The following is a 72,089-nucleotide window of genomic DNA, read 5'->3' as shown; positions in this document are numbered from 1 at the left end:
CATATTTTGATGTTTGAGTATGCCAGGAATTGATTTGATATTAATTCAATGTATATATGTGAGTGGAGGAGAGAAACATGCACAAAAACACACGAAATCAAAAAAAATATGTGTAAATTCATGATAAGTCGACTTATGAGTTGACTTACTATAAGTCGACTTGTCAGAGCCCTAAGTCGACTTACGAGCTGTTTTTCAGACTTCTTTCGGTTTTTGGGTCATATCCATTTTGTTTCGGTCCCAGGCTTATATATACTCTTTTAAACTTTTTTTTGCTGCACTTTTTCATGAGAATATAGTAGTCACCCCTCCTCTCAAACCCTAGCCTAAGTATTTGAGTTTTTGGAAGAGTTTGGTGAAGGATTCGTCGAGAGGAAGGCGAGATCTGTTTTTTTAGCAAAGGAAGAGATCGATCTTGCACACGTGTTGGAAAGATCAACAGTGACCTGAGGCAAGATTATCTTTGTCCAAATCCATCCTCGTAGTTAAATAACTAGTTTTATGTGACACCCCTATTTTTACACATGGTTGCAGTCCAAGGTGAACCCAGAGATGTCAAACATGCCATGCACCCACATCGTGCAATAACATGTTTTACCAATCACAGTAATATCCTCTAGTAAAATCAATAATAAAGTACAGGTACAATACAGACAAAAAGAAGATAGTAAACACAGTAGACATGATGTAGAAAGATAAATCTTATAAATGATATCCTCCGGTGATATTCCCCTGGTGATATCCTATACGCTGAATACATATAATTTTTGCTCTGGTACTGAGTCAATGTTAAAAAATTTTCATATATTTCTTCCATTTATAGGTTGCACATGAATCTGGTGTGCTCTAAAACTATGATGCTCTCAGTGTCTGATGTCTTTCTTATCTTATAGATCCAAGCCTCCTGCTCCTCGGCTCTATCCACAGCTGGTTATGGTAATGGTGTAATCATTGGTATTGCCTCTTTGGCACGACTAGTACAACTTGTGGTGGAAACGGATACGCCACTCGTTTTTCCTCGACCACATCCTTGTCCTGACATTTATAACATCAAGGGGAGAGCTTAATTGTCATAGTAATTAAGATCACAAATATATATATATATATATAGACCACATCCTTGTCCTGACATTTATAACATCAAGGGGAGAGCTTAATTGTCATAGTAATTATATATATATATATAACATATCACAATACGTATTCAATCACATAGTATTCACGTAAATACTTTAAATCAACATAAAATAGTTGTAAAAAAAATTTAAAATTTTGAGATATACGCATATATCGTCCTCACTCATTCTAGGAATTCATAGCGGACTTTATATATGAATCCTAAGAAACTCTATTCTAGCTCCACAACTCGATACAGGATGATCCTAAGGATACTGGAACTAGAGCTCTGATACCAATTGTGATGCCCCTGTTTTCACACATGGCTGCAGTCCAAGGTGAACCCAGAGATGTCAAACCTGCCATGCACCCACACCATGTAATAACATATTTTACCAATCACAGTAATATCCTCTAGCAAAATCAACAATAAAGTGCAGATACAATACAGGCAAAAAGAAGATAGTAAACATAGTAGACATGATATTAAAAGATAAATCTCATAAATGAACTCATGTCTCAACCGACAAGTCTGAAATACATCTGATGACTGAAAGAAAAATATCTCATCACAAACTAAATAGGAATCGTACTAAGGCTCACAACCTTTACAATAAAAAAATAAACTCTAATGTCTGAATATGAAAGTTAACATAGTGGAGTCTCACTACTAAAACTGAACGACGATGACTATGCTGGAAGACAGTCAACCTGTGGCTCTCTGAAGCTCTGAACTGCCTGAAAAGAAATTTAAAACAAAAATAGCAACAACAAAAGTGTCAGAGCTCTAAAGCAAGATCACATCCATCTGCCCCCAGGGAAAGGACTGTTAGATGTAGTGGATGCTCTATCTATTAAGCAGAGTCTACCTATATAATTTTTCCCATATCTAATGGTATTAATACTTAGAAATCTACAACACGAGACGTAGTTCGTCGAGCAAAATAATCCAAACAAGGAAACTCTCATGTATATATCATATGTCTCAGACTGTAGATACCTAAATATCAATACCGAACTATGGAAAGAAACATCAGTAGAAAATAAAATACTATAATGGACATCAACATATAATTCTCATGTACTCACAAGAGTAAGGTATTCTTGGTCATATATATATATATATATATATATTCAGCAGAGTGACATAAACACTTTTGTTATCCACTAAAACTCAGACTATCAAATAATCGTTTCATTTCAACTCTTTGCAAGATTTGATTTCATCGCATTATCATGCAACACTGAATACCCCGTAGATATACTAAAACAATGTACACGGATCATTAGTCTCATCATGATCTTAATGCATAACATGAGTACGGGACGACCTACCATATAGGTATCCTAGATGACGGCTCACAAGCCTTATCACACCCTCGTGCGGAATGGACTGCTAGACAAAGCATCCAAACCCGACTCAATGACATATACAAATAAAATATTGATGCACTACCCCCCACATAATACTAAGCTGAGCCCATCAACGATATTTATCACATGTATAAACTATATAAATCTGGCATATCGACACACTATCTCATATAGCACTGAGCTGAGTCCATTAACGATATCTGACATATGTATAAACTAAATAAATCTAGTATATCGACGCATTATCTCATATAGTACTAAGCTGAGCCCATTAACGATATCCGACATACGTATAAACTATATAAATCTGGCATATCGACACACTATCTCATATAGTACTGAGCTGAGCCCATTAACGATATCTGACATATGTTTAAACTACTCCAACTCAAGTGAAACCATTCAACACTTGTCAAATCTCCTTTGGGATACTCATGTGTGTGCCACGGCACTATTCGTGTATATTCATGTCTATACGTATACTATCATGCGACTTGAACCCCGCGATCGCATCTCAAAATAATACAACAAAAAGTTTAGGAAAAAGTCTTAGTAGTTGACTACTAACCTTAGTAGTCGACTACACTGAGTCCATCCAGACTCTGTAAAACTTGAATCAATATTAGTAGTCGACTACATTGTACACTAGTTGACTACTCTGTAATCAGACAAATTCTATAAAATCAAACTGGACATTAGTAGTCGACTACTACTCTTAGTAGTCGACTACTAAGCAGAAACATGCACACATCCGTGCACAAACATTAATTATCGATTTCACATACCATAAATCTAAAACGAATGCTTGAACTTGTTTTTATACAACATAGCTATCTGAAACATGATACTAAATATTTAAATCCTTCAAATTAGGGTTTAACCACCTAATTAACCATTTTCCTCATTTAGCTCATATGTAAATCACATGATTTATCCGCACATGATAGAAACTACTCATGAAGAGATGTTAAATTTCATATAAACATTTTTATATCTTTTAGGCATCACCAACCTAGGGTTTTAGCATGATTAATTAACAAGAAGCCTCAAATAAAAGTCGAACTAGGGTTTAAACAATCTCCTAAGCAAGATTTATATGTTAAAAACAAAATTAGAAATAATCCTAGTGATCATGATCAAGTTTCTATCATAAACAGCAATAACACCATATAGATCTAATATTTGTTTACCGCTAATATCAAAATTCTAAACTTTTTCACATTTGATTAAGATCTAAACATGTGCAACATCGATTTAAACTTCTTAGATCATTCATTAATTAAGGGTGTGGGTTTGGATGCAAGTGATTTTGCCTGAAAAGTCGTGTCGAGCCTCTGAACACATGTGCAAGATCCCTCCTCTCTCAAAAGTATGCGATCTCACCCTCTGCTCGACGATTTTCCCCGAATCTCTTCGAGAACGCCAAGAACAAGCTCTAGGGTTTGAGGGGAGGTAGTGGTTGGTAATTCACGTGAAAAATCTCAGGAAAAAGGGTCTAAACATGTTTATATACTTAGGGTTAAACCTAGGTTCGAATATAAATCAAAACCTACCCGAAACCCATAAGAAAACTAGAAATTAGCCCAATTAGTCGACTACTAATATAGTAGTCGACTACTAAGACTCAAATCAGTCTGTTTGGGAAAAAGTCTTCCGTATTTTGGCTGTAATATTCACATCCGATCTCAGAATGAGGTGATCTAAGATTTGTTAGAAAGATGATGAAGAGACCTACAACTTTTGTCTTTTGAGTTTTCCTAGATTCTAACTATATCAGAGTGAAAAATATATAAACTCATAACTGATCATTATTTTCCAGATTTCTTCTTCATGCATGTTTTGTGCATTTGCACTCATATATCCACACATATATATTGAATTGATCTCAAATCAACTTCTAGTATACTCAAACATCAACATATGTTATTTATCACTATATAACATATTTTTTATTATTTATCACATACTATTCAAATTATCGGGGTTTTACATTTTAGATGTTTAATATGTGCTTTTATGTTTAATCTTAACCCATGGTGTTAAAAATTAGATTTTTGATGTTGAAACTTAAACCAATGCTATGTCAGTAATATTTTCTTACTGTTTATGACAATATCAAGATCATGATCATTAGGGTTTCATGTATTTTTATTTTAAATCTTTTAAACATGCTTAACTCATGTGTTAACCTTAGCTTGATGCCTAATTATCTTTTAATGTAAATTAATCATGCATAAACCTTAGGCCTGTGATTCCTAAATAGTCTAAACATGTTTAAACAGATTTTTATGCTTCTGTTCATATTTATAATTCATCATGCTGAATAACCATGTTGGTAATATATGAGAAAATTTGAGAATTTTGGTTATTTATGAAGTTTATCCCAATTAGCTTTTACTCCAAGAGTTAAATCATGTAATCTGATCTCTATTAATTAGTTTTAGATGTTTATAACATGTTTCCTATATTACATGTTGGTTAGAATGAGTTTTTATTTGAGAAATATCACAGAAAACTTTGAAACATCAATCTAGAACTCGACTAAGTCGACTTGCTATAAGTCAACTTATGGTAGGCATAAGTCGACTTACGGGCATTTTTCCAGATTGTTTCCAGTTTGCTTTTGCAATATTTTGAGACGCGTTCGAGGGATTCGAGCCGCACTTTTGTACACGTACATTCATGAATTCACAAGTGCAGTGTCATTGCACACACACGGGTATCCTGAAGAGGATTATGACGAGTTTTGGTCTGATTATATTTGAATTAGAGATTGTTTACTCACGGGTTTGGATATCGTTGATGAGCACAGCTCAGTACTACGTGGGGTAGTGTGTTGATATGCTTATTGTACAGACCATTGAGTTAGATTTTAGGAGGCTTGATCTAACAGTCCGTCCAGCACTAGGATGTGATGAGGCTCGTGAGCAGTATTTGCAGGATGCCTATTTAGTAGTCCTTCCCGCACTCATGTTACTCACTAAGTTGCGATGAGACTAATGAGCCGAGTACATAGTTAGGATGCCGACTTGGTAGTCCGTCCTGCATGATACTGTGATGAATCATAACTTACAAGGATTTGCATGGTAATGATTTCTTGATTGCCTGAGTCCATGGCGGATGCCAGTTATGCATATGACTCACTACTAAGATATATGACCTAAGTACTTTTACTACTGATAGTTCGCCAGAACTATGATGCTGATATTTATTTTATCTTCCAAGTGACTATGGAAGATATAATATATTGATGCTTTATTTTCTGTAGTGCTCTTTTTATTTTATTAGTTGGAATCGATGATTAGCGATTCACAATTTGAGACATATGGTATATACATGAGGGTTTTCTTGTTTGGATTATTTCGCTCGACATACCAGTCTCATGTTGTGGGTTTCTAATTGTTGATTTCATTTAGATTGCTTACTCTTAGTTCGGTATTAATGTTTAGATATCTATAATTTAAGATATATGGTATATACATGAGGGTTTTCTTGTTTGGATTATTTCACTCGACGTACTACGTCTCGGGTTGTAGGTTTTTAAATATTAATTCCACTTAGATACGGGGGAAATAAATCTAGATAGACTATGCTTAATAGATAGAGCCTCCACTCCATCTAACAGCCCTTCCCCTAGGGACGGATGGAGGTAACCTTACTGTAGCATTCTAACGCTCTTATTGTTATTTTTGTTGTTGTTTTCTTTTCTTTCAGGTGGTACAGAGGTACAGAGAGCCGCAGGATGATGGAGTTCATGCATAGTCACTGTCACATGAGTTTTAGAGACTCCACAGTAGATCTTTATGATTTCATTCGGATATTAGAGTTTTATTTTCATATTGTAAAGGCAGTATGCCGTAGTACAATTTTCAGTTGATTCATGTTGAGACATTTTTATTATTCAGATATCAGATGTATTTCAGTTGAGATATGATTTTTATTTACGAGATATCTCGTTTCATATTATGTCTATTGTTTATATTTCCTTATTATGCCTATTTTGTACCTGCACTTTTATTCGTTTCCACTAGAGGATATTACTGTGATTGGTAAAACGTGTTTACGCACAATGTAGGTGCATGTCAGGTTTGACATCTCTAGATTTATCTTGGACTACAGCCATGTGTAAAAACAGGGGCGTCACACATAAGCTCAAGCGAGAACAAAAGGAAGGAAAGACCAATGAAAAACAAAAAAAAATGAATAAAACTGCAGCCGTTGTCAGTAACAATGAAATTGTATTTTTCTCAACATGTGAAGAAGATTGTACAAATCTCACTTGCCAAGACTCGGAATGGGTGATTGATTCTGGTGCCTCCTACCATGCTACTCCTAGGAAGGTCTACTTTACTGCGCTTCGTGAAGGTAATCTTAGAATGGTAAAAATAGGTAACAAAAACTCTTCTCAAATATTTGTCATTGGAAATATTTATGTTACTACTAACCTTGGAACAAAGGTGGTTCTAAAAGATGTTAGATTTATGCCCGATCTTCGTCTCAATCTTCTCTCTACCGGCAAGCTTGATGAAGAAGGATACACAAGCAACTTTGGTAAAGGATATTGGAAGCTTACCAAAAGATCACTTGTATTAGAAAGAGGAAAGAAGTGTTACACTCTCTATAAGAATCAATTTCACTTAGAGAATGATGAACTTGGATCAGTGGAAAGTACCTCTATGGATTTGTGGCACAAGCGGGTTGGCCACATGAGCGAGAAAGGGCTACAAACTCTTGTAAGGCGACAACTACTTCCATCCATGCAAGGTGCAACTCTATCTCACTGTAATCACTGCTTGATTGAGAAACAACACCGGGTAGCTTTTGTTAAAAATTATAACAAAAAGGAAACTAGCATATTGGATTTAGTCTATTCGGATGTATGCGGACCTATAAATAAAAAAACTTTTAGTGGTACCTCATACTTTGTGACCTTCATAGATGATGCATCTAGAAAGGTGTGGGTGTATGTCATAAAACCAAATATCAAGTCTTTGAAGTTTTCAAAGACTTTCATACCAAAGTTGAAAGAGAAACCGGAAAGCTCTTGAAGTGTATTCACACTGATAATAGTGGTGAGTATACTTCAATGATGTTTGAAGGCTATTGTTCTTTTTATGGCATTAGACACCAAAAGACTATTCCACACACACGATAACACAATAGGGTTTCAGAAAGGATGAACCGCACAATTCTGGAAAGGATAACGAGTATGCTATCCTTAGCTAAATTACTAAAAATATTTTGGGGAGAAGCAGTGCGAACAACGTGCTACTTGATAAACTTGTCCCTTTTAGTTCCCTTGGATGGAGATATTCCTGAAAGGGTTTGGAGTGGAAATGATATTTCTTATTCTCACTTGCAGGTGTTTGGGTGCAAGGCATTTGTACATGTACCTAAGGAGAAAAGAACAAAGCTTGATGATAAAGCTATTCCATGCATCTTACTAGGATATGAAAATGATGAATTTGGGTATATGTTATGGGATTCTTAAAATAAGAAAATTGTGAGGAACATGGATGTTGTTTTTTGTGAAGATAAAACACTTGCTGATTTTGAAAAAGAAGAGGAGCCACAAAACACTCATATCGTCCCAGATCCAATCTCTACACCAGTTGTTTTTCCTTCTCCTATGCTAGAAAATAATGATGGTCAAGATGTGCAAGAAGAAGAATAAATTGTAGGTTCCCCAGGTTTTCATCAGTGGGAGCATGAACATGCAGAACCACCATATATGGATCAGTCACAAGTACCTTAGTTGAGACGGTCGGAGAGAGAACAACAACCCTCAACTAGATACCCTACTTCAGAGTATACTGTGGTAACAAATGCAGGTGAACCGGAAAGTTTCCATGAAGGACAAGTTCATGATGTTCGTGCAAAGTAGAAGAAAGTTATGCAAGAGGAGATGGATTCTTTGCATAAGAATCACACTTATGACTTGGTAGAGCTACCTAAGAACAGAAAAGCCTTGAAAAACAAATGGGTGTTCAAAATCAAGAATGAAGGAAATGGCCAAGTCAAGTACAAAGCTCGCATCGTGGTTAAAGGTTTCAGTCAGAAGCAAGGTGTTGACTATGAAGAAATTTTTTCTCATGTTTAAAGATGTCTTCTATTCGGGTTATTCTTAGTCTTGTTATTTCTCAAGACTTTGAAGTTGAGCAGTTAGATGTGAAGATAACATTCCTCCATGGTGATTTGGCAGAAGAAATCTATATGGAGCAGTCAAGGTAAAGGATAAAGAACACTTGGTTTGCAAATTGAAGAAGAGCTTGTACGGACTCAAACAGGCACCTCGATAGTGGATAAAAGGTTTGATTCTTTTATGTTTGACCATGGGTATTGTTATGGTAATTTACCATTTAAAGATAAAGATGTCGAAAGATTGACTTCATATGGTCCAAACCAACTTAGTGGCCCAAAGGCCCATCCAAGGGCAAATCTATTGACCCGCCGAGGAAACGAGTCCTCTTTTACCGACACGAAGTGCGGGATTAGTCGACCCCTTATAAGTCAAGACGACTCCCCAAATAGTTGGCTCAATCACCTTCTCGGCAGTTCACTTGACCAGAAGCTCACTCAACTAACTGGTCAACAAATCATATAGGCGACTAACAAATCGACCCGTCTTTACTAAGGGGATAAGATCCAGCTAAGCTACCTTCAGAGATACATCAATCAACACCATAATTTATTGAGCAATCCTCTCAAGATCGCAACTCTAACAAACCTCGTGCAGAAACAGCTCACTTTGCCCACGAGTCACTTCCCAGAGATCGCTAAGATACTCTCCTATGCTCGAATGACTTCTCCTCCAGTCTCCAGCCACCATCTGGTAATGGAAGGAGGCCTAAATAGTCGGCCTATCCTCCGTTCTGTCTCATCTATAGAATCTGGAATATTTCTAAGACGCCCTCTCCTGTGCTCGAATGACTTTCCTTTCAGTCACCAGCCGACATCTGTAAACCAAAGGATGACTCAGTAACATGTCTTCTCACCCCTCAACCACCCTCTTGTGTATAGTTAAAGCCAAAGGTCAAATCTCAAAGTCAATGGACTATAAAAGGAGGTAAGGGGAGAAAGAAAAGGGGGGGGGGACAGAACTTTTAACTCAGGGGAGACTTCTGAACCTTTTTCTTAAACTCTGAACAATTCTAAAAGGTTACGGCTTTTTCTAAAAACTCAATAAGAGTAATGAATACTAGGACCTCAATAATACTCAGATCTTCTCACAAACCTCACTCAAGCTCATCAGCTGACTTGACCGTCAGAGGTACCACAGGGGGACCAGTCCCCGCCCTTTTACGGTTTTCTTCTTTTTGTTTGTGCAGAAAGATCAGGAATTCCAGTCCAAGGATCGGCCATAAAGTCGGAGGAGGAGTCGGCCCTACCTTTCATCCTCTCACTCTTTGCCATCAGTGTGGAGATCAGGACTGCCTCCCACGATGGAAACCCACCCTCGACTGTGTGTTATCAAACATCAACAGTTTGGCATCCACCTTGAGGCCCACTCTCTTCTCTGAGAAGACATGCCTAAATCTGAGCAGGGGCCTGATCTTGTCTAGCCTTGAAAAATATTGCTGGAATCGCACCATTCAAGCTAAACAAAGCCTGAAATCACATCATTCAAGCTAAGGAGGATTAACCTATGTCTATGAGGAGCCAACATAGGCGTAGCCCTCGAGGACTCTAACAGCTTTCTGGGGAGTATTTGCCAAGTGAGACCCCGAAAGCCCTCCTAGTGAAGACACACCACTATGGTATTTGTCTGGCTTGAAAATGAAGCACATGCTCCCTATCACCACCACAGATAAAATTCCACCCCCTGGACAGCCAAAAGGCCTGGGGTTGGATCGCAAAATAGAACCCCGCCTCTAGCGAGGGTTATGATCAGATCCAGTATCGCTTAAGCTCCCATCAACGACGGCTCACACAAACAAGGAGCAACAATTAGGTCTGTGGCAGGATCCTCGGACCATCACCACCTTCAAAGGAGAGTCATTCCTCACCAAAGGTAAGATTGTGAAAAAACTCGAGGGCTCACCAGCTGGTCTTCTCAAGAAGATTAATAGCCTCGGCCTCCGACATATGCTTAGGACCGCCAGAGTTGAAGGAAGAACCGGTGGTCAAAGTTTGTGACTCACACTCTACCTACAAAAGAAGGCTCCTCCATTCACAGGATGGTTCGGTCATTGCTATCCCTGGAGTCCCCAAGGGGAATCTATAATTTTGTCAAATTCCAGGGAGAAAAACATCGACGCTAAGGGTTTCACCAACAAGAAGCCCCCATCACAAAAGTTGCTTGGGCCTCCTCCTGTCGAGCACCATCCTCCAAAAAGCTCAATCAACAGGACGTTGGCTATGCAAGGCAACCAACGGTGGTGAAGCAAGATCTGTTAAAAAATGACCACATCCACCGTTGGCCGGCAAAGACCTCAGCAAAGACTCAAGTTCAGAAAGGTCTTGGCCGATGAGATTGCGAATATGTCGACTACTCAGCGACGTCTAAAGCTAAACAACCCACCCTCAAAAGAGAGACCAACATCTGATTCATAAAATTCTACAGTTTGGCAACAAAGATAGCCAACAAAGCGGCAACTCACCTTCTTCAAAACAGGTCTGTTCAAAGGCGACACGAAACAACCCAGGAATATCCGTCTCGGTGGCCCTGTCCCTTGCAAGAGGCAACCTCAAGAGTACATGAGTGGAAAATATGGAATCAACACCATTCAGATGAAAAACGTTAATAAGTTGTGCTCCTTGATGTACAAATTTCAACAATTAAAAAAGAGAGAGAGAGAGAGACAAGACATCAAAAACCTAGCCAAACCCTAAGGTTTCAATGTACAACATATGGTTCGATTCCGTCTGCTCTCATCGACCATCATGGTCAAGATCTTGGCTCCTCAACAGGGTAAGCCCAAGGCACAACAACTCCTCAGTCGGCACAAAGCCCTTGGCTCTTCATAAAGGTAAGCTTAAGGCACAACATATGTTTTGATTATGTCTGCTCTCATCGACCATTATGGTCAAGACCTTGGCTCCTCATCAGGGTAAGCCCAAGGCATAATGACTCCTCAGTCGGCACAAAGCCATTGGCTCTTCTTAAAGGTAAGCCCAAGGTATACCATATGGTTCGATTCCATCTGCTCTCATCGACCATCATGGTCAAGACCATGGATCCTCATCAGGGTAAGCCCAAGGCACAACGATTCCTTAGTCGGTAACAAAGACATTGGCTCCTCATCAGGGTAAGCCCAAGGCACAACGACTCCTTACTCGGCACAAAGCCCTTGGCTCTTCTTAAAGGTAAGCCTAAGACACAACATATGGTTACATCATGGTCAAGACCTTAGCTCTTCATCACGGTAAGCCTAAGGCACAACGACTCCTTAGTCGGCAACAAAGACCTTGGCTCCTCATCAGGGTAAGTCCAAGGCACAACGACTCCTCAATCGGCACAAAGCCCTTGGCTCTTCTTAAAGGTAAGCCCAAGGCATAACATATGATTTTATTCCGTCTTCTCTTATCGACTATCATAGTCAAGACATTAGCTCCTTATCAGGGTAAGCCCAAGGCACAACAACTCCTCAGTCGGCACAAAGCCCTTGGCTCTTCTTAAAGGTAAGCCCAAGGCACAACATATGGATCGATTCCGTCTGCTCGCATCGACCATCATGGTCAAGACCTTGGCCCCTCATCAGGGTAACCCCAAGGCACAATGACTCCTTAGTCGGAAATAAAGATCTTGACTCCTCATCAGGGTAAGCCCAAGGCACAACGACCCCTTAGTCGGCACAAAGCTCTTAGTTCTTCTTAAAGACCTTGGCTCCTCATTAGGGTAAGCCCAAGGCACAACGACTCCCCAGTCGGCACAAAGCTCTTGGCATAACGTATGGTTTTATTCTGTCTGCTCTCATTGACCATCATGGTCAAGACCTTGGCTCCTAATCAGGATTAGCCCTTGGCTCTTCTTAATGGCACAATGACTCCTCAGTTGGCACAAAGCCCTTGGCTCTTCTTAAAGGTAAGCCCAAGGCACAACTTATAGTTCGATTCCGTCTACTCTCATCGATCATCATGGTCAAGATCTTGGCTCCTCATCAGGGTAGCTCCAAGGCGCAACGACTTCTTAGTTGGCAACAAAGACATTGGCTCCTCATCAGGGTAAGCCCAAGGCACAACGACTTCTCAGTTGGCACAAAGCTCTTGGTTCTTCTTAAAGGTAAGCACAAGGTACAACATATGGTTCGATTCCATCTGCTCTCATCGACCATCATGGTTAAGACCTCGGCTCCTCATCAGGGTAAGCCCAAGGCATAACGACTTCTTAGTCGGCACAAAGCCCTTGGCTCTTCTTAAAGGTAAGCCCAAAGCACAACATATGGTTCAATTCCGTCTGCTCCCATCGACCATCGTAGTTAAGACCTTAGCTTCTCATCACGATAAGCCTAAGGCACAATGACTCCTTAGTCGGCAATAAAGACCTTGGCTCCTCATAAGGGTAAGTCCAAGGCAAAATGACTCCTTAGTAGGCACAAAGCCCTTGGCTCTTCTTAAAGGTAAGACCAAGGCACAACATATGGTTTGATTCCGTCTGCTCTTATCGACCATCATGGTCAAGACCTTGGCTCCTCATCAGGGTAAGCCCAAGGGTTTGATTCCGTCTGCTCTTATCGACCATCATGGTCAAGACCTTGGCTCCTCATCAGGGTAAGCCCAAGGTACAACGACTCCTCAGTCGGCACAAAGCCCTTGGCTCTTCTTAAAGGTAAGCCCAAGGCACAACATATGGTTCAATTTTGTCTGCTCTCATTGACCATCATGGCCAAGACCTTGGCACCTCATTAGGATAAGCCTAAGGTACAACGACTCCTTAGTTGGCAACAAAGACCTTGGATCCTCATTAGGGTAAGCTCAAGGCATAACGACTCCTCAGTCGGCATAAATCTCTTGGCTCTTATTAAAGGTAAGCCCAAGGCACAACATATAGTTCGATTCTATCTGCTCTCATTGACCATCATGGTCAAGACCTCGGCACCTCATCAAGGTAAGCCCAAGGCACAATGACTCCTCATTCGGCACAAAGCCCTTTGCTCTTCTTAAAGGTAAGCCCAAGGCACAACATATGGTTTGATTCTGTCTGCTCTCATCGACCATCATGGTTAAGACTTTAGCTTCTCATCAAGGTAAGCCTAAGTTACAACGACTCCTCAGTCGGCACAAAGCCCTTGGCTCTTCTTAAAGGTAAGCCCAGGGCACAACATATTTTTCGATTTCGTCTGCTCTCATTGACCATCATGGTCAAGACCTTGGCTCCTCACCAGGGTAAGCCTAAGACACAACGACTCCTTAGTCAGCAATAAAGACCTTGGCTCCTCATCATGGTATGCCCAAGGCACAACGACTCCTAAGTTGGCACAAAGTCCTTGGCTTTTCTTAAAGGTAAGCCAACGACACAACATATGGTTTGATTCTGTCTTCTCTCATCGACCATCATGGTCAAGACCTTGGCTACTCATCAGGGTAAGCCCAAGGCACAACAACTCCTTAGTCGGCAACAAAGACCTTGGCTTCTTATCAGGGTAAGCCCAAGGCACAACGACTCTTCAGTCGGCACAAAGCTCTTGGCTCTTCTTAAAGATAAGCCTAAGACATAACATATGGTTTGATTCCGTCTGCTCTCATCGACCATCATGGTCAAGACCTTGGCTCCTCATCAGGGTAAGCCCAAGGCACAACGACTCCTTAGTCGGCACAAAGCCCTTAGCTCTTCTTAAAGGTAAGCCCAAGGCACAACATATGGTTCAATTCAGTCTGCTCTCATCGACCATCATGGTCAAGACCTTAGCTCCTCATCAGGATAAGCCTAAGGCACAACGACTCCTTAGTCGGCATAAAGCCCTTGGCTCTTCTTAAAGGTAAGTATAAGGCACAACATATAGTTTGATTCCGTCTGCTCTCATCGACCATCTTGGTCAATACCTTGGCTCCTCATCAGGGTAAGCCCAGGGCACAACGACTTCTTAGTCGGATATCAAGTCCTTATCTCTTTACCTGGATAAGTCTAAAGCAAAGCCCCAAGGTCGACCTCTATAATTACTTCTCGACCTAACTGATGAAATGAAGACATCGACACGTACCCCACGGGTGTCATTAGATCTACAAAGACCGATATTATTCCTGAAAAGAATGCAGCACTATAACTATAACATGAGCAACTATTTTATCAATCAATTTTAGCTTTCAACAGCCAAGGAAAGGAGAAGCCATTTCTCATTCAAAAATATTTCTTACAAAAAGCCCAACAGGGCTTACAAAAAAAAGGGAGAGATCCTTAAAGCTCCCTCCTAAGGGTCATGAGATGAGCCGGATCCAGCAATAGGATTTCCAAGACGGCGGTATCGTTGTTTATTTCGATCTACCCATTAGCTGACAAATCTGAATTCCCTCCGTCAGCCTCAGAGTCTCCCCTCCTTCTCTTGAGAGACCTCTTGGAAGAGCTCGGCCCCTCCGAGTCATCCCTTCTTTTACAAACCTCCATTGGTGGAGGAAGGGTTGTCGCTTCAGAGTCGGCGAAAACTAAGAGGGACCCTTTTGCCTTTGGGAATTCTTCTCCGTTCAAAGCTCTGGACTCCTGAAGACCGAGGCGATACCGGAGCTTCTTAAGATCTCTGGCCTCTAGATCACTAAGAGCCCTCGGCTCCAACACAATCTCCTACACTTCAGGCCAACCCAAGCAAGATAATATATTATCGACGCCAAACACCCATATAAAGAACCTCCTCCATTCTTCATCCAACTCTAAAAAGTCAGCATCTAGACGAAATCTCCCTGATAGAGGAAAAAATAGTGGGGCTCCCCCTTAGAGGACCCCACACTAACCACGTGCCCAAACAAATTGATGCTGGGCACCACTTCCACCTCGAAGCAAGCATCCATAAACGCCATCAAGATGCAAATAGCGTGTGGATGAAATTAACAGGGAAAAACCCCCAAAGTGGCAAACACCTCCCTAATAAAATGGTACAATGGTAGGTGCAATCCACATTGCAGATGTGCCAGATAGAGAGGCACCCGACCCTCGTCATGCATATGCACAAGGGTAATGTTATCTGGTGCTCCTAAGGTTATTGTGCACGGAATATCATACTCATCATGCAACCACATTGCCTCATCCACTATCACTCAAGAGCAAGACAAATATAAAGCTTTGAGTTTCCTCTCGTGGTCATTCCGAGGAAGAGCCATGGCCAAAATCTCTAAGGAAAAGGGGAGAAACAACAGGAAGAAGGGTTCTCTTAACGTAGGATGTTTTTTCAACGTCGCTCGGGATTATTTATAAGCTTCCGAAGACTTATGAACCTTTTTCTTAAACTATGAACAATTCTAAAAGGTCATGTCTTCCTCTAAAAACTCAATAGGAGTAATGAATACTAGGATCTCAATGATCCTCGGATCTTCCCTTAAACCACACTCAAGCTCATCAGCTGACTTGACCATCGGAGTTACCACGGGGGAACCGGTCCCCGTCCTCTTACGGTTTTCTTCTTCTTGTTTGCGCAGAAAGATTAGGAATTCTAGTCCAAGGATCGGGCATAAATTCGGAGGAGGAGTTATCCCCACCTTACATCCTCTCCCTCTTCGCCATCAGCGTGGAGATCAGGACTGCCTCCCACGGCGGAAACCCCCCCTTGACTGTGTGTTATCAGACATCAATAGGTACAAAAGAACACCTACAGATCATTATGTTTATGTCCAAAAGTTCTCGGATGATGATTTTATTATTCTCTCTCTATATATTGATGATATGCTTATTGTTGGAAAAGATAGGTCTAAAATTAATAGGTTGAAGAAAGAGCTGAGCAAGTCCTTTTACATGAATGACTTAGGAGTAGCACCAACACATATTAGGAATGAAGATTTCTCGAGAGAGAAGTGTTTGAAAGTTGTGGCTATCACAAGAAAGATACATTAAACGTGTTCTGGAGAGGTTCAATATGTTGAACTCTAAGCCAGTCAGCGCACCGCTAGCAGCTCATTTTAAGCTAAGTACACAACAAAGCCCTTCAAGTAAGAAGGAGAAGGAAGAGATGAAGAGCATTCCATTTGCCTCGACCGTCGAAAGTTTTATGTACTCCATGGTTTGTACAAGACCCGACATAGCACATGCAGTTGGAGCGGTAAGTCGTTATCTTGCCAATCCTGATAAAGAACATTAGGAAGCAGTAAAGTGGATCCTAAGATATCTTAGAGGAACCTCTAAATATTCTTTATGTTTTGGAGATGAAAAACCTATCTTGGAAGGCTACACTGATTCTGATATGGCAGGTGACTTGGACAAAAGAAAGTCCACATCAGGATACTTATCTACCTTTGCAAGGGGAGTCGTATCATGACAATCAAAGCTACAAAAGTGTATCGCTCTATCCACCATAGAAGCTGAGTAGATCGCTGCTATAGAAGTCAGCAAGGAGCTCTTGTGGATAAAGAATTTTCTGAAGGAGCTATCTGATAATCACATTTTATTATAATTTTATACCGTCATTATCTATTTTATATGAATAAATATGTCACTAATAATTATTTTTATCTTTAATTACAAGTTAATCAAAAATAAAAAGCCCAATATCTCTTCTATCAACAAAGCCCATGAATTAATAAAGAATATATGCAAATACATGAAAGAGCCCAAGCCCAAGTCCAAAAGCCCAAAGCCAAAGCTAAAAGAAAGAGGAAATCAGCGGATTGCAAAAGGAGGCATAAGTTTATCGATGCCAGCATTGATACCCGAATCGATACTAGCATTGATACCCGAATCGATACCAGCATCGATGCTAGTATCGATACCTACGGGCTGACAATTACACATCAAAGGCTGAAACTTGCTTAGTTTGGATAAGATTTCAATCCAAGAGCTCTTATTCACTGATGTTTACTATAAATAGGAATAGAGAGTGAGGGGTTGAAGGAGTGAAAATTTTTTTATCTCCTTTTGGAAAAGAGGGTTACTCTTAATTGAGAAGACCTTCCAAATTTGTAACTTTTTGTTACAATTAGTAAAAGAAATTTTTCACCACTTTAACTTTTTCTTCTTTTTGTTGGATGATGAAGATGAATATGAAGATTAATTTGGAGGTTTGTTTTTCTTATTTTCTCTTTTATTTCTTTTCTTATTGCTTAGTAGCTTAGATTTATTTACATGCTTGTAGTTAGATTTTATTTTCTTGTTTAAATAGCCAAGAGGCTAGAACCCTCTTACCTTAGATTTATTTCATACTTAAAGATTAAATTTATTTTATGCTTATAGAGTAGATTTATTTTCTTACATTTAATTCTTGTAATTTATTTTGTAGTTTAAAAATTTCTTACACTATTCACCTTGAGGCTAGAACCCTCTTGGGTTTAGTTTTTCTTTTTGTTCATTTTTATTTTCTTTGATTCTCCTTTAGGCCAGAACCCTCTAGGGAATCACCATTTTCTAAGAAGTGGATTCGATTCTAGATTACCATATCTTTAATTGAATCTGTCATCTTTACTTTCTTGAATTTTATTTTTATTCTTGATTTTCCTTTTTGATTCTTGATTTTATTCATCTCTCCTTGTGAAAATCATTCATTCATTGTCACACCCACTCTCACTTATATTTTGCGCCTATTTACACACCATTTTCATTCTCTCAATCTCTCCACAATCATATTCACTCATCACTCCTAATTGTCACGCACACAACATAAGAACCAATTTTAATTTTTTCCTACAAAACACCTTTATCGTGGGATCGATAACTTTTTATATTATAACTTGATTAATTGTGCACTTGTAATTTATGGTACATGTTTATGCCGCATCAAGTTTTTGGCGCCGTTGCCGGGGAGGGTTCTTAAGTAAGATTTTATTTAATTTGGTTCTTTAACTTGTGTGTTTTTTGTGAAGGAACTGCTTGGAGCTTGAGAACGCGGATTGGAGATCTAGAGTTTGAAGATTTGCTTTTGGATAACTCTTCTTTCTAGAATTTTTAATTCCACCCTTTAGCTACTTCTTAACAATTAGAGACAATTAGGACTTATAAAAAAAAGATTTTATTTTTGTCGACCATAATAAAATCCACCATCCACTTTGACATTTACTAACAAGATAATAAATTTAGACAAATTTCCCCCTTCTCATTTGTTTGATTGTTAACCCTAATAAAAAATATTTTTTATTTTTACCATCCTTTTTAGTTGCTTTTAATTCATAGGGTTGCATTGCATATAGTTAGTAGAAATTCACCAAAGTGATTTGAGCATCTTAATTTGGCACACACTTAAAAATATTTTTAAGGGCAAAACCCCATAATCAAGATAAGGTGAGGGATTTCATCACCCTTTTCTTAGCCCAAAAATCACTAATTCCCCACTACACCACCCAAGCCTAATAAAACTCATTAGACGTTAGCTCTAAGGATTCGAGCTCAATAAGGAACAAAGAATCCTTAAGTGAACCGGTTTAAGTTTTTTTAGATTAGTTGGTGTCTAAGGTAAGATTTAGAGCTTGCGTAAAGCGCTCCGTAAGGAACGAGATACTTAATTGATCTCTAATCATCCTCTACTACTATCCTTACCTGGCTGACTACCCGGGTAAAACTTTAATCTTTTCACTTTAGGAGTTTTTGGTTAGGAGCTAGTCTAGTTGAGCTAGGCTAAATCCTAGAACTAGAGTGATTAAAAAGTGATTGCTTTTTGATTTATTTTAGTTAGAATTTTCCTTTTTCTTCTCATAAAAAAACTATTTTTTTTCTCCTTAAAAAAATTGTTTTGGGTGTATGCAAACGTGGATTAGGGATAATACACATCGATTAATTCGCTTTGAACAAATCATAGAAATAGCGTATCATAATCCACCCGTTCTTCAAGATATGTGCTATCCCATTAGGAATGCAATCCCCTCTTGCATTAGGCTCCTCGAGGCAAATGGAACTAACTTTGAGCTTCGACCGTACTATATCAACATGCTTCCAAAATTTCTAGGGAATAAAACTAAAGATGCATATATTTTTATCTTAGAATTTGAGGAAGTATGTATGATGATTAAAATGAGAGAATTAACTGAAGATGCAATCAAACTCAGATTTATTCCTTTTGCCCTCAAAGACAAAGCAAAAAAAATGGCTATACAGCTTACTCATAAATTCCATCACAACTTGGGGGGAATTTATCACCGTTTTTCTTAAAAAAATTCCCGATCCATAAAACGGTGAAACTAAGAAATATCATCATGAATTTTAAAATTGTCTTGGAAGAACCTTTTTGAAAGTATTTTGACCGATTTGAAGATCTTCTCATCCAATGTCCTCATCACGGTTTAGAAAAACGGCGACTGTGCCAAATAATTTATGAATGATTAGATTATTCTGCAAAAACTTCCTTAGAGTCAATGTGCCACGGGGATTTCATGAGGAAAAACGTTGATGAAGCTTGGGAGTTTTTAGAGAGTCTTTCTGAGAAAACCATGCAATGGGAACATTATGATGACAGGGTTTCGTTAGTTTTCCAACCTAAATCTAATGGTCTTTTCTTAGAGTCGAACATTACCTCCGAAGCAAAGATGGCGACAATTCTGCGGAGGTTAGAAGGTTTAGAAATTAAGGAACGAGCTCCAGCTCAAATCAATCATGTTTCTGCCCCGGGATGTCATAACTGTCAGTCTCCTACCCATGTTTCAGAGGAATGCCCTCTCCTAGGAAACACTCATTCATTAGAACAGATGAACGTTGCATTCCAATGTCTAATGAATAATCTATTTTCTCCAACCTACAATCCAGGTTAGAGAAATCATCCTAATTCGCATGGAATCAAGGAAGTCTCCAAGGGAATCAAAATTTCAATCCCACTTCAAACCAACACTTTCCTAGGGGGAACATAGTTCCTTTCAATTCTCATCCACAATTTCAACAACCCAATCTGCCATATCAAAATCAGTCTCCTCTTCATCAAGCTGTAATTCAGACTCCTCACAATCCAGATCAGGATAAACGTCTCAATGTCTTTAAAAAGGGTTTGAAAACCATAATTAAGGTCTTCACTCAAACCACGAATATGTTGACTCAAACGTCCAGCACTTTGAATTCCTTTATGCAATCAACCCGACAAATGCTCAACTCCAACACTCAAGCTATAGCTAGATTAGAATCCTAACTTGGTCAACTAGCTAGTGCCGTGAGTGAAAGAGAGAAAGGAAAATTTTCGAGTCAACCCATGGTCAACCCTAAGGACACAGGAAGCATTTCATCCTATGAAGCTCAAGTGAATGCAATCCATTCACTTCGGTCAGGTAGACAGGTCGATAATCAAGTAAGAACTCATCCAAGTCAAACTCTTGATCCAGTACAAATTCCTTCTCCTTCTCCTTCTGGTGAATCTATTCAACAATCACTCCCCTCAGATGACCAAGAACCTGAACCCGAACCTGAGCCTGCTTTTGATAGGTTTAGACCAGTTTCTCCTTTTCCAGATAGACTCAGGCCTAGGAAACACTCCCCTCAAGAGGAGAAGATCATAGAAACATTCAATCAGGTTAAGATCAATATTCCTCTCTTAGATGTAATTGAACAAATTCCATCTTATGCCAAAATTTTGAAAGAATTATGCACTAAGAAGAGGAGAATAAATGTTCCAAAGAAAGTCTTTTTAGCCGCCAATATCAGTGATATGCTCTCAAATCCCATACTTTTGAAACGTAAGGATCCAGGTTCTCCTATCATTTCATGTATCATTGGTAATACTCACATTGATAAGGCATTTTTAGACTTATGGGCTAGTGTCAATTTGCTTCCATATTCAGTCTACCAGCAATTAGGTCTAGGTGTACTGAACCCAACCCGCTGTACTTTGCAGTTGGCTGATAGATCTGTCAAGGTCCCTATGGGTGAGTTAGAGGATGTTATGATTAAGATTGGAGATTACATTTTTTCAGTAGATTTTATAGTCTTAGAAACACAGCCTGTTTCCAATCTCAAAGGACAGACACCCGTTTCCAATCTCAAATTACATCCAGGAAAGATCAAAAGAAGAAGAAGAAGAAGAGTCTGATTTGAGTTTTGAGAAAATTTTTGACGAAGAGTTGGAGTTTTTAGAAGAAGCAGATTAGGTCATTGAGAATGATGAAACTTTGTTAAATATTTGCTGCCTTGAATTAAATTTTGAAGAACTCTTTCTTTATGAACTTAGATTCTTAGAGAATAATCAACAACCAAATTTTCAGAACTCAACCATGAATCTTTGGGTTGAGGAAAATGCTACAGAAGAATTGGTTGTTAGAAAATAAAAATTCACAGTACAAGAGTCTAAGTTAGAAGAATTGGTTGTTAGAAAATAAAAATTCACAGTACAAGAGTCTAAGTTCATTAAGAAATACAAAATGCATGACACCAATAATACATACCAGTACAAGAGTCTAAGTTCATTAAGAAATACAAAATGCATGACACCAATAATACATACCTTACTTTGTTGTAAGAATTATTGAACACCCCGAAATGCTTGGAATTTCACATTGTTAATTATATCATTTTGAATTTGTTTAAAATCCGGGGAAGAATTTTTAATAATAAGGTAGGATTCAATATAGAATACGAGCTCTTCATGTCGAACCCTTCATTCTATATTGTTTGTTTTGTTTTATTTCAGAATAATAAAAAGAATTTATTCTTCTCTCATTTGAGAGTTTCTTATTTAGTTGTAAAAAAAAGAAAAAAAAAAGAGAAAAAAAGAAAAAGAAGTATAAATTTTTTCCATCCTCCTTAGACCAAAGGTAATTGTAGATTTTTATCAGCCAACCAAATGTAAGTACTTCACTTCTTATCTGCTTTACTTTGTGTATCATAGAGTTTGCATTGAGAACAATGCAAAATTTAGGTGTGGGGGTGGGAATTAGTTATTTTTTCTCTTTATTTTACCTTTTTAGTTGCATTTTTTCCTTTTCCTTAAAAAAATTATAAAAATATTGTCACTTGCCAAATTGATAAAGTTATGTAATAATTGATTTATTTGATAAATTTTAAAAAAAATTTATCCCTAGTTTGTTATTTACTCAAGTTCACCTTTTATGATAACTCTAAAAAAATTTCTTAAGAAATAATTTTCAAAGTAGTATACTTTACTTAAGCTTTAACTTAGATTTTTATTTAAAATAATAGAATTTATGCATGCTTAGCTTAGAGTTGAAAATAATTTTTCAAAGTATCTTGATTTACATATTTTTTAGAATATATATACATATACATATTGAAAAATATAATAATAATAACATTACAAAAGAAGAGTGCGAAAAATAGGCACCAAAAGAAAGAAAAAAAAGAAAAAAAACTCTTGAATTCAAGGTGATTCTATCTTATAAAGCCTAAACTGACCGAGTAATTAAGCCCAAAGAGTATTTTTATACTTAATGACCTAAGCCCAATTGGGTTGGGATCCATTGGCCCAAAACTCGTTAAATGATTGTCTAAAATTATCAAGTAAATTGAGTTATTCACTGACCTCTTTAAATTGGCAAGTTGACCAAATTTTTTGCGTATATTCACTACAAACCCTCACGAGACTACAACTCGTCCACTAGGGTAACCTAAGGGTTTAAAGGCTTGTTGTATGCACTAAATACAACCGCGATTCCTGCGAAAGTGAGTTAGGTTTTCTTTCCTTTTTCTTTCTTTGCTAGAGGACTAGAAAAGTTTTAAGTGTGGGGGTATTTGATAATCATATTTTATTATAATTTTATACCATCATTATCTATTTTATATGAATAAATATACCACTAATAATTGTTTTTATCTTTAATTATAGGTTAATCAAAAATAAAAAGCCCAATATCTCTTCTTATACCACTAATAATTGTTTTTATCTTTAATTATAGGTTAATCAAAAATAAAAAGCCCAATATCTCTTCGCTCAACAAAGCCCATGAATTAATGAAGAATATATGTAAATACATGAAAGAGCTCAAGCCTAAGTCCAAAAGCCCAAAGCCAAAGCCAAAAGAAAGAGGAAATCAGCGGATTGCAAAAGGAGGCATATGGGTATCGATACCAGCATCGATACTTGTATCGATACCAGCATCGATGCTGGTATCGATACCTACGGGCTGACAGTTACACATCAAAGGCTAAAATTTGCTTATTTTGGATAAGATTTCAATCTAAGGGCTCTTATTCACTGATGTTTATTATAAATAGGGGTAGAGAGTGAGGGGTTGAGAGGGTGAAAAATTTTGTATCTCCTTTTGGAGAGAATGATTACTCTTAATTGAGAAGACCTTCCAAATTTGTAACTTTTTGTTATAATTAATAAAAAAAAAATTTCACCACTTTAAATTTTTCTTCTCTTTGTTGGATGATGAAGATGGAGATAAAGATTAATTTGGAGGTTTGTTTTTCTTATTTTTTTTCTTTTATTTCTTTTCTTATTGCTTAGTAGCTTAGATTTATTTACATGCTTGTAGTTAGATTTTATTTTCTTGTTTAAATAGCCAAGAGGTTAGAACCCTCTTGCCTTAGATTTATTTCATGCTTATAAATTAGATTTATTTCATGCTTATAGAATAGATTTATTTTCTTGTATTTAATTCTTGTAATTTATTTTGTAGTTTAGATTTTACAATTTATTTTGTTGATAGATTTTAATTTCTTGCACTATTCACCTTGAGGCAAGAACCCTCTTGGGTTTAGTTTTTCTTTTTGTTCATTTTTATTTTCTTTGATTCGCCTTTAGGTTAGAACTCTCTAGGGAATCACCATTTTCTAAGAAGTGGATTCAATTCTAGATTACTATATCTTTAATTGAATCCGTCATCTTTACTTTCTTGAATTTTATTTTTATTCTTGATTTTTCTTTTTGATTCTTGATTTTATTCATCTCTCCTTGTGAAAATCATTCATTCATTGTCACACCCACTCTCACTTACATTTTGCACTTATTTACACACCATTTTCATTCTCTTCATCTCTCCACAATCATATTCACTCATCACTCCTAATTGTCACGCACACAACATAAGAACCAATTTTAAATTTCTCCTACAAAACACCTTCCTCGTGTGATCTATAACTTTTTATACTATAACTTGATTAATTGTGCACTTGCAATTTGTGGTACATGTTTATGCCGCATCACTATCTCTTAATCAAGAGAAGTACACTCTATATTGTGACAGTCAGAGCGCCATCGACTCGAGTAAAAATGCTACCTATCACTCAAGGACAAAACATATCGACGTACGTCTTCATTGGATCCGTGATGCTTTGGAGAATCGTCTTATACACATTAAGAAAATTGATACAAGCCAAAATTCGTCTGGCATGATGATGAAGCCTCTACCAAAAGAGAAACATGACTTCTGCCGAAGAAAGACAAGTATGACTACTGTTTGAAAACTTTCTCCTCATGAGGATGGAGGGGGAGATTGATGGGAATGGGGGTCCATCCCCATAATAAATTAATATAGATTTGATCCATGGAAGTTCTAAGTTGTATTGAAGCTCTTGAAAGTTGGCTACCTGTTCATATTCTGCATGCATTGATAGATTGTTTTTCTCCATGCATTGGGAGAAGGAAGGGCTGGTCTTTGGACTTCTCCATGCAACAAATGTGGTGTACCCAAGAGGCATTTCCTCCATATAAATAGAGGGGAGATGGTGAAGGTTTACAACAAGAAGCAAGAAGAAGAACCACGTACAACCTATAATTCTCAAGTGAGTTTGAGAGAAAGTGATCCTCAAGTTAAGTTATACCAATTTGAGAGAAGATCATTTGTAAGCTTCCATTTGATTGCAGTGGAAACGGTGAAGAATGGGCGGGTGAGGACGTAGGTTCAAATTGAGCTGAACCTCAGTAAATCTTGTGTGTGTGCAATTTTTCTCTCTATTTGTTTTCCTCTTTTATTTTTTTTACTCTCTATCTCATCAAAAAGACGGGAAAGATCTTATTGTCCTATTTATTTCCCAACACTTGCAGGGACCAGTGTAACTGCGACTAAATCTGTAACGTCGGGACTCAGTCGGCGTGGCTCTATCATAACTAGTGGATTTCTGCATCCGTGTTAGGCACTCGATTATAACAGAGAGGCGTAATCTCATGCTGTTTTTATGTGCAAAAGTTTCTACATTAATGCGAGTATGACGATATGATTACAACCTAATAATTAAGAATGGCAGTCAAGTCTCCATATCTTTTTTTAATTAAAAAAATTGTTGGAAGAGGAATACTAGTCAAGTCTCGATTTCTTAACAAAGAGTTTCGAGTGGTGATTGTCGGTCTAGATGGCAAAATATTGTACTTTTTGTTTTTTCTTTTTTGTTAGTTTTGGCAGCGCGCAGCTTGGCTTTTTGTCGAAAACACATTTACTAGAAAAGGAGTTGTTTTTTTAATAATCTTAGTCCCTTGATCTTTAATATTTTAAGATTAGTCCCTAAAATCATTGAAATTGTTGTTAGGCTCTCCAACGCTTATATCTTGCCTCTTGATTGATGGGATTAATAATTAAAAACCATTTATAAAAATTGGAGGACATAACAGATACTTCGTTGAGGTACTAAATTTAAAACAACTTATAAAAATTTGCTATGAACCAGCAATTTCATTTACTTAAGGGATTAATTTCAAAATAAAAAAGATGTAAGGGACTACGATCTAAAAGTGGGAGATTATTAGTCCAACCCACATGTTTCTTCAAATAGCAACGTGTCCTTGGGTAAAGTAGGTGAGTTATGATAATATTTTTTAGACATGACAAATTGACATTTCCTTAAAAAATATTCTGTCATAAGTTCAATTGGAGAAACAAAGCGTGGGAGGGACCAATGATGTCCATGCGTTTTAATAAAAGACCGGGATGTATGAATCACTTTTTCTAACTTGTTAACTCGGCCACGTTTCTCCACTCCAAACTTAATTAATAGGCAGCCGCAAGCATCCATCATTTTTTTCAATGCTACAGTTAATTTGAGTGCGTGAAAGTGACGTTGGGCCACTAGGCCTAAATAAGAAGCCCATAGCCCAAATTCGAAAACAAACATAAAAATCCTACAAACTGAGGGTTTTTAGAGCAATTCTGTAGCCCATTCTCATTTCCTATAGTGCACAGTCCTTGCATCAGTGGCTATTTTGTTTATCTCGATCTAGAGCCCGTCCACGTCTAGAGTAAGTTTTGTAGGCACGCATCAGCGAGTTGGTTGATTGTTTGGAGAGGGGATTCACGATTTTGATTCTCATACCGAAGTCGACTGGATAACGCTTTAAGATCATTGCCGACGGTAATGCAAAAGCTCTATATTTCTTGTACAGAGCTAAGATCTTTATGCCCAATTTGAAAATAACGTTGGGGGCATTTTCCCAAAGTAATATTTCTACTTTTTATTCTTAAGTACGCTTTCGAAAAGGTTTAGTTTATAAATCGTTTTTTCGTCTCATCGTTTCTTTCTTCCAATACTTTTTTGATATACATGTTGTTGGAGTTGCAACTTAAAACTTGCTTTTGAAGTGGGAAGGTTTAGTCCCACATTGAATAGAAGATGGGAAGGAATGTTGTTTATAAGCCTTTTCTTTCTCCCATGCTCAGAAGCAAAGATAGGTTATGCCCCACACCACACACGCGCGCGCCGAACCGGGCCGGGGTCGGGTCAGGATGCCCATGACCTGCGGACACGAATATGCAGCTCCGGATTGAGGGGCCCTTAACCTTTTACATTTTTGTTTGGACTTCGTTTTTTTACAACTAGAGCGGGTCTTTAGGTTGAAAACGTGATGAACATGGAGCGGATCTTCAGGAGATTAATATGGTAAACTGCTAGCTGATTTTCAGCAAATCTCTCATATTGTCAATTGATTAAAGACGTGCGAGAATTGATCGAGTCAGCTGCTAAAATTGTGGATCTAAATGGCTGCTTTTAACCTCTATAAAAACCAATACCTGTGAGGGCTAGAGATATGATATTACAATTGAGCTTCTCTTTTTCTCTTCTCAGCGGATCTTCAGGAGATTAATATGGTAAACCGCTAGCTGATTTTTAGCAAATCTCTCAGATTGGCAACTGATTAAAGACGTGCGAGAATTGATCGGGTTAGCTGCTAAAATTGTGAATCTAAGCGGCTACATTTCACCTCTATAAAAACCAATACTTGCGAGGGCTAGAGGTACGATATTACAATTGAGCTTCTCTTTTTCTCTTCTCTTCAAAAATCGCTTTTTGCTGTTGTTCTTGGCTGGTTCCCTGAAAGTCATAAAGAATTCGCAAAGCTTTCTTGAAGCTCGTGCCGATGAGAAGGAGGTCGCCTAACCGAGGATCGTCGTATCTCCGGAATCCATTGCTGTGTAGCCCTGTACGATAGGGGTCAATTAGATTATCGGGACAGTGCCTAGCACGTTTCGATCATCAGGCTATGTTCTTTAACTCAGTTTAATTTATAATTCAATCTCTATTCTGAGTCTTCATCTGAATCTGTTCTTTTCTGATTTCAATTAACTATTAAATTGCATCTCATGATAAATAGTGTCTAAACAACAAATATCCCCAACAATCCGTGAATCTAATTGTGCTATTTACAATAGTATCATGATGTGACTCCTGTATTTGGAATAGGTCGGATCAACCTAAAGCTGACTTCGGATGAGATATTGATCCTGCAGGATGTCCATCATGTACCAGACATTAGGAGAAATTTGATCAGTGGATCTTTGTTAGTGCAACAAGACTATAAACTTGTTTTTGAATCAAATAAAGTTGTAATAACTAAGGGATTAAATTTTATTGGAAAAGGATTTTTATGTGATGATCTCTTTAAATTGAATGTTAAGAATTCCACCCTTGCATCTCCAATGGGTTTGAATATTGAACCTTCTATCACTTGGCATCAAAGATTAGGACATGTGAATTATAATTCAATTAAAAGATTGATGCATCTCAATATAATTCCAAAGCTTAATATAAAAGATAATGGAAAATGTGGAATATGTGTAGAAGCTAAACTCCTAAGAAACCCTTCAAAACTATTGATAGAGATTCTGAGATATTAGAACTCATCCATAGTGATGTCTGTGATTATGGAAGAACATCTAGAGGAGGTAATAAATACTTTGTAACTTTTTTAGACGATTGTTCAAAATATTGTTATCTCTACTTAATTAAGACCAAAGATGAAGTGATAAACAAATTCAAAATATATAAAATAGAAGTTGAAAATCAGTTGGATAGGAAAATTAAAATACTTAGATCAAATAGAGGTGGTGAGTACACTTCTAATGAACTAAGACAATTTTGTGAAGAGAATGGAATCATTCATGAAATAACTGCACCATATACGCCTCAGTCTAATGGAGTAGCTGAAAGAAAAAATAGAACACTAATGGACATGGTAAACTCAATGTTGATTAATTCTGGTGTTCCAGAGAACTTGTGGGGAGAAGCCCTCATGACTCATTGCCATATACTAAATAGAATTCAATTCAAGAATTCTGATAAAACCTCTTACATAATTTGGAAGAATAGAAGCCCTAATTTAGATCATCTGAAAGTATGGGGGTGCTTAGCAAATATTAAGATACCTGAGAATAAGAGAAAGAAGATTGGCCCAAAGACTGTAGATGGAATCTTTATTGGTTATGCTTCTGATAGCAATGCAAAAAAAATTCTAATAATCAACTCTGATATTAATGAGATAGCTAACAACACCATTGTTGAAGCTAGGGATGTTCATTACTTTAAAAATATTTTCCCTTACAAAACCAGAGTAAGCAACTCAGACCTTAACTCTAACAATCCAGATCCTAGTTCTAATCCTATTTCTAACTGAGGTGAAACTAGTTCTAGACAAATCAGACCACTAGATACTCCAGAGGAACCCAGGAGAAGTAAGAGAACTATAATAGAAAATTTCCATGAAGATTTCTATGTATTACTTGTAGAAGACTCTCCAACCACATTTGAGGATGCAATGAAATCAATAGATGCTCCATTTTGGAAGGAAGCTATAAATAATGAGATTCAATCTATAGTTCAAAACCAGACTTGGGAACTCACTGATCTTCCTCCAGGCTATAAAACTATAGGATGTAAATGAGTATTTAAGAAGAAACTCAGACCTCATGGAACAATAGATAAGTATAAAGCTAGATTAGTAGCTAAAGGATATACCCAAAAATCTGGTATTGATTATTTTGATGTTTATTCTCCAGTAACTAGGATTACTACCATTAAAGTCCTTATAGCTCTAGTATCCATTCACAAACTGATAATACATCATATGGATGTTAAAACTGTATTTTTAAATAGAGACTTAGATGAAAAAATTTATATGGATCAACCCGAGGGATTTGTTGCTTCTGGACAAGAGAAGAAAGTATGCAAGCTTATTAGATGGATCAACCCGAGGGATTTGTTGCTTCTGGACAAGAGAAGAAAGTATGCAAGCTTATTAGATCACTAAATGGTCTCAAACAAGCTCCAAAGCAATGACACATAAAATTTGATGAGATTATACTATCTTATGGATTTGTAATTAATCAAACAGATGAGTGTGTATATCATAAAATAGATAATAATAACAAAATTGTGATATTATGCTTATATATTGATGATATTCTTATTTTGATTCTGACATACAAACCATAAATGATATCAAACACTTTTTATCACAAAAATTTGACATAAAAGATTTAGGTCAAGCTGACCTAATTCTTAACACTAAAATCTTGAAGAATGAGAATGGATATGTGCTATCACAATCACATTACATAAAGAAAATCCTCAAGAACTTTTATGATCCAAACTGTCAACCTGTTTCTACTTCATATGATCCTAATGTGCATCTAAAGAAAAATACAGGTTATCCTCAATTACAAAGAGAATATGCACAAATAATTAGACCATTAGGATTCCTGACAAACTACACCAGATCTGACATTGCATATGCAGTAAATAGACTTAGTAGATATACATCAAATCGTGATAAGAGTCACTGGGATGCTCTAGATAGAATTTTGAGATACCTGAAAGGAACTATGAATTATGGTTTACATTATAAAGGTTACTCAGATGCAAATTGGATTAGTGACTCAGTAGATGTAAAATTCACCACTAGATTTGTGTTCTTTTTAGGAGGAGGAGCTATTTCATGGAAATCTACTAAACAAACTGTAATGGCTAGAAGTACAATGGAATCAGAAATGATAGCCTTTGATACTACTAGTATAGAGGCTGAATGGTTGAAAGATTTATTAATTGAAATTCCATTAATATAAAAACCATTACCAGCTATTTCTATTCATTGTGATTGCAGGTCATCGATTGACAAATGTCTTCAAAAGAATGCAGATGTGAAAATGAATCGACACTTGAAAGTGCGACATAAATCTTTGAGATATAAGATGAAAAACATGTAATAGCCTTAGACTTTGTAAGATCAGAGAAAAATCTTGCAGATCACTTAACTAAAGGCTTATCTAGGGCATTGGTCCTAGAATCATCGATGGGGATGGGGTTAAACCCATAAGAAAAATCACTGTAGTGGCAACCCAACCTCGCAGAGGTTCAATGGGTAGAAACAAATTGGACGATTGATTAATTGTGAGGATCACTGAATTTATTTTCTCCCATCCCTAGGATGATCAGTGCTAATAAAAAGCAAGTGAAAGGTTGAGTTAAAAACTCTTAATGAATCTAAGACCTTTGAGGCATGATGCTTACTTGCTCGCATCCTTATCAGAATTTACCTATATGTGTGTAGTTGTGAGGCCGCAACTATAGAATCAGGGATGCTCCCTAGTAACACACATGAAAGATATTTGCGCAAGGCCGATAATAGCGCAATCTGCTTAGAACTCTTTAAAACTGTACTATGTGTGATTTCTGTAGAAATCCAATAAATGGGACTGGTTCAAGGCGTAGTCCACCAAGCTCTCACAAATCTATACAAATGTCACTAAGTGAAGATTCAAACCGAAAGGTACCTTCACCTATTACTTAGTATAAGGGAACCAACAATCTTTTTTTTTAAGTTCTTCTTTTACTCTTATTTCTGAATTATTTTAAGTTTCAAGTTATGTGGGGGATTGTTGGAGTTGTAACTTAAAACTTACTTTTGATGTGAGAAAGTTTAGTCCCACATTGGATGGAAGATGAGAAGGAAGGTCATTTATAAGCCTTTCCTTTCTCTCCTATGCTTAGAAGCAAAGATGGGTTATGCTATACCCCACACCACACAAGCACACGTCAAACCAAACCGGGCCAGGGTCGGGTCAGGAGGCGCGCGCCCACGACATGCGGACACAAATGCAGCTTTGGATTGAGGGGTCCTTAACCTACTACATTTTGGACTTCCTTTTTTGCAATTGGAGCGGATCTTCAGGATGAAAATGTGATGAACGTGGAGCGGATGAGCGGATCTTCAGGAGATTAATATGGTAAACCACTAGCTGATTTTCAGTAAATCTCTCAGATTGGCAACTGATTAAAGACGTGCAAGAATTGATCGGGGCTGTTAAAATTGTGGATCTAACGGCTGCTTTTAACCTCTATAAAAATCAATACCTACGAGGGCTAGAGGTACGGTATTACAATTGAGCTTCTCTTTTTCTCTTCTCTTCAAAATTCTCCTTTTGCTGTTGTTCTTGGCTGGTTCCCTGAAAGTCTACAAAGAATTAGCAAAGCCTTCTTGAAGCCCGTGCCGACGAGAAGGAGGTCGCTTGACCGAGAGTCGTCGTATCTCCGAAATCCATTGCCGTGTAGCCCTGTACGAGAGGGGGCAATTAGATTCTCGTGACAGTGCCTAGCACGCTTCGATCATCAAGCTATGTTCTTTAACTCTGTTTAATTTTTAATTCAATCTCTATTCTGAGTCTTCATCTGAATCTGTTCTTTTATGATTTCAATTAACTATTAAATTGCATCTCATGATAATTAGTGTCTAAACAGCAAATATCCCCAACACATGTATGGATTCATGTATCTATGTGTTCATATAGATCTTATTCATGGATTAGCAAAAAAAAAAGTTATTTAATAATTGTTATATTGGAACTTATTATCCACATATCACTTGGCAATGTGCGTATAGAATCATAAATTGTCCGACTAAGCGCAGGTCTATGGAAACATAGGATTTAGAGGTCTTTTCAACACAAGAAGAAACATGCATTAATAACTTTACCCTCACCAACAAATTATGAAATTCTAAAAGTATCAACATAACATGCACAGACCATTGATTTCCCTCAACAAAAGTAAAGGCCAAAAAAAGAAAGAGAATAAAGTGAACACATAGCAAGTTGCAACCCTTCATAAATCAAGAATCTGATAGTAATAAAAACATGATATAAATAATAATTTCCTTCATAGCTTGAGGCTTTAGCTCCCTTTCTTGAATTCAAAGCCTCCTTCTCCATATGACAAGCAAAGAACAAAGCTATCATGGCCTATCTAAACATATAAGCTAAAAACCTCGGCCTTATCTTCTGAACTCAATAAGAGGAACTTCATCGTTCACCGGCGGCCAACGACAACAATGAAGCCGATCGCCTCCTTTCTCCTAGCTCTCAATTTTTGCATGTATGTCATAGTTGCAGCTCTCGGAGGGTGGGCACTCAACAGAGCAATTGATTATGGCTTCATAATAGGTACATCCTTGCTCAAGTCACTTTGAGAAATAGTTATTATAATGTAAATTTAGTCCTTATTTCTCATCATAATTTAAGAGTTTTTTGGGGTAAACTGCGCTAGACCCCTAAGAACATTCAGCATTTTGCAATGAACCCTCAACTTCCGCACTAAATCCCCAATAACTTATACAGTTTGCAGAAAACCACCAATAAGTTTTTGCATTTTGTATCTAACCCACATAAATTAGAACCAATAAACAACATAAAAAGGCATTTTCAAAGTTATTGGGGAGTTTAGTATAATTTACCCAAAATATAGTAGGGACTTCCTATGACAATTATTTAGGGTTTAGTGCGATTTTGAAAGTTATTTGTGGTCTCCTACAAAACACAAAAAGTTATTGGTGTTTAGTGTAATTTATCCTTCTTTTTCTTTTAAACAATGAGAACAATTTAAGATGGAATTGAAATAATCTAGACTCATATCCTAATAAGCACTCATTTGAATTGGATTCAGAAAAGAAACGTCATACTTTTGAAATTATGGTGAAGGTTGACTGATATAATCCTGTGTTGGATTTGGATCCTCTCCGACTTGAAGGCACTGTTCCCTTTCCTCACAGCTAGCTATTGGTTAATCTACGTTACAATTCATTCCAAAATTTAGCACTTACAATAGTACTCACGCATTACGTACACTCATTTCTAGTTTTCATTCAAGAAGAATCGTAACCATCAACTGAATTATATCGCGCGCCGTGCGGAAGCGTGCTCGCAAACCAAACGATCAGCGAGCGATGAGAGAAGAACCAAACACGAGTGCAATTCCCAAAATGACGGCCAAACTCACATACAAACACAGAGATTTACGTGGTTCGGCAATTGCCTATGTCCACGGGGAGAGGATAGGAAGATTTCACTATATGGAGGAGAAACAACAGGTTACAAACTCTCAAACAACTCTCAAAATAACCAAACCAATGATCTCACACTCCCTCAACAATAATCTCCCTCTCAAAGTGCTCAAAAGAACCAATTTTCTCTGATTATCTCTTCTCCTAAACCCTAGAAAGACGTGTTTCTATTTATAACAAAATACAATCCAAAACAGGCTAGGAATCAGAAATGCGTCTGCCACACCCGGGTATGGTACGCACTACACACCTGACAACGAATTCTAGCAGACAGCTTCTGTCATACCAGGGTGTGGCATGCACTACACCTGTGGCTACTGAATTTTCACGTTTTCCAACATTTTGAACAATTCGACGCTATTTTCTACAATTATCCACCTCGGCGAAGTGTTCCCAAAACTGAGCCGACACCAACATGAGCACTAATGCGTCGTCTCATCAAAACCGGCTGCACTAATGTGGTTGCCTACGTACCCCCTCTCCTAAGGGATCAAGTCATTCGTAGTTCATCCAAACGGCTTCGATAGGCATCAACAATCACGAACGTGCAATAAGTTGCTACAATGATCGAACTTATTGCTCAGAACCACCTTCGTGAGCATATCCGCTGGATTATCTTTTGTGTGAATCTTCATAAGCTCCACATCCCCATCTTCAAGAACATCCCAAACGAAATGATAACGAACGTTGATATGCTTCATTCTCGCATGAAAGACCTGATTCTTCACCAAATAAATAGCATTCATGCTATCATAATAAATGTTGACGGATCGCTGCGAAATACCAAGATCCTCCAAAAGTCCTCGAAGCCAAATCACCTCCTTAAAAGCCTCCCTAATCGCCATATACTCTACCTCCATCGTCGACAAAGCCACCATAGACTGCAAGGTATATCTCCAACACACTGGCGCACGGGTCAAAGTGAACACACACCCCGTCGTCGACCGACGTTTATCCAAATCTCTATCGTAGTCCGAATCTATGAATCCAAACACATAGCTGCCCACCGCTAGTGTCCCGCTTAAAAACTAAACCAATATTGAGAGTACCTTGAATGTACCTTAAAATCTATCTCACGACACCCCAATGACCCAGACCCGGGTCGTGCATGTATCTCGAAACCATGCTCACTACCTGTGATAAATTCGGTCTCGTACAAACCATGGCGTACATAAAACTTCCCAATGCGCTTGCATATGGATTCTTTAATATCGACTCTCTATATTCAACTATTTTCGATGAAAGGTCAGGTGAAAGCTTCAAATGAGCTCCTAATGGTACACTAACTAGCTTCGTCTCCATATTCACATTAAACCACTATAGCACCTTCTTCAAATAAGTCACCTGTGTCAAATAAATTCTACCCCTATCTCTGTCTCTATCGATCTCCATCTCCAAAATGCACTTCGCTTCATCCTAATCCTTCATCTCGAACTTTTCTGAAAGTTGTACATCAACTCATCTATAACGAATCTGAAAATAAAAGCAACCAACATTTCATCGACATAAAACAACAAATAAATATACGTACCTCCTTGCAACTTGCGATAGTACACGTAAGGATTAAATTGGCTCCTAATGTACGAATGACCGAGCATAAACCCATCGAATCGCCTATATCACTATCGCGGAGATTGCTTCAATCCGTGTAGCAATTTCTTTAATCTGCAAACTAATTTTTCCTTCCCTACAGATCGAAACCCTAATAACTGAGTCATATAGATTTCCTCATCAATATCACCATGAAGAAATACCATTTTCATATTTAACTGATCTAATTCCAAACCATATTGTGCCACCAAAGCTAGCAAGATCTGAATCGAAGAGTGCTTTACCACCGGAGAAATACCTCATTGTAATCAATATATGCCTTCTTACTATGCATAGTTCTTTACTACCAACCTAGCTTTGAACCTCACCGGAGTGTCTTCAGTGCCCTCCTTCTTCGTATACACCCATTTACAACAAATAGCCTTCCGCCCCTTTGGAAGCTCAACAAGCTCCCATATGTCGCTCTTCTGAAGAGATTCTATCTCCTCCCGCGTAGCTTCCTGCCACAAATCAGCCTCTGAACTCCGCTCAGCCTCTCTGAATGTAGTAGGAACCATCTCATCGACACTCTCCACCAGAAGCGCATAAGCAATAATTGTATTCGTATACCTAGCTGGCAACCGTATGTTTATCCTGGGTCTCCAAACCGCAATCAAATCCTGAACCTAAGCCGTCGGTCCTTGATTCTGCCCTGTTGAACATGTATCCTCCAAATCATTACTGTGCTCGCTTGGCGTCGCCTCAGTCGGCACTCTAATAGATACGATACCGTCTGGACACTGTGGAGCTGCATCAATCTTCACCACCTGCGATATCTCCTCTGTCGGGATGCTCTCCACCTGATGAGAGCTGAGAAGATTCAAGATCGAAGCCTCATTGAAAGTGACATCTCTACTCAGCATAATCTTCTTATCAACTATATCCCATAGGGGTTTTCCCCTTAATCGCAGATGAATACAACTTATTAATGAGGTGGCTCACATATGAAAGTGCATCATCCCAAAAGATCTTCTCCAAACACTTTCCAATAACAAACATCGGACCTTCCCCAGTAAAGACCGATTCAATCTCTTTGCTACCCCATTTTGTTACGGTGAGTGACTAACTGTGAAGTGTCTCTCTATGCCCTCGTTCTACATAGCTGTTGAAAGGGGTCTGAAGTGTACTTCCCACCGTTATCAGATCTCAACGTCATGATCTTTCTCTCAGTCCGCAGTTCTAATCTCCTCTTCCACTCCACAAATAACTATAGGACTTCAGTCTTATGTTTCATGGTGTACACCCAACAACATCAAGTATAGTAATCCACAAATATGATGAACCAATGTTGACCACCAAGTGATGTCATCTTAGTGGGACCCTAAATATCTATGTGTACGTAGTCCAAAATGCCCGTCATCCTATGTATAGCTATCCCGAACTTTACCTTTATCTTCTTGCCAAGAACACAATGCTCGTAGAATTCAATCTTCCCCTCTTGGCTTCCTTCAATAGGTCCTGCTTACACAGCGCCTGCAGTGACTTTTTACATGTGTGCCTCAATCTGTAGTGCCAAAGTCTGCTTACGTTCGCCTCTGAAATAGCTGAAGCTACCTGGTCAATCTCGGTGCTCCCCTTCAGATAATAAAGATTTCTACTATTAACTCCCTTCATCACTACCAAAAATCCCTTAGTAACTTTTGCTACAGCATTCTCAAAAGTCACCTTGACTCCCTTTGCCTCCAAAGCTCCAACGGAAATAAGATTTTTCTTCAACTGAGGAACAAATATCACTTCATTCAGCTCTCGAAAAACTCCATCGTGCATCCGAATCCTGATGATACCTATCCCATAAATGCCACAGGATTGATCATTTTCCATGACTACCACACCCCATCGAGCTTCTCGAAAGATGCAAACCAATCTCGCCAGAGAGTCACATGATAAGTAGCACCCGAATCTAGCATCCAATCCGATGCATCCGCATGGTTAACCTCTGGAGTAATCAATAGAGAAAAGCATGAATTATCAGAATCATTACCACTCTTAGCAATATTCACCTCATTGGCCTTCGGGCCCTTCTTCTTGATATTCTCCTTCTCTCTGAACTTCGGACAATCTCTCTTCCAATGCCTTGTTCTTTGAAAAAATTACACTAGTTCTTCACTAATTAGTAGTGGCCCCTTGACTTTGAACTGCTTCGATTACCACCTCTCGGATAGGGACTCCTTCCTCTCGTCGACAAGGCCTCTCCTGAAGTGCTAGCTCTAGAAGTCTCTTTGTCCTTCCTCCTCAGATTATAATTCGTCAATGCATTAGTCACTTCGCTATAGGTGATAGAAAATCTACCGTTTAACAAAATGAGCACGAAGGTATCATACTCCTCATCGGGTAAGGAGCCTAACAAAATAATCACCTTCTACTTATCCGTTATCTTCTCATCAACCTTCGCTAAGTCGGACCACAACTTTATGTAGTTGTTCACATGATCCACAAGTGAGGTACCCCTGGACATCTGGAATCTAAACTATCTTTAAAGTAAGTGCAAACAGTTCTCAACACTCTTCGTAAGGTACTTATTATTTAGAATCCACCACCTCTTCATCATAGACGTCACACCGATCACATCATACTTTAATTCTTGTTCCAAGCAAGATCTAATTACCCCACAAGCGTTTCGATTCATCTTGTCTCATACCGCCTCATCATACTTTGGTGGCCTCTCATAAACTATGATGGTCTCTTACAAATTTTGAGCATTCAATGCATCTTGAACATCACTCATACACAAACAAAGTTGATCTTGACGTCATACTTCACAACACTGATATTCATATTTTGAAGTGCAACTTGAACTGTACTCGTCATCGTCTTGCTGTTTTCACCAACTTCTTCTCTCATTGCTTGCAAACTCCAAATTGTAAAGAAAAATTCAAACTTGATAGAATTAAGAAATTACCCAACTAAACCCTAGATAGGGTTCTGACACAATCTCCTAGCCAGACGAGGAAAGCGAGATCTCCAACGGTAACTCCGCAACGTTATCTCTACCGAAGCCAAGATCTCCAAGACCCAAGCTTCCAACAGCGAATCTTTCTTCACCCAATGCAAAACCCTAAATCTAAAAATCTGAGCTCTGATACCACTTGTCACGTGCCATGCAGAAACGTGCTCGCGAACCAAACGAGTCGGCGAGGGAGGAGAGAAGAACCAAACACGAGTGCAATTACCAAAATAATGGCCAAAATCACACATAAACACAGAGATTTACGTGGTTTGGTTATTGCCTATGTCCACGGAGAGAGGACGGGGAGATTTCACTATATGGAGGAGAAACAACGGGTTACAATCTCTCAAACAACTCTCAAAATAACCCAACCAATGATCTCACACTCCCTCACAATAATTGGTGCGGCATAAACATGTACCAAAAATATTGCAAGTGTACAACCGTATCAAATTATAGTATAAAAAGTTATCGATCCCACGAGGAAGGTATTTTGTAGGAGAAAATTAAAAATGGTTCTTATGTTGTGTACGTGACAAATATGAGTGATGAGTGAATGTGATTGTGGAGAGATAATAAAGGTGATAGTGTGTAAATAGGCACAAAATGTAAGTGAGAGTGGATGTGACAATGAATGAATGATTTTCACAAGGAGAGATGAATAAAATCAAGTATCAAAAAGGAAAATTAAGAATAAAAATAAAATTCAAGAAAGTAAAGATGACGGATTCAATTAAAGATATGTGTAATCTTGAATTGCATCCATTTCTTAGAAAATGATGATTCCCTAGAGGGTTCTAACCTAAAGGCGAATCAAAGAAAATAAAAATTAAAAAAAAAAGAAAAACTAAACCCAAGAGGGTTTTAACCTCAAGGTAAATAGTGCAAAAAATTAAAATCTAACTACAAAATAAATTATCAAATCTAAACTACAAAATAAATTGCATAAATTAAATGTAAAAAAATAAATCTACTCTATAAGCATGAAATAAATCTAATCTATAAGCATAAAATAAATCTAAGACAAGAAGGTTCTAGTCTCTTGGCTATTTAAACAAGAAAATAAAATCTAACTACAAGCATGGAAATAAATCTAAACTAATAAGCAATAAAAGAGAAATAAAAAAGAAAAAAACCTCTAAATTAATCTTCATCTCCATCTTCATCATCCAACAAAGAGAAGAACAATTTAAAGTGGTGAAAAAATTTATTTTATTAATTGTAACAAAAGTTATAAATTTGGAAGGCCTTCTCAATTAAGAGTGGCCCTTCTCTCCAAATGGAGTTACAAAAAATTTTCACTCCTCTAACCCCTTACTCTCTACCCCTATTTATAGTAAACATCTGTAAATGAGAGCCATTGGATCGAAATCTTATCCAAAAACCATGAATTTCAGCCTTAGATTTGTAACTGCCTGCTGATGGTATCGATACCAGCATCGATAGGGGTATCGATGATGGCATCGATACTGGCATCGATGCTATCATCGATACCACCATCGATGCTGGCATCGATGTGCACCCCTTTCTGGTTGCTGTCCGAGAATTCCTCTTATATTTGGCTTTGTGCTTTTGGCTCTTGGGCTTTTGCGCTTCACACTTGTTTTCTTCATTAAATCAATGAGCTTTTGTTGAGATATGAGATTTTTGAGATTTATTCTTCATTAACCTGCAATTAAAGATAAAAACAATTATTAGTAGTATATTTATTCATATAAAATAGATAATAAGGGTATAAAATTATAATAAAATGTGATTATCAAATACCCTCACACCTAAACTTTTGTTAGTCCTCTAGCAAAGAAAGAAAAATCCTAACTCACTTTCGCAGGAATTCGGTTGTATTTAGCATATACAACAAGCCTTTAAACCCCTAGGTTATCCTAGTGGACGAGTTGTAGTCTCGTGAGGGTTTGTAGTGAATATACCCACAAAATTCGGTCATCTTACCAAATTAAAGAAGTTAGTAAAAAACTAAATTTACTTGATAATTGAAGCTAGTTATTACTCAAGAAAATATTTTTATATAAAACTCTAAGGTAAATTTCTTAGAAAATCTTCTCATTATAGTAATACAAAATCAAGCCAAACTTAGAAATTTAATTTAAAAGTTTTGAAAAGAACATGCTAACTCATTGTTTTAAATAATTTTCAAGTTACTTGATCTAAAATATTTTCCAAGACCATATATACAAATATAACTATATATAGTATTATTATTATTATTATTATTTTTACTTTCGTTTTTTTTTTCTTTTTTTAAATCTTTCTTCCTTAGTGATTTTTTTCTACTTTACGGGCTTTTTAAGTGACCATTTAATGAGTTTTGGGCCAATGGATCCCAACCCAATTGGGCTTAGGTCATTAAGTATGAAAATACTCTTTGGGCTTAATTACTCGGTCAGCTTAGGCTTTATAAGATAGAATCACCTTGAATTCAAGAGTTTTTTTTTCTTTTTTTTTTGGTGCCCATTTTTCGTACTCTTCTTTTGTAATTTTTTTATGTATATGTATATATATTCTAAAAAATATGTAAATCAAGACACTTTAAAAAATTATTTTCAACTCTAAGCTAAGCATGCATAAATTCCATTATTTTAAATAAAAATCTAAGTTAAGGCTTAAGTAATGTATACTACTTTGAAAATAATTTCTTAAGAAATTTATTTAGAATTATCATAAAAGGTAAACTTAAGTAAATAACAAACTAGGTATTAGAAAATTTTAAAATTTATCAAATAAATCAATTATTACATAACTCTATTAATTTGGCAAGTGACAATATTTTTATAATTTTTTAAGAAAAAGGAAAAAATGTAACTAAAAAGGTAAAATAAAGAGAAAAAATAACTAATTCCCCACCCCCACACCTAAATTTTGCATTGTCCTCAATGCAAACTCTATGATGCACAAAGTAAAGTAGATAAGAAGCGAAGTACTTACATTTGGTTGGCTGATAAAAATTTGTAATTACCTTTAGCCTAAGGAGGATGGAAAAAATTAATACTTCTTTTTTTACTTCTTTTTTTCTTTTCTTCTTCTTCTTTTTTTACAACTAAATAAGAAACTCTCGAATAAGAGAAGAATAAATTCTTTTTATTATTCTGAAATAAAATAAAACAAACAATATAGAATGAAGGGTTCAACATGAAGAGCTCATAATCTACATTGAATGCTACCTTATTGTTAAAAAATTTTCCCCGGATTTTAAACACATTCAGAATGATATAATCAATAATGTGAAATTCTAAGTATTTCGGGGTATTCAATAACAAGGTAAGGTATGTATTATTGGTGTCATGCATTTTGTATTTCTTAATGAACTTAGACTCTTATACTGTGAATTTTTATTTTCTAACAACCAATTCTTCTGTAGCATTTTCCCCAACCCCAAGATTAATGGTTAAGTTCTAAAAATTTGGTTGTTGATTATTCTCCAAGAATCTAAGTTCATCAAGAAAGAGTTCTTCAAAATTTAATTCAAGATAGCAAATATTTAACATAGTTTTATCATTCTCAATGACCTGATCTGCTTCTTCTAAAAACTCCAACTCTTCACCAAAAATTTCCTCAAAACTCAAATCAGACTATTCTTCTTCTTCTTTTGATCTTTCCTGAATATAATTTATTTCTAGAGGCTGAATATTTGATTGGTCCTCTGAATTGAAAATGTTGAGATCGGCAGTTAAATTCCCAAAGGATAGCTTTATTTAACCAGTTCTGCAGTTGATGAGAGTATTAGAAGTGGCTAAGAATGGTCGTCCTAAGATGACAGGTGTCTGTCCTTTGGGATTGGAAACGGGCTGTATTTTCAAGACTACGAAACCTATTGGAAAAATAAAATCTCCAACCTTAATCAGAACATCCTCTAACTCACCCATAGGGACCTTGACAGATCTATCAGCCAACTGTAAAGTGGAGCGAGTTGGGTTCAGTACACCTAGACCCAATTGCTGGTAGACTGAATATGGAAGCAAATTAACACTGGCCCCTAAGTCTAAAAGAGCCTTATCAATGTGAGTATTTTCAATGACACATGAAATGATAGGAGAACCTAGATCCTTATATTTCAAAGGTATGGGATTTGAGAGCATATCACTGATATTGGCGGCTAAAAAGACTTTCTTTGGAATATTTATTCTCCTCTTCTTAGTGCATAATTCTTTCAAAAATTGGCATAAGATGGAATTCGTTCAATTACATCTAAGAGAGGAATATTAACCTTAACCTGCTTGAATGTTTCTAGGATCTTTTCTTCTTGAGGGGAGTGTTTCCTAGGCCTGAGTCTATCTGGAAAAGGAGCAACTGGTTTAAACCTATCAAAAGCAAGCTCAGGTTCAAGTTCAGGTTCTTGGTCATCTGAGGGGGGTGATTGTTGAATAGATTCATCAGAAGGAGAAGGAGAAGGAATTTGTACTAGATCAAGAGTTTGACTTGGAGGAGTTCTTACTTGATTATCGACCTGTCTACCTGACCGAAGTGAATGGATTGCATTCACTTGAGCTTCAAAGGATGAACTGCATCATGTGTCCTTAGGGTTGACCACGGATTGACTCGGAAATTTTTCTTTCTCTCTTTCACTCACGGCACTAGCTAGTTGGCCAATTTAGGATTCTAATCTAGCTATAACTTGAGTGTTGGAGTTGAGCATTTGTCTGGATGATTGCATAAAGGAATTCAAAGTGCTGGACGTTTGAGTCAACATATTCGTGGTTTGAGTGGAGGCCTTAATTATGGTTTCCAAACCCCTTTCCAAGACATTGAGACGTTTATCCTGATCTGGATTGTGAGGAGTCTGAATTATAGCTTGATGAAGAGGAGACTGATTTTGATACGGTAGATTCGATTGTTGAAATTATGGATGAGAATTGAAAGGAACCGTGTTTCCCCTAGGAAATTGTTTGTTTGAAGAGAGAGTGAAGTTTTGAGTTCCGGAGTGAGTTCCCTGATTACATGCAAAGTTTGGGTGGTTTCTCCAACCTGGGTTGTAGGTTGGAGAGAATTGATCATTTACGTAACACTGGAATGTAACGTTGACCTGTCCTAATGGATGATTATTTCCTAAGAGAGGACATTCTTCTGAAACATGAGATGGTGACAGACAGTTGTGACATCCTGAGGCTGAAACTTGTTTGATTTGAGCCGGGGCTCTTTCCTTGATTTCTAAGGCTTCTAATCTACGCATGATTATGGCCATCTTAGCTTCAGATGCAATGTTCGACTCTAAGGAAATACCACTGGACTTGGTTTGGGGAACTGATGACACTCGGTCATCATAGTGTTCCCATTGCATGGTTTTTTCATAAAGACTCTCTAAAAACTCCCAAGCTTCATCAGCATTTTTCCTCATAAAATCCCCGTGGCACATTGACTCTAAGGAAGTTTTTGAAGAATAATCTAATCCCTCATAAATTATTTGGCACAATCACCATTTTTCTAAACCGTGATGAGGACATTGGATGAGAAGATCTTTAAATCGGTCAAAATACTTCCAAAAAGTTTCTCCCGAGATAATTTTAAAATTCATGATGCTATTTCTTAGCATTACCGTTTTATGGATCGGAAAAAATTTCTTAAGAAAAACGGTGATAAATTCCTCCCAAGTTGTGATGGAATTTATGGGTAAGCTGTATAGTCATTTTTTTACTTTGTCTTTGAGGGCAAAAGGAATAAATCTGAGTTTGACTGCATCTTCAGTTAATTCTCTCATTTTAATCATCATACATACTTCTTCAAATTCTGAGATAAAAATATATGCATCTTTAGTTTTATTCCCTCGAAATTTTGGAAGCATGTTGATATATTACGGTCGAAGCTAAAAGTTAGTTCAATTTGCCTCGGGAAGCCTAATGCAAAAGGGGATTGCATTCCTAGTGGGATAGCACATATCTTGAAGAATGGGTAAATTAGGATATGCCATTTCTAGAATTTGTTCAAAACAAATTAATCGATGTGTATTATCCCTAATCCACATTTGCATACACCCAAAACAACTTCTTTTTATATTTTTTTTAGGAAAAAACTTAGTTTTTTTATGAGAAGAAAAAGAAAAAATCCTAACTAAAACAAATTAAAAGCAATCACTTTTTAATCACTCTAACTCTAGGGTTTAGCCTAACTCAACTAGACTAGCTCCTAACCAAAAACTCCTAAAGTAAAAAGATTAAAGTTTTACCCGGGTAGTTAGCTAGGTAAGGATAGTACTAGAAGGTGATCAGAGATCAATTAAGTACCTCGTTTCTTACGGAGCGCTTTACGCAACCCCTAAACCTTGCCTTAGACACCAACTAATCCGAGAAAACTTAAACTGGTTCACTTAAGGATTCTTTGTTCCTTATTGAGCTTGAATTCTTAGGGCCAACGTCTAATGAGTTTTATTAGGCTTGGATGGTGTAGTGAGGAATTAGTGATTTTTGGGCTAAGGAAAGGGTGATGAAATCCCTCACCTTATCTTGATTATGGAGTTTTGTCCTTAAAAATATTTTTAAGTGTGTGCCAAATCAAGATGCTCAAATCACCTTGGTGAATTCCTACTAACTATATAAAATGCAACTCTATAAATTAAAAGCGACTAAAAAGGATGGAAGAAAAAAAATCTTTATATATTTTTTATTAGGGTTAACAATCAAACAACTATGAGAAGGGTGAACATTGTTTGAGTTTATTATCTTGTTAGTTAATATCCAAGTGAAAGGTGAATTTTATTATGGTCAACAAAAAAAAAATCCTTTTTTGTTAATCCTAATTGTCTCTAATTATGAAGCTAACTAAAAAGGGTGGAATTAAAAATGCTAGAAAGAAGAGTTACCTAAAAGCAATTCTCTAAGTTCTAGATCTCCAATCTGCGATCTTCAAGCTCCAAGCGGTTCCTTCACAAAAAACACATAAGTTAAAGAACCAAATTAAATAAAATCCTACTTAAGCACCCTCCCCGGTAACGGCGCCAAAAACTTGATGCGGCATAAACATGTACCAAAAATGTTGCAAGTGCACAACCGTGTCAAGTTATAGTATAAAAAGTTATCGATCCCACGAGGAAGGTGTTTTGTAGGAGAAAATTAAAATTGGTTCTTATGTTATGTGCGTGACAAATAGGAGTGATGAGTGAATGTGATTGTGGAGAGATAATGAAGGTGATAGTGTATAAATAGGCACAAAATGTAAGTGAGAGTGGATGTGACAATGAATAAATGATTTTCACAAGGAGAGATGAATAAAATCAATAATCAAAAAGGAAAATTAAGAATGAAAATAAAATTAAAGATGGCGGATTCAATTAAAGATATGGGTAATCTAGAATTGCATCCACTTCTTAGAAAAGGGTGATTCCTTAGAGGGTTCTAGCCTAAAGGCGAAAAAAAAAAAAACTAAACCCAAGAGGGTTCTAGCCTCAAGGTGAATAGTGCAAGAAATTAAAATCTAACTACAAAATAAATTGTAAAATCTAAACTATAAAATAAATTACATGAATTTAATGTAAAAAAATAAATCTACTCTATAAGCATGAAATAAATCTAATCTATAAGCATAAAATAAATCTAAGGCAAGAGGGTTCTAGCCTCTTAGCTATTTAAACAAGAAAATAAAATCTAACTACAAGCATAGAAATAAATCTAAACTAATAAGCAATAAAAGAGAAATAAAAGAGAAAAAACCTCTAAATTAATCTTCATCTCCACATTCATCATCCAACAAAGAAAAGAACAATTTAAAGTGGTGAAAAAAATTATTTTATTAATTGTAACAAAAGTTACAAATTTGGAAGGCCTTCTCAATTAAGAGTGGTCATCCTTTCCAAATGGAGTTACAAAAAATTTTCACACCTCTAACCCCTCACTCTCTACCCCTATTTATAGTAAACATCAGTGAATGAGAGCCCTTGGATCGAAATCTTATCCAAAAACCATGAATTTTAGCCTTAGATTCGTAATTGCCTGCTGATGGTATCGATACCAGCATCGATAGGGGTATCGATGCTGGCATTGATACTGGCATCGATGTGCACCCCTTTCTGGTTGCTGTCCGAGAATTCCTCTTGTATTTGGCTTTGTGCTTTTGCCTCTTGGGCTTTTGGGCTTCACACTTGTTTTCTTCATTAAATCAATGGGCTTTTGTTGAGATATGAGATTCTCTTGGGCTTTTGGGCTTCACACTTGTTTTCTTCATTAAATCAATGGGCTTTTGTTGAGATATGAGATTTTTGAGATTTATTCTTCATTAACCTGCCAATGGGCTTTTGTTGAGATATGAGATTTTTGAGATTTATTCTTCATTAACCTGCAATTAAAGATAAAACAATTATTAGTGGTATATTTATTTATTTAAAATAGATAATGAGGGTATAAAATTATAATAATATGTGATTATCAATAATCTCCCTCTCAAAGCGCTAAAAAAAACTAATTTTCTCTTATTATCTCTTCTCCTAAACCCTAGAAAGACGTGTTTCTATTTATAACAAAACAGAATACAAAATAGGCTGGGAGTCAGAAAACGTGTCTGCCACATCCGGGTGTGGCACGCACTACACCCCTGACAACGAATTCTAGCAGACAGCTTCTGTCACATCTGGGTGTGGCACGCACTACACCCCTGATAACGAATTGTAGCAAACATCTTCTGTCACACTTGGGTGTGGCACACACTACACATGTGGCTGCTGAATTTTTACGTTTTCCAACATATTGAATAATTTGACGCCGTCTTCTACAAATTAATGATAACGGCTATGATCAGAATTAGTATTTATCTCCACTACCTTTCAGCAGCAAAGAGAATCCAATGTTACATGCATTTGAGCTCTCTTATCATTAGCCCAAAAATATACTACGACTAATTATATGCCACGTGCTCAACTTTACAACTATTTTATTTAGTATCGTATGGATACATTCCGAAGGCAGCAACCCTCGCCTAAATTAAACCCATATTGCAACAATGCAGGTTCAGAGCTCCAACTCCCGGCATACTTCACTCCGATATTCTTCCCGATAGGGAACGCAGCCACCGGTTTTTTCGTGGTATTTGCATTGATAGCCAGTGTCGTGGGGGCCGCCTCAGCGATAGCTGGAGTCCACCACCTCCGGCTGTGGAATTATGACAGCAGGCAGTCTGCAGCCTCTTCTGCTATTATGGCATGGACTCTCACCCTTCTTGCAATGGGGTGAGCAAAATAATCAAGTCTTCAATTTTTTTTAAAAATAAAAAAAACTATTAGCTAATTGTGTTGTTTGATTATAATTTGAATGTTACTTGTAGATTGGCTTGCAAGGAGATTGATTTGGAGGGAAGAAACGCAAAGCTGGTAAGTAAAAAATTTTGAATTTTGGGCGTAAATTTCACAGAACCTCCTGATTTTGAGGGGCTGTGCGCAGAAATAGTTTAAGGAGGTTTTAATAAATCTACCCTCTTTTTCTTTGAACTATTTTATGATGAAGTCTTTAATGGAATTACAGAGAACAATGGAGGCATTTCTGATCATTCTTTCGGCAACTCAGTTTGTGTACATCCTTGCTGTACACGGGCCGGGCACATCCGCAACAATGAGGACCTGATTCCACAGAATTTATTCATTAATTTGTTTCTTCTTTTTCTCCCCCTTGTCCGTGTGCTCGGAGTGAAAACAGGGGGAATGAAGATGGCGATCGGTGATTGTTTGTGACTGAGAGAGCGATTGATTGTGAGCGTGTTTTAATGGTGTGGTTTACTTTCTTTCGTAGGTGATCCATTCTGAAAGTTGCTCAGTGTCGTTGCTTGAGGTACCTAAACTGAATTCGTTAAAGCGGAACTTTTTTGGCTTGACAAAAATAATATTTGCAACAGGGTGTTGTGTAGATGAACTGTTTTTATTACGGTGACAAGTTTGGTTTCAAGTTTAAGCTGATCAGGTTGCCGTTATGACTGGGAACCAATCGTCGTCAAATACTGAGTCGCTCATGTTTGTGTCCTTTCTTAAAAATCGTCAAATTCAAATATTCTTCTCTGAATTTCTTCTAATAACAGGATTTCCACGCGAGCTGTCACGTGTTAAAAAATATTAGTCGTTTCGAATCAACTAGAATGCTCATCCTACTGCGTCGAAAATGGGTTCAATTTCGAAAATTCTTTTCTGAATATTCCCATGGAGGCTTTCCCTCCTGAAAGTTACATCCAGAGGCTTCGTAAGCGTGTGAGAACCCTCTAATTTACTTTTTTTAACTTCTGTGCTCTCGCATGCTCACAACCGCCGGAATATTTTACTCAGATTTTCCCATGTAATATTTACATGTCAAAAATTGGTCAATGATGCCCTTAAAAGTCATCAGAATCAACCAGAAAACTTATCTTGCCACGTTAAAAATATAGCGACTGGTACGTTTATCATGCTAATTTAGGGGCAAGGTGAGGTTTTTAGTTGATTCACGCAACTGTAGTAGTATAATTTGTTGGATGAAGCCAGATGGAGCCACAATCCTTGACCAAAAGCATTGAGGCTCACGCCAACATTGTTTTTGATAGGAAGGAGCCGCATTTCTTGACATATCAGAGTTAGGCACCAAAAAATGAAGAAATTGTGGAGCTACATTTGTTGATAATAAGAAACCGAGTTTGCCTATAAAAGGATTCAGAGTTCATTCTCACTTAAATCAATCCAATCTCCAAATTCAAATAGAAAAGTGAGGGAAATATAGAGAGAATTTCTTCTTATTCAAGAGAGATATTATAACTCCTAAATTTTCCTCATAGTGAATTATTCTATTATTAGCCTTAGTTTTTCTCCCAATTTATTTTGGGGGTTTTCCATGTATCTGTCTAATTTATTATTTTCGCACTAATATTAGCTGCAACCCTGCTCTATCTAGTCCCGATTTTCTTATAAACGATATTAGAGCCTGGTTTAGGGTGCATGTATCTACTTATCACATGCTCTACAGTTGTCACAAAAGGTGGATCCTCCTCATAAAAAAATAAGTTAGATTTTGTCATTTACCCTTTGAAGGCACTGTACACTATTCACGAGTAGGTTATTATTCACAAGTACGGTATTGTTCACGTGAATAGTAAAAGTTACAGTTCATGATAGAAACAACGGCAACAAAGTTTGAGATTGAAAATTTTAGTGGGAATAATTTCTCACTATGAAAGGTGAAAATAAAGGCTATCTTAAGAAAAGATAATTGTCTAGTGGCTATCAGTGAAAAGCCAAAAGACATCACAGATGACAAGAAGTGGAATGAGATGGACGAAAATGTTGTTGCTAATCTTCATCTGGCATTAACAGTGTAAAACCTTGAAAATTTAGAAAATAATTTTAAATAATAATTGTACGCGTAAAATTTGATTTCCCGAAACAGGGACTTCGTTTGTATTGATAAGAACAGCTTATTACAAACTAATGAATCAAAATTATAATAGAAGTGGAGGGAATATCCTCCTTGTTTAACATGGGGTCTTTGGTAGCGATAGGACGCCTCCCTCGGTTCTCGCACCGAATTTGTTTCCCTTGGACGATCCGATCGAAGTTGCAGGCGAGCTTCAGTATGCAGTAGAAGCTCGTGTTGATCAAGTTCGAGTTCCTGAGCTTGATGGTGATCAAGGCCGAAAGCTGGAAGAAGATGCTACAGTGCAAAAACAATGCAAAGAGCCAGGCTCGATTCTCTTAGAGCTTAAAAGAACTGATTGCCAAGAAGCCAAATAGGTCCGATCTTGATCAAGAGTTTAAGACCCCTCTTTTAATAGCCATCATTGGCTATTTATAGTGGAGGAGAAGCATGGCCACTCCCACAAATTGTGGGATTGTGGTTGAGGGGGGCCATAACTTCATCCCTTAAATATTGGGATGTGACCATTAGAGGTGAGGAGAACCATACTCCATCTCTTAAATCATGGGGAGTGGGTGTACCCACTCTCTTAAATTGTGGAAGTGATCATTCCCATGCTGGGTATGATCATGAGGATAACCACTCTCTTAAATTAAGGGATTTGACTGCTCTCATGCTTCAAGTGGGCGGCTAACAGTCTAGGTGAGCTGGCGACCCTGCAGGCGATGTTGTACAAGCGAGGCTATGTAGACGAGGCTGTGCAGGCAAGCTTTCCTTATGCAAGCGAGCTTCAAGCAGTTAGGCAAGTTTAGCCTTCAGGCGAGCTTAGTCTTCGGGCGAGCTTGGATCTTGCAGGCGAGCTTCAAGCTGTCAGGCGAACTCTGCAGGCGAGGCTGTGTAGACGAGCTTGGTCTTCAGGAGAGCTCAAGCCTTCAGGCGAGCTCAAGCCTTCAGGCGAGCTATCAGGTGGGGTTGCTCTTCAATCGAGCTCCAGAATATACTATGAAGAACAGGTCATAACTTTTAAACCGTAACTCGGAATTAGACGAATTATATATGAAAATCGCATATCTTGACGAGATGGGGCCAACCAAACCACCCAAGGGAGTTTGTCATCTCTGTTTCTCCAAATTCCTTACGGTTTGAGAGATATTAGCGTTTTCTCCCTTTTTGCTCTTTCGAATGAGGTTTTAGCAGTCTTGTTCTGAACTTCTTTGATAGGGATTAAATGTAATTTTTATTACCTATAGAACCCCCTCTAAAGTTTTCAGACCTTAATCAGGTCGTATAGGGTCTAGAACACTTTGGATATGAAGACCTACAAAATGATCACCGTGCAGACGGAGCAAGGCGCCTTCCAATCGAATTCGGCGAGATTGAATTATTCTGTCGCTGCTAACGATCGCCAATTAGGATTTTTAGAAAACCCTCAGCTATCAACGAACTTGATTTATCTTTACCAACTGCCGTTTGAGTTGGACTAGCCATGTTCTTGCCCTTAGCATGGTAGGTTGTCGAGGAGTTTCTCTTAGGCTTAATGCTAAGATTTCTCCTCTATCCTTAGCCATCTGAGGCGTTTGGATGTAGGAAACAGTTTAACCTCGTACACCAGTCAGAGAAAAGGAGTAGCTTCACCTCATGCATTGGTTGGATGAAAGGGAGCAGTTTAGCCTCGTGCACCGGTTGGAGGAAAGTGGGCAGTTTACCCTCGTGCACCGGTTGGAGGATGTCGGGTTATCCTTAGGAGTTTTCTCCAGGAACTTCCCGTCAAAGGTAGGGAATAGTTTAGCCTTGTATACCAGTTGGAGGTTGGCGAGTTATCCTTAAGAATATTATGGGTAATATCCTCCAGGAACTTCCTGACAAAGGTAGGAAACAGTTTATACTCGTATACCCGTTGGAGTCTAGGAGAAGTTTGTCTTCTCTTGGGGTAAAGATGAACCCTGATTTGTCTTCTCTTAGGGCAAAGACGAACCCTGATTTGCCTTCTCTTAGGACAAAGACGAATCCGAAATAACGGCACATCGCATGATAGGCTACTATTTGGATAAAAGCACATCGCTTGGTAGAGCATTATTTAGATAAAGGCACATCGCTTGGTAGGTCATTATTTGGATAAAGGCACGTTGTTTGGTATGCCATTATCAAACAACAACACCTTTTGTGGGAAAGATAGTGTTGGAGGAATCAAATCGTTTAGGGATGTATGAGTGTGATGATTAATTGTTATAGGAGCCATCACATGGTAGGCTACTACCCATCGATTGTTCCAAGGATATTAGAACGATCGAAAAGGATCAGGTCATTCAGGGACGTATGAGTATGATGACTGATTGGACAACGTCATTTCTAAGAATGACGGTGTCGGTTATCAAAGGTAATCATTAGCCTGATAGGAATTACCGCGATTGGAGTGACTTTGTGGACCTACCACTCCATTAAAGAGAGTCGGTAAGTAGGTTCTGGTCAGAGGTGTGATGTTAACATAATAAGATTGTTTGTTGCGATTTGAGCAACTCTGTAGGCTTACCATCCTATTGAAGAGGATTAACAAGTTGATTTGTCAGAGGTAACTATTAACATGATAGTGAGAGTTTGTCCCATCGTCCTATTGGAGAGGATCGACGGGGGAAGTTTGGAGGAAATTAGTTATCAGAGGTGACCATTAACATGATAACTTTTGTGTGGAGTTGTCGCCCTATTGAAGAGGATTGGCGGGTGAGTTTAGTTGGCTATGAGAGGTAACTATTAACATGATAACTTTGTAGAGCTGATTGATGACGAGCTTCAAATCGTCATGACTCCATCACAGAGAAGAATTCAGGTAGTACATGGTTTCCCAGAGAAACCGAGACCACCCCCACTCAAGCGAGAATCGGGATTAAAGGGTAAAGACGTCTTAGTTGACCTCGCGGGAGTTGAAGGATAAAATCCTCTGCTGACATATTGCCCATTCGAGTAGACCGTCTCTACTACGAATGAGTATGAAGTTCCCATCGGATGTAGGTCCTCCGATGATTGACGCATACAAGCGTCAGCGATCATCTTTGGCCAAAATAGTCAAGTCTTCCCAGTCGGCCCTACAGTTTGGGTCTGAGTTGGCGAACTCGACAGATGCCATCATGGGCTTCTAGTGCTTCGAAGCATTGCCCCTTTGTTTTGATAGTTAGATGAGGAGGTGGTTTCCACTACCAACGTTTCTTGGTCATCACCCCTTTGAAATTCATATGGCCCTTTAACATCCATGCGTTTGAGCATGCTCTTGACTTGTTCTCCTTGGCGGATTAAGTCTTTCCATGAGCGATCTACGACTACGCCCATATTAGATAGGATGTCAATGGAGAGATTGTTCCGGCACATTTCAATGAGAGTGGCCTCAGAAACTTGATCACGTGTATGCAGCAATTGGTTCCTGAACCTCTTGACAAAGTTACTTATAGACTCTGTCTTTTTCTGCTTTGCAGCTAGTAGGATGGTCACAGATACTTCTTTGTTATCATCAAAGAATCTGGCCATAAAGAGCCTTTCCATGTCCTTCCAGCAAGTGATGGATCTAGGCTCCAATCTACGGAACCATTCAAAGGCGACCCCCTTAAGAGTGACAATGAACAGTCGAGTCATAATAGAATCATTCCCCACTATGTGTCCAGTTTGCGTCTGGAAGTAATAAATGTGCTGGGTAGGAGAACTCTTGCCATCGAACTGCTAGAGGTCTAGTAGCTAAAATTTCGTCGGGTAGGAGACTGTATCTCATTCGATCGGATATCGTCTGACAATCCCCAGCTTATTCATGTGCTTCTGGAGATTCAAGGTGTTGAGTTGATTTTGAAAATCGTCGAGCCTTTTGTCTCTTGGACTATGACCCGAAGATGACGCTCCTCCAGATGACTCGGATGAGGAATGGGTAGGAGTAGGCGCCCGCTCTTTGTGCTTTGAGGATTTCCACGAAGTTTGTAAAGTCCTCTCTTTCTTCCTCTTCTTCTCGCTCAGAAGCTGCTCCAACATCTCCTTCAGGGAGTTAATGGTTGCTCGTTGCTCGTCGAGTCTTCTGGATATCTCATTAGGGATTTCAGTCATGTGCACATTTGCGTGCTCGCCCTGAAGTGAGCTTGAGGTTTGCGACGTCACCACTGCCAAACAATTATCATCATCATCGTCAGAGACGGACGTTAGGCACATGTAGTCAAATGGTATAGCCACCCCCGTTTGGGTGCGAGTGTGTTGGTAGATACCTTCACGCTCAATGGCCTTAGACTTCCCCATCATATTGACAGTTGCGGCGGGGAGCTCAACATCATCGGAAGCTCGTCTCCTCTAACGATGGCGTCTTTGGCGAAGAGGTCTCATCTTCGATAGTTGCTGGAAGAGTCTCTCGAACACCTATAGCTCTGGTGTATCAGAACACTGGCAATTAGCAAGTACCACCTGGATAAGTCTCTTGCAATGGTACTGAGGGTTTGCCTTGTGAATAGTGTGCTTACGAATCAGATGATCCCTGAGATCCCCTATAAGTTAGTGGTGGCGACCCCCGGTGTCGGAAAGACCAGACGATAAGTCGGGTGAAGGAGTCTCAAAAGAGCCGACATGAGGACACCTGGGAAATTCCCTAAGTGTCGGATTCAGCCGACCTCGTCGAGACAGGTGAGGTTTAGCATGTGGGCAAGCTCCAGCAAACTGCGGGAGAGCTTGATCATTTAGGCGACCTTCAGCCGACTACTGGCGAGGTCTGTAATTTGGGCGACCTTGGTGCAATGCGCCGATCTGGGGAGATGCTGCTTCGCCTTTCTGGCGACGGTCGGCCTGCAGACGAAGCTGGGCCGTCAGGCGAGCTTGGTGAAATCCACCTGTTTGAGCTTGCAGGTGAGCTCGGGCTATCGGGCGAGCTTGATGAAGTTCGCTTGTTTTATGAAGTCCGCCTAAACTGCAGAGTTCACCATACTTGCGAAGTTTGCCAAATTTAGGAAGCTCGCCTGAAGAACGAAGCCCGCCTGTGTATGTGGACTCGACTGATTTGAGCGGTTCGCCAAAATTAGGAACCTTGCTTATGGAGCGAAGCTCGTGGGGCTCGCCTGAACTGCTAGGCTCGCCGAAAACACTAAATTCGCTAATTTTGCGAACTTTGCATTTTGGCTTGGATCTCTTCAGGCCTGAATAGTAATTTAGGACATCATCGAAAATGAGGGCTTGCGTCTTTTGGCGGGCGAGAGCTTGTCGTCGTTATTGCTTGGCTCTTTTGGAGAGGGGAGCGTTCATGTTGACGGTGAGGCGTGGTGCGCACCGACATGAATTGACGTCTGCTCTTGCATAGGGGTCTGCGAGGATCGTTCAACGATCCATCGAGCAGCCCCTGAATTGCATCATTTGCCTCCGATTCGACCGTGATGGGCTTGAGGGAGATAGAACCCCCTGTGCTTGCTCGGGCGGAGTTCTCCGGCGCAGTTGCCTTGGCCACTTGGGGTTGGGCCATACGCACAACTATGTAGCACTTTCGAGATGCATTGCCGCCAGAAGAGGATGAAGATAAGTACTCCTCGAACTCGATCACGAGGGACTCAACACTTATCCCTGCCATAATTTCGTCAAACTGCGTCACCACCATTTCGGTTGAAGAAACGGTTTCTCCCAATGTGGTTGCCATCTTCTGTATGCGTAAAATTTAATTTCCCAAAATAGGAACTTTGTTTGTATTGATAAGAACAGCTTATTACAAACTAATGAATCAAAGTTACAACAGAAGTGGAGGGAATATCCTCCTTGTTTAACATGGGGTCTTTGGTAGCGATAGGACACCACCCTCGATTCTCGCACCGAATTTGCTTCCCTTGAACGATCTGATCGAAGTTACAGGCAAGCTTCAGTACACAGTAGAAGCTCGTGTTGATCGAGTTCGAGTTCCTGAGCTTGATGGTGATCAAGGCTGATAGCTGGAAGAAGATGCTACAGTGCAAAAACAATGCAAAGAGCCAGGCTCGATTCTCTTAGAGCTTAAAAGAACTGATTGCCAAGAAGCCAAATAGGTCCGATCTTGATCAAGAGTTTAAGACCCCTCTTTTGATAGCCATCATTGGCTATTTATAGTGGAGGAGAAGCATGGCCACTCCTACAAATTGTGGGATTGTGGTTGAGGGGGGCCATAACTTCATCCCTTAAATATTAGGATGTGACCATTAGAGGTGAGGAGAACCATACTCCATCTCTTAAATCATGGGGAGTAGGTGTACCCACTCTCTTAAATTATGGGAAGTGATCATTCCCATGCTGGGTATGGTTATGAGGATAACCACACTCTTAAATCAAGGGATTTAACTACTCTCATGCTTCAAGTGGGCGGCTAACAGGCGAGGCGAGCTGGCGACCCTGCAGGCGGGCTGGCGACCCTGCAGGCGAGGTTGTACAAGAGAGGCTATGCAGACGAGGCTATGCAGGAGAGCTTTCCTTATGTAGGCAAGCTTCAAGCTGTTAGGCAAGTTCAGCCTTCAGATGAGCTCAGTCTTCAGGCGAGCCTGGGTCCTACAGGCGAGCTCCTGCATGCGAGCTTCAAGCTGTCAGACGAGCTCTGTAGGTGAGGCTGTGCAGGCGAGCTTGGTCTTCAGGCGAGCTCAAGCCATCAGGCGAGCTATCAGGTGAGGTTGCTCTTCAGGCGAGCTGCAGAACATGCTACGAACAACATGTTATAACTTTCAAACCGTAACTCAGAATTGGACGAATAATATATGAAAATCACCTATCTCGATGAGACGGGGCCAACCAAACCACCAAAGGGGGTTTGCCACCTCCGTTTTGCTAAATTCCTTACGGTTTGAGAGAGATTAGCGTTTTCCCCCTTTTTGCTCTTTCGGGTGAGGTTTTAGCAATCTTGTTCTGAACTTCTTTGATAGGGATTAAAGTCAATTTTTATTACCTACAATAATAAATGAGTTTTATTATGATTGATGATCATTTGGTGATGAATGGATCAGATTGGAATCGATTTAAGATCGATTCGTGGTTTCAGCCTTGATATCGCGAGTCTATTAAAAAACTATTACTATATGATTTTTAGTAATTTTTTTATTGATCAGATGGACGTGAGATTTGCGCCATTGATCTTAGAATGTCGAGACGGTGCTATGGATAAATTTTTGTTACTTTCTGAAAATAGAGTCTAAAATCCTATTTTTAAATAATATTAAATATTATATATATTATTTTATACTTCACCTAACCTCACTACACTGTGCCACCAACCCCCTCATCTCTCCTTATAAAAGGGGCCCTCCCCTTACACTCCTCACGCAGAGAGAGAGAGAGAGGGAGAGAGAGAGAGAGAGAGAGAGAGAGAGAGAGGGAAATAGAGAGGAAAAGAGAGGAAAATAGGGAGGGAAATTTGGCTACGAAGGAACGGATAAGGATTCCAATTCCAGAGTTCAACAAAGGCAAGATTATCTTTTTCCAATCCCATTCCAGTTAATTTTTAGTTTTGATAGATTAAACCCAAAATTAAGGAATAGAACCTTAGATCAAATCTTTAACTTATGAATTACTATTCACCACCAATGTATCTGTCCACCGCTGGAAGTAGTGTTACTATTCATACGTATGGTACTATTCATACATATGGTACTATTCATAAGTACTGTTACTATTCATACGTACGGGTGTTATTCATAAGTATTGTTAGTATTCATATGGACGGGTAATATTCATAAGTACTGTTACCTTTTATACATACGAGGACTATTCACGAGTACGACACTAATCATAAATACTATTACTAGTCATATGTACGGGGTACTATTCATGCGTACGGAAAATACTATTCACCATCGGAGTTACTATTCACCGACGGTGTTACCGTTCATCACTGTTATCACTATTCACTACCAAAATTACTATTCACTATCGGTGTTACTATTTACCGCCGGTGATATTGTTCACCACCGAAATTACTATCTACTAATAATAGGTTGTAGTGTTGTACACATCCGTAGCTGGACAACCGTTGCTCAAGGGCAATCCACCGACATGTTAAATTGCTGATGAAGGGTTTTTCCGTGCTTGTTTGGTTGTGAACACGAGGTTCAAACTGTACATACACATGCGCGATCATGAAAGTACACGTATGGAGTTTTAGCACACACGGACCTCTGGGAGAGGATAATTTCATGTATTGATTTGACCACGACTAGGAGATGATTAGTTAGAATAGTATATGTGTCTGTATGGATACCGTTGATGAGCACAGCTTAGTACAGCTTAAAGTAGTGTGTCGGTATACCGTTGAAGTAGGCCGTTGAACCGTATTTGCAGGATACCTGAATGGGTAGTCCGTTCTGTATGGTGATGCAATGAGGATGCCTGAGGAGGTAGTCCGTTCCGTATGGTAATGCGATGATGCTAATGAGCCGTACTTGAATGATGCCTGAAGAGGCAGTTTGTTCCGCATGCATGGTGATGCAATGAGGTTAATGAGCCATACCTGTAGGATGCCTAAGAGGTAGTCCGGTTCGCATGGTGATGCGATGAGGTTAGTGAGCCACATTTTCTTAAAATGCCTGATCAGGTAGTCCGTTCCGTACGATGATACGATGAGCTATAAAACTTTGCAAGAGATAGTACTGCGAAACTTTTGACAGCTTGAGTCTTAGGCAGGACTTAATCATGAACATGGTTCACCGTGAGTTATATTGCGATGGGGTATATTGTATTGAGAGTTTTACCGAATTATGTACTTATATTCGTATCAACTACCCAAAGGTAGTATGAGATGTTTGGTTAACATATATGACTTTGTCTAGTTGATATTTTAGTATTGCATTCCTTTATTATTTATTCTTAGTTTGGAGTTAATACTTAGCAATTTACAATTTATATATATATATATATGAGGATTTCCTTGTTTGGATTATTTCGTTCGACGTACTAGTCTCGTGTTGTGGATTTCTAAATATTAACATCATTTAGTACACGATAAATGATTTAGGTAGATTATGCACATTATAGGTAGAGTCTCCGTTAAATACGCTAGCCCTTCCCCTAGGGGCTGACGGAGATGTTCTTGCTAAAGCGCTCTGACGCTGTTATTTTTTTTCTCTCTCTTTTCAGGTAGCAGGTCAGAGTTTCGGAAAGTCGTAGGTTGATGGAGATTTAGCCTAGTCGCCGTATTCCATAGAGAGCCAGTTAGTGCTCCACAGTGGTTTAGTTATGACTTTAGTTTATTTTAGAGATGTATTTTATTTGGAGGCTGAGAGCCTTTGTATTATTCAGTTGAATCTATTGTATTAGAGATGCATTACTCTTATTTAAGTTCATCAGTTATACACTCTTTTATTCAGTTAGAACATGGTTAAGTCTATTTTTGGACATCTCTTCTCTATATCATGTTTGTTGCATTATTATATTTATTTAATCTGCTGGTACCCACACTTTTTTGTTGAAATCTACTAGAGAGATATTATTGTGATGGTGAAACGTGTTGTTGCACAGTGTTATGTGCATGATATGTTTAACATCTCTGGGTTCACCTTAGATTGCAGTCATGTGTGAAACCAGGGGCATCACAAACAGATGGGGTATATCAAGAATAGAGGAGGAAAAAACTATAAATGCAATCTTGGACACTCTAACAAAGTAATATGAGGCCAAATCTTTGCATAATAAAATTTTCTTAAAAAGGAGACCTTACACTCTAAGGATGACGGAATCTACATCGATGATTGACCACATCATCATTCTAAATACACTATTTTCTCAACTTACAATGTTAGGGCATACAATCGGTGTGAATAAACGTATAAAACTTCTACTTCAAAGTCTACATGAGTCGTACGATCAGCTCATCATTAATTTAACAAATAACATCCTTACAGACTATCTAGTCTTCGAGGACATTGTAGCCGCCATTCTGGAGGAAGAAAATTAACGCAAGAACAAGGAAGACATATAGGCAAGTTCGCAACAAGTAAATGCTTTATTGTGATGAGAGGAAGACCAACGGAACATGGCTTCAATGGGATCCATACCCATGGTAGATCAAAATCAAGAAGTAAGAAAAATATCAAATGTTACAACTATCGTTACAAGGGGGCACGTAAAATAAGAGTGTTAGAACAATAAGAAGAGTGGTGATAAAAAGTCTTCCGAGCTTTCAATATCTCGAGGATGCGTTGTATGCACATCAAAAGATGGTGAAATTTTATATAGTGGGGTAACAACTGTTGATGAAGGTAGAAAAAAGTTTGCTTATGTCTGGCTTCTAGATTCAGCAGCCACCTGGCATATAACCTCTGTTAGCCTTGTTAGGTCTCATGTTTATGAGCCTACTTTCTAATCTTGTTTTGATGATTACAAACAATTTCTAACAACATGTGTCAAGTGTTTGTATTTATTTTGTTAGGTAACCTACACAAACATTAGTCGGAGGTTAGATGGAATTACGTCATAACGATCATATCAAATAGAGGTTGGCGGAAATAGTCGGTATGAAGCCATTTGCATTTCAAGTCATATTTAAGATCAAGCTTTATCCGTATCCAAGACAATCTCATTGAAGATCAATCAAGCTTGGGTAAATTAGTTTAGGGTTTATACTATGTGTGTAGATACTTTAAGCTCAATCATATACACACATACACGTTTTGATTTTATGGTTTTTAAGCTTATATAAATATTAAATAAATATAATTATTTATATACATACATACATATTTCATAATTATTATTTTTGGTTTTGGTAAATAATGTGTTTAGCCACATAAACATGAAAACTTAACAACACGTATATAAATATATTTTCATGTTTTGAACGGTTTACAAAATAAATGATATCTCACAAATGGGAAATATAATTTGAGAAATTATTTTACTACATGTTCTATTACATGTTTATAAACATTTCCCAAAATTTTATCATTTTTGGAGTTTAGTTACTATGTTGAATTGATTTAACAAAATCGGATATTTCAGCAGTTTTGAGAATCTATAATATTTGTGTTCAAATAATTATTTCTCTCAACTGGGAAGTGATATTTCAGAAATTATTTCTCTAACATGTTCATCTACATGTCTATAAACATTCCTCCAAATTTTATTATTTATGGAGTTTATTTACTATTTTGTAATTGATTTTATAAATCGAGATACACAAATTTCCAGAATGCTGGATTTTAGGATATTTTGGTCTTTTCAGCCTATAACGGCTAGTAACGGCTAGTTTTTATTTTTGTGGATTTTTGGGGATTTTTGGCTGGTTTAAGAGCCTATAAAAAGCCCTCAACTTTAATTGTTTCTTATGTATATTTATGAGAGTTTCAAAATAAGTTTACTAGTGTTTAAGTTAGGTTTTAAGTTTGTTTTCAAGAGGGTTTATGTGAAGAAGGTTTCACAAGAGGAGATCATTTTCATTTGGGCCTTCAATCTTCCAATCTCTCCCTCTTGTTCATTAGAGAAGTTTTTTTTAATTCAATTTCTAGTTTCATTTATATTTATTGTTGATTATTATTTCTATAAGCTAGATTTTCATATTGAGTTTAGTTTTGATTATTTTTCTTTGTTTACACACACAACCATTGAGCTTATAGTATTTTCATGCATTATATAATTTGGGTTGTGGTGAGTGTGACTTAGAGAGTGAGCCTACATTGTGTTATTATCTATTGTGGAGAGTAAAACTTATATTTAAGCCTTTATTGTGAGATTCACCTTGTAATACACAAGTACACCAAGAGGAGTGTGTGGTGAGGATGTGGTCAATACCAAGAGGAGTGGTGTCGATAGTAAATCCTAGGGAGAGATAATAAAGTTGGGTACTTGAGGGAGGTGCCACATGAGGATCAACACTTGAGGTTGTAAGTTGTGTGATTACGTTGTGAGTGATTGTAAATGCTGATCGGTGAGCGTTGAAAACCGATATTGTGAGGTGTAAACGTTTTTCGGGTGAGCGTCGAAAACCCAGTTATGATTGTGATAGTAGATTTCTCTCTGAGAGTTGAGAGTGGAGATGTAGGTCAGAAGGACCGAACTCTGTGATCATTTTTGTGTATTTGAGTTTGTCTTGGCGTTATTATTTGTGCTTATCATTTGTCTCATTCTATATCGCCATTGTGTATTGTTCATTGTTTATATTGCCCTATCACATTTGCATCTTATTTATTTCACACTTGTTTATATTGCTTATCCTTGCATATATATCTTGTTGCATATCATTTTTTTAGGATATTTGTTAAAATTAGTTTTAAATTGGCATTAATATCAGATTAGATTAACATTCACCCTATTCACCCCCTCTAGGGTACTTTCAATTGGTATTAGAGCTTGGTGCTCTTTGATTTGTGGATTAACTACCTTGAGTTAAAGATCCAAGATTTTATATTATTGCTAATCTTGTTTTGATATTTCTTTTTACTTGTAAAACACATTATGGATATGCACAATGCACCTAGTTTAGGTTATGCCATTAATATTACTCCTAGCGATAATTTTCCCTATGCTCAATGGTGTATTAGATTTAAACATTTTTTTCGATCTATACATTTTGATTTATGAGAAATTATTAACGGTGCTTATATTGTACCCACTTCGGAGAAATCCAAGTGGAGTAAAAATGATCAAAGAATGTTTACAATGAATAAGCTTTTGTTAGAATTTTTGCATAATGCTTTTGACTCATCATTTTCTAACAAGCTTGATTCATTTGATAGTGCTTACAAATTATGGAAATTCATAGAAGCATATCAAGAGAACTTGGAGGCGATCTGACAAGCTTTGGCGGCTTCCTCTTCAAGTTCATGTGGAGCCTCATCGTGCACACAGCCACTAGACGATAGTCCTAGTGTAGTAAGCGATTCCGATTCCAATGATAAATTAACTATTAATGAACTCTCTTGTGCATATGAGAAATTAATGCATGCCTAAAAGAAATTATAAAATAATTATATTGATCTTAAAAGCAAGCATGTTAATTTAAAATTCGATCATGAGAAGCTAGCTTCCAAATTTGATATCATTGAAAAAGAGAATATAATGCTTAAAGAAAACAATGATATGTTAAATTTGGAAAATAAAAAATTAACCTCATCAATTGCTAACCTATCTCATGACAAGATTGATGTCATGCTAGAGGTAGAAACAATTAGGAAAGAATTTAATTCATTTAAAAATGATCATGCTTTTTCTACTTCTAGTGTTAATGCATATGTGCCTAATGATGAGTTGAATGTTATTAAAAAAACATATTTTATCTTTAGATTCAACTCTTAAAACATGCATTGTAAATAATGATAAGCTTATGGACTTGTGTGCAAAGTCCCGTGTTAACCCAATTCAAACACTCACTATGCACACATGTATAGCAAAATTTATAAATACTCTATTTGCGACCGAAAAGGCCACATTGCTAAATTTTGCTATGATACACGTAAACCCACAAAATCTAATGTTCCTTGTGCATCCCATCTAGCTTCATCATCATGTACATTTACACATTCACATGCTCATACTCACAAAGCTTATCATAAGCATGCTAATGTGTTCAAGTGTGATTATTGTGGTAGATTTGGTCATTTGGCTAAATTTTGTTTTGACTTAAAAATAGTTTTACATTTGCAAAAATAATTTTAAAAGACCATTCTTATTTGCAAATGTTCCATGTGCACGCCCACTAGGTCAACACAAGCCATTTTGTCCTTTTCATTGCACCTATTGCAATCGGAAGGGTCATTTGCATAACTATTACTTTGACCGTGTTAGTGCATCACATGCGCCCAAACATGATCATTACCCTAGGGCTTTGAGCTTAAATGGTAGGGGTCATGTGTCTAAATCTTTGGGCACCAAAGTATTTGGGTGCCAAAACCTTTTTGATTTTAAACCAAGATTCTTAGCATTTTTATTTTTCATTTCTTGGTTTTTGAAAAACATGTTTTTAAAATTTTAAAGTAAATAATTTTATTTTTATTCTTTTAGCTTTGATTGTCATGAGAGGTTTGTGTTTGAGCAACCCTCGGATTTATTGGGTGTTTATTTTCCAAATCATGCTTACCAGGTAATAAAATCTTTATATGAGTTGAAACTAGCTAAAGAGTTTGATATAGTTGCCTCTCTTACCTTGTTATTTGAAAATTGATATTAGTTTGTTTTTATGTGATTTTATTTGATTTATGATTTCATATGAGCGATTTGTTTTTCATTTGGATTGTCATGATTTTCATGATTCATTTTCATTTGAAAATATTTTTTCATGATTCCCATGTTTTTCATTCTCTTGATTTCTTAAATTGCTTTTTGATTAGGTTTTGTTTTTAAACCATTGCTTTGAGACACCTCTTTCATAATGATATATCTTTATGTGTTCTCATTACCTTTTTGAATGTGAGTCTTTCATACTCACATTTTGATGCCTTATATTTTATTTTATATATATGCAATAAGGCATTTTGATAGGGCGACCTTTTTCCTATTTCATTTATTGCTTTTATACTCTTCGTGCTTATAGGTAGGGGGAACTTTCGCTCACTTTCTTTCTTTTGTTTTCACCATTTTTAATGTTGCCAAAGGGGGAGAAACAAGTGGATTGTGAGTATATTTATGAGTATTGTGCTTTATTGCATATGTGAATATATTTATGAGTATTGTGCTTTATTGCATATTTTATATCTCTTTGCGTAGATTGTTTGTCATCATCAAAAAGGGGGAGATTGTTAGCCTTGTTAGGTCTCATGTTTATAAGCTTACTTCCTAATCCTATTTTGATGATTACAAATAATTCCTAACAATGTGTGTTGAGTTATTTATTTTGTTAGGTAATCTACACAAATATTAGTCGGAGGTTGGATGAAATTGCGCAATAACGATCATATCAAATGGAGGTTGGCGAAAATAGTCGGTATGAAGCCATTTGCCCTTCAAGTCATATTCAAGATCAAGCTTCATCCTCATCCAAGATAAGCTCATTGAATATCAACCAAGCTTGGGTAAATTAGTTTAGGGTTTATACTATGTGTGTAGATACTTTAAGCTCAATCATATACACACATACACGTTTTGGTTTTATAGTTTTCAAGTTTATATAAATATGAAATAAATATAATTATTTATATACATACATACATGTTTCATATTTATTATTTTTGGTTTTGGTAAACAATGTGTTTAGCCACATAAACATGAAAACTTAACAACACGTATATAAATATATTTTCATGTTTTGAACGGTTTACAAAACAAATAATATCTCACAAATGAAAAATGTAATTTGAGAAATTATTTTTCTAACATGTTCTATTACATGTTTACAAACATTTTCCAAACGTTTATCATTTTTGGAGTTGATTTACTATGATGAATTGATTTTATAAAATCGGGTGTTGCAGCAGTTTTTAAATTCTATAATATCTGTGTTCAAACAATTATTTCTCTCAATTAGGAAGCGATATTTTAGAAATTCTTTCTCTAACATGTTCATATATATGTTTATAAATATTTATCAAACTTTCATTATTTTTGGAGTTTATTTACTATTGTTAATTGATTTTACAAAACCAGATATGTAAATTTATAGAATGCTGGATTTTGGGGTATTTTTGTCTTTTCAGCCTAAAACGGCTAGTTTTTGTTTTTGTGAGTTTTTTTTTTTTTTTTTTTTTTTTTTTTTTGGGGGGGGGGGGGGTTTGGCTGGTTTAAGAGGCTATAAAAAGCTCTCAACTTTCATTGTTTCTTATGTATGTTTAAGAGAGTTTCAAAATAAGTTTACAAGTGTTTAAGTTTGGTTTTAAGAGGGTTTATGTGAAGAATGTTTCACAAGAGGAGATCATTTCCATTGGGCCTTCAATATTCCAATCTCTCCCTCTTGTTCATTAGAAAAGTTTTTCTAAACTCAATTTCTAGCTTTATTTATATTTATTGTTGATTATTATTTCTATAAGCTAGATTTTTATATTGAGTTTATTTTTGATTATTTCTCTTTGTTTACACACACAACTATTGAGCTTATAGTATTTTCATACATTGTATAAATTGGACTGTGGTGAGTGAGACTTAGAGAGTAAGCCTATATAGTGTTATCATCTATTGTAGAGATCAAAACTTATATTTGAGCCTTTATTGTGAGATTCACATTGTAATACACAAGTACACTAAGAGGAGTGTGTGGTAAGGACGTGATCGATACCAAGAGGAGTGGCATCGGTAGTAAAGCCTAGGGAGAGATAGTAAAGCTGGGCACTTAAGGGAGGCGACACGTGAGGACCAACACTTGAGGTTGTAGGTTGTGTGATTACATTGTGAGTGATTATGAACGTTGATCGGTGAGCATTGAAAACCGATATTATGAGGTGTAAACGTTTTTCGGGTGAGCATCGAAAACCCAGTTGTGATAGTGTATTTCTTCCCCAGGAGTGGGGAGCAGAGACGTAGGTCGAAAGGACCAAACTCCGTGATCATTTTCGTGTGTTTGAGTTTGCCTTGGCATTATTATTTATGCTTATCATTTGTCTCATTCTATATCGCCATTGTATATTGCTCATTATTTATATTGCCCTATCATATTTGCATCTTATTTATTTCACCCTTATTTATATTGCTTATCCCTACATATATATCTTGTTGCATATTATTTTTGCTAGGATATTTGTTAATTAGTTTTAAATTAGTATTAATATCGGATTAAGTTAGCATTCACCCTATTCACCCCCTCTCCCTCTAGGGTACTTTCAACCTCTCCGAGAGAATGGTTCAATAAATATGAACCTATCTCAGGAGGATCTTTATTTATGGGTGATGATCATGTCTTGAAAATTTTTAGTATTAGAACTATCAAAATCAAAATATTTGATGGTACAATACATACTATTCAAGATGTACGACATGTGAAAGGCTTGAAGAAGAATCTATAGTCTTTAGGATATTTGGATGAGCTCGGATGCAAGACCCATATAGAAAATGGGATCATAAAAACTAATAAAGAAGAGCTTGTTGTAATAAAGGGAGAAAAGATAACTGCAATCTACAAATGCTTAAGGGAGAAACACTGGACGAAGCTGATTCATGTGTGGCTTCAACTAGCCATGGAGAAGAACTAACTATGACGTGGTAATGCAAACTAGACCACGTATCTGAATGAGGCTTAAAGATCCTCTCAGACTTAAAGTTGCTTCCTGGGCTCAAATCGATAACCCTTCCCTTCTGTGAGCATTGTGTTACAAGTAAGCAGCATCGGCTGAAGTTTAACATATCGAGTTCTAAAAGCAAGACTATTTTAGAACTGGTTCATTCTGATGTATGGCCAGCACAGTTACATCCATAGGAGGAGCAAAATGCTTTGTGTCCTTTATTGATAATTACTCTAAAAGATGTTAGGTGTACACTATCAAAACAAAGGCAGATGTGTTTGTAGTCTTTTAAGCTTACAAAGCACGAGCTGAGCTTGTGCTTGATGATAGATAATGGAGGAGAATACACAGACGATGAATTTCTTATATTCTGTAAGAAAGAAGGCATCAAAAGACAATTCAGTACTGCATATACTCCTCAACGAAATACAGTGACAAAGCGGATGAATAAAACTTTGTTAGAAATAACAAGAGCAATGTTGGAAAATGTAGATCTGGATGAACTTTTTTGGGCAGAAGCAATAAAATCGCCTGTTATGTGGTGCATAGAACTCCATAAACTACAATTGAGTTAAAGACACTGATGGAGATATGGACTGACAAGCCAGCTAATTATTCAAATTTCCATACCTTTGGAAGTCCACTGTATGTAATGCATAATGCCTAAGGAATTTTAAAGCTAGATTCAAATCCTAGAAGTGCATATTCTTGGTGTATGCTGAGGAGTAAAGGGGTATCTTATGGGATCCCACCACCCGCAAGGTTATAGTCAGCAGATAGGTTATCCTTGTAGAGAACAAACTACAAAGAGATGAGTAAGAAAGTAGTTCAAGGAAAATTTTTGAGACTGTATCTATTCAGATGGGAAATAATTCATATTTTTCTAAAGCAATGCTGAAGCATGATGTACAAGTATCAGTCGAGTCTAAGACTCCAGAAGTTTGATGGTCAACTCGTGTGAAAAGACCACCGACTTGACACTCGAAGTATGTTACGGAGAGTAAAGTCAACATATTGTCTTCTAACGAAGAATGGAGAGCCATCAACTTTCCATGAACCTATAAATAACACAGATACACCATTGTGGATGGTAACAATATAGGAAGAAATTTAAGCTCTCTATAAGAATAAGACTTAGGTACTTGTGTCACTACCATAAAAAAAAGACTGGTGAAAATAATTGGGTCTATAAGAGCAAGCGAAATAGTGAGATCAAGTGGTGTGATATCATGCTAGACTAGTAGTAAAAGAATATGCTCAGAACGAATGTATTCACTTTAATGAAATATTTTCTACTATAGTTCGACTTATAATAGTACTAGCTATGATTGCTATATTTGACTTACATGTAGATCAGCTAGATGTGAAAATAGCCTTTCTTTATGGAGATCTTGAAGAAGACACTTATATTCTCCAACCAGAAGGTTTTGAAGAAAAAGAAAAATAGAACATAGTTTGCAGGTTAAACAAATCCATGTACGGTTTAAAATAGGCGCCGAGGTGTTAGTACAAGAGATTTGATTCATTCATCATGAGTCTTCAATATAATAGACTTAATGCAAACCCCTATGCATACTTTCGGAAGTTTAGTAAAAATAAATTTATTATTTTATTGTTGTATGTTGATGATATTTTGATTGCAGGCCCCAATAAAGATCACATCAAAGAATTGAAGGCACAATTGGCTAGAGAATTTGAAATGAAAGATTTAGAATCTGCAAACAAGATTTTAGGGATGCAAATTCACTACGATAAAATTAATAGGAAGATTTGGCTTTCTTAGAAAAATTTTTAAAGAAAATCTTGTAGCACTTCAACATGCAAGACTGTAAGTCAATTTCCATCACACTTCCTGTTAATTTTAAGTTATCCTCCAGTATGAGTCTTAGCAGTGAAGAATGATGGAGATGTCTCAACTATCATATGTATTAGCAGTGAGAAGTTTAATGTTCGCTATGATTTATACGAGAACAGGCATTGCACAAAAAAATAGTAGTCAGTCAATACATGGCTAAGCTTGGTAAGGAGCATTGGAATGTTGTAAAGAGGGTTCTAAGATACATTAAAGGGACCTCAGATGTTGCATTATGTTATGGGGGATCAGACTTTATTATCAGTGGATGTGTTCATTCTGATTATGCTAGTGATCGTGATAAAAGCAAATCCAATACATGCCATGTGTTTGTACTTATTGGCGAAGCTGTAAGCTGGATTTTAAAACTATAGTCAGTTGTGACTACATCAACAACAGAAGTAGAATACGTAGTAACTACACAAGCTAATAAAGAGGCAGTATGGTTGAAAATGCTATTGGAGGAACTCGAACATGAAAAAAAATTGCTCTATTTTGTGACAGTCAATGCTTTGCATGATAAAAAAATCCAGGTTTTCATTCAAAGAGAAAACACATTCAAGTTCAGTATCATTTCGTTCGTGAGAAAGTGGAAGAAGGAACAGTGGATATGCAGAAAATTGACACAAAAAATAACCTAACAAATTTTTTTGACAATTAAAGGAAGTCAATACTGACAAATTTGTTTGGTGTCGATCATCCTGTAGTCTGACGGAGACGTAAACAACATGAAAATAGCAAAATACAGACTGGTATGAAGATATGATTGACTTTTAATCAAAATTTTAAGTTGGAGATTGTTGGATGGAGCCAAATGGAACCGCAACTCTTGACCAAAAAGATTTTGGCGCATGCCCGCATTGTTTTTGATAGGAAGGAACCGCATTACTTGACATACTAGAGTTAGGCACCGAAATATAAAGAAATTGCATAGCCGCATTTGTTGATAATATGGAACTGAGTTTGCCTATAAAATGATCAAAGTTCATTCTCACTTAAATCAATCCAATCTCCAAAATCATATAGAAAACTGAGAGAAATATAGAGAGAATTTCTCCTTGTATAAAAGAGATATTGCAACTCCTAAAATTTAATTTATTATGAATTTTCTACTCTTGCCCGTGGTTCTTACCCCAATTTATTTAGAGGGTTTTTCACGTCAAAATCTGTGCATCCAATTTATTATTTCCGCACTATATTAGCTGCAACCCTGCTCTATCTGGTCCCGATTTTCTTACATATAATTGACATAATGGTTAACATGTGAAAATACCATAGGAACATTTTAGAAAATACCATATGTTTAATATGCTTCTCTATCAAAGCATTGTATGTCGTTGTTGAACTGTTGTGGATTGCTTGATGTCCTCAAAAGTTTTCAGAGATAATAATGAGGTGAAAAAATGTCATGAGCTAAAAATCTCGATAAATTTAGCCTTCTCTAAATAGACAAGAAACAGGTGAACCAATCTTTAAGTGGCATTATTTTTCAATTCAACATGAATAGGCTTGAAGTTTATAACATAGCCTGTTAGCATGTACAATGGCTCATTTCTAGCTCTGTACTTAATCATGCCGCACGTTACTCTTATCTTCATTTTTAGTTTGTCTACTACTGTCAGTTAGCCCAGCAGGAGATCAACCAATTTCATGAAAGGAAATAAGCTTCTGCAGAACAAAGCAAAATATTCACACACAAAAAATTACCTCTTTAGATTTGTTTATGTATTCTTGTTTTCCGCAAATCATCGTTAGTTTTCTGACATTCTTCTCAATTTAGCAGAAATCAGGAAGTCTGCTAGGTCATTCAGCCGTGTAGCTGTTTTGCTCAGTCTGTGATTCTTTTGATAATTTTCTTTTGCTCAGTCTGTGATTCTTTTGATAATTTTCTTACTCTTTCTGTTCTTCGAGGGAAATCGATAAGAGAGATACTTATTTTACTCCTGAGCAAGAGATATTTATTTTTTACAGTATGGAGGCAGATACTGAAAATGCATCATAAAAACCCTTAGACCCCGTTTGGCAAAGGGTTAAGAAATAGGGATTAAGGAGAAGGATTAACATAGTTAGCCCATTATGATCATTTGTAGTGTTTGGGAATAACAAGGATTTTCACTATTTTCTTTATAATTAGAAGGGTTAACTCTTAATCATTCTAAATAGGAGTATTAGTAAACCTCTTATTTTGAGGGGTTAACTCATTTTAATCCCTCTAGAGGGGTTAGCTTAACCCTTCTATATTTTTTATGTTTGGCAAATTATGGAGGATTAACTCACTTTAACCCTTGTATAGAATTATTGTGTTTGGCGGGTTAAGAAGGGTTAAGTCTTCTTAACCCCTCACTTAACCTTTTGCCAAACGGTACCTAATATTATTTGACAAAGCCAAAATATTTCTAGTACTTTGGTGTGTGTGTGTATGCACTCTTCATTTTTTTCTGTAGGGGACGCCATTGATGTTGCTTTTAGTTGTGGTTCATTTCGTTTTTTTCATTCTAACTGGATGCAAATGAATGGGTTATTCTTGTGTTTCATGGGTTATCCATTTAATTTAATCTGTAATATCAGTGTCAACAATTAAAAATATCAATGCAATCAAAATATTGTGTGTAATTACCAACTTTAGATTACTTATAGGGACATTACTTACATTTTTCTTCCTGCTGCATGATTTTCTAAGGAGGCTTCACCACAGGATTAATTTAATCTGTGTTTTCTCCCCCTTTTTACAAAACCCAATGGGCTTTATTAATTGGAGAAAAGTTCTTATATTACTTTAAGATGGACTAATAAGTGTGAGTGCATATAGATGGAACGGTATACACTTAAGTGGAACTAGTACTTAAAACGGACATGAGATCTATACATCCAACTGTTTAACCTTTGAATGAACTTGGTAGATTATTTGCTAAACTTACCTCACCTTCAATAAATGATGACAACTCATTTCTCATGATATCTTGATCTATTAAGTCCACCAAAAGGTTTAAAAATTGGAGTGATAAAACCTCATATTACTCGAAGCGGACATTAGCTCAACTCTCTGTCTTTTGTGCGCACGCACATTTAAACGGAGTACATGCATACCGAAATAGCCACAATATGAGGAGTTGCATACAAAAGAAATCCAAAAAAGACCAAATACAACAACTGCAACTAACACCAATGCCAACATGTTAACCATTTCAGACCACAAACTCTGCATGAATAATTCTTGTGATGATCTACTCACCCTTTCTATTTATGCCACTCTATTTCAACCAGATATTGCCCTCCTGAAGTGGGAGGTAA

General features: G+C 37.4%; 2 protein-coding genes across 3 annotated transcripts in view; one reads left to right on the top strand and one right to left on the bottom strand.

Annotated features, from left to right (window-relative positions):
• Positions 32,859-48,393, top strand: LOC109845002. Its single transcript, XM_020414184.1, has 4 exons — positions 32,859-33,129; positions 47,506-47,725; positions 47,821-47,866; positions 48,018-48,393. The coding sequence occupies exons 1-4, from the start codon at positions 33,018-33,020 to the stop codon at positions 48,114-48,116; spliced, it is 477 nt and encodes a 158-aa protein (XP_020269773.1). The 5' UTR covers positions 32,859-33,017; the 3' UTR covers positions 48,117-48,393.
• Positions 71,963-72,089, bottom strand: part of LOC109844424 (fatty-acid-binding protein 3, chloroplastic) — a 30,030-nt gene continuing 29,903 nt past the window's right edge. Inside the window, exon 7 of one of the 2 annotated variants that reach the window (XR_002248030.1) lies at positions 71,963-72,073. The gene's annotated coding sequence lies outside the window, so the exon portion shown is untranslated. The other variant, XM_020413443.1, reaches the window with a different exon arrangement.

Source organism: Asparagus officinalis, chromosome 6 (assembly GCF_001876935.1).
Source record: "Asparagus officinalis chromosome 6, Aspof.V1, whole genome shotgun sequence".
Taxonomy (NCBI): Eukaryota; Viridiplantae; Streptophyta; class Magnoliopsida; order Asparagales; family Asparagaceae; genus Asparagus; species Asparagus officinalis.
The sequence above is the reverse complement of the archived record's forward strand: the minus strand, read 5'-3'. Positions and strand labels throughout refer to the sequence as shown.

Bases quoted from the DNA above. Each gene is read 5' to 3' on its own strand.
- LOC109845002 (XM_020414184.1), top strand. From the start codon at position 33,018: ATGAAGCCGATCGCCTCCTTTCTCCTAGCTCTCAATTTTTGCATGTAT. The intron at 33,130-47,505 runs GTACATCCTTGC...GCAACAATGCAG, and splicing joins TGATTATGGCTTCATAATAG to GTTCAGAGCTCCAACTCCCG. The intron at 47,726-47,820 runs GTGAGCAAAATA...TGTTACTTGTAG, and splicing joins CTCACCCTTCTTGCAATGGG to ATTGGCTTGCAAGGAGATTG.